The sequence below is a fragment of the Macrosteles quadrilineatus genome, unplaced genomic scaffold, assembly GCF_028750875.1.
Source record: "Macrosteles quadrilineatus isolate MER2022 unplaced genomic scaffold, UCM_ALF_1.0 Scaffold_3__2_contigs__length_128488019, whole genome shotgun sequence".
Taxonomy (NCBI): Eukaryota; Metazoa; Arthropoda; class Insecta; order Hemiptera; family Cicadellidae; genus Macrosteles; species Macrosteles quadrilineatus.
In genome coordinates this window covers 68,560,818-68,632,210 of record NW_026542596.1, presented here as the reverse complement: position 1 = coordinate 68,632,210, position 71,393 = coordinate 68,560,818, and the positions used below count along the sequence as shown (strand labels likewise).

The 71,393-nt window shown below is 35.6% G+C and overlaps 2 protein-coding genes across 3 annotated transcripts; one reads left to right on the top strand and one right to left on the bottom strand.

Annotated features, from left to right (window-relative positions):
- The first annotated feature begins 13,490 nt into the window (after positions 1–13,490).
- Positions 13,491–47,653, top strand: LOC128989919 (nucleoporin NUP42-like). 2 transcript variants are annotated; one of them, XM_054412052.1, is made up of 6 exons: positions 13,491–13,803; positions 16,664–16,802; positions 19,454–19,640; positions 24,335–24,506; positions 38,614–38,697; positions 47,139–47,653. In XM_054412052.1, exons 2-6 carry the CDS (start codon positions 16,673–16,675, stop codon positions 47,580–47,582), a joined length of 1,017 nt encoding a protein of 338 aa, XP_054268027.1. In that variant the 5' UTR covers positions 13,491–13,803; positions 16,664–16,672; the 3' UTR covers positions 47,583–47,653. The 2 variants fall into 2 exon arrangements, with proteins under 2 accessions (XP_054268027.1, XP_054268028.1); XM_054412053.1 differs by having other exon boundaries at positions 47,221–47,467.
- A 1,723-nt stretch (positions 47,654–49,376) lies between these two features.
- On the bottom strand, positions 49,377–70,577 carry LOC128990913 (ATPase inhibitor mai-2, mitochondrial-like). The gene is made up of 3 exons (XM_054413569.1): positions 70,397–70,577; positions 55,027–55,168; positions 49,377–49,652 (listed from the first exon to the last, which is right to left on the bottom strand). The coding sequence occupies exons 1-3, from the start codon at positions 70,450–70,452 to the stop codon at positions 49,512–49,514; spliced, it is 339 nt and encodes a 112-aa protein (XP_054269544.1). The 5' UTR covers positions 70,453–70,577; the 3' UTR covers positions 49,377–49,511.
- Positions 70,578–71,393: the final 816 nt, after the last annotated feature.

Genomic DNA, 71,393 nt, shown 5'->3' with positions numbered 1-71,393 from the left:
ACCTACCTTATATCTTGGCTTTTTAACTTGCTCTACTTTAGAAGTCAACCTCTCATGCACATATTTACTATTCTTAACATTTACTTGGTTAGGCTTCATTCCTATAGATCTATGCACTTTATTATTATATTTTCGAATTAACTTTGGAAGTAAATCCAACCATTTATAACTCCCCTGAGCACTAAATTCCCTATATAACCAATTCTTTAAAGTTCTCTGAAACCTCTCCACAATTGCAGCCTTAGTTGTAGAAAATGTGTGATAGTGATTAATATTTAATTTTTTCATTAGTTTGCTAAAATATTGATTAAAAAATTCTTTTCCATTGTCAGATTGAATGTTTTTAACCCCCTTTGGTAGAATGGTTTTAATGGCTTCTGTAACCACCAACCCTGTCTTATTCTTTAGTGGAGCAGCATAAGCTTTTTTAGAAAATGTATCTATTAAAGTTAAAATATATTTATTGCCAGAATTTTCTCTAGCATAGTTTTGCATATCAATTAAATCTATTTGTATGGTTTCGTTTATACCCAATACTTTAAAAGACCTTCTAATGAAATTCTTTCTTGCAGGCTTATGAAGTTCGTATGCAATTTCATTCATTTTTTATAACATCATCCTTTCCTGTAACTCTAAATACATCACCATTAGCCCCAATCAATAGATTATCTTCCATTCTTTTAAATACATAGTTTTCTGGTATATATGGTCTATTATCTATATACTTAAATCCACTCAAAGATGTGGGGTCAGCAACTAATAAATCAGGATTATATTCCATCAAATTAAAACTTTTTTCTCCATATACAAATTTTGATCCATCGTAATGCATAGATTGTGACATTAGACAAATATCATCCAAATGTTCCCCCTCTGGTAGATTTCTTATAAATTGTTTTTTGGCATCCCAACATTTTTCTTTTTTATCAAAAGTTATAGTCTGTTCTTTTATAACACAGTCAGTTTCATCAATGGCAGGTTTAACACGTACTAACCTTTTACTATTAAAACTCCAATAGCCTGCTTCCATTTTTGGAACTTGTGAAACATTTACAGCATCTTTACTATCTGTACCTTCCATAAAATTACTAATTTTCTGTTTCTTTGCATTCCAAACACCATTCTCTGATTCTAAAAATTCATAATTATTATCGTCTTGTACAAATTTACCATCTTCTTTTCGTATTAAAGTCTGGTGTAAAGTGGGCACATCATTTAAACTTTCACCCTTTTCCACATTAGTAATTTTCCGTTTCTTAGCATTCCAAACACCATTCTCTGATTCTAAAAATTCATAATTATTATTATCTTGTACAAATATACCACCATCTTTACGTATTAAAGTCTGTTGTAAAGTGGGCACATCATCTAAACCTTCAGCCCGTTCCACATTAGTAATTTTCTGTTTTTTAGCATTCCAATTTTTATTCTTAGATTCTAAAAACTCAAATTTAGTTTTACCTTGTAAAAAGATATCACCTTTTCTAGTTAATGTCTGTCCCAAAGTTGATACATCATCTACAAACTCCCCATCTTTAACATTACCAATTTTATGGTTTAAACCATTCCAACTATCGTCTTGTAAATTTAAAGTAGGTTCACTACTAGCCCTGGGTTCTGCAGGCTTATTATATGGATTATATAAACGATAAAATTTATCTATAAACATATTTTTATTTAATAAATAATTCCACTTTCTCTCAATTCCTCAATAATGGAATCTATTTCATTATCCACTCCTGAGTTACCGGCTTGGCGACTTAGCCAAAGAAGTCTTAACCTATCTACAAGCTCATTAGGATCATCCCAATAAATATAGTCTATTTTATTACCAGTCACTTGTCTCAAACCTTCACCAACAGATTTAAAAAGAGGTTTAATTATATTAAGATATTTAGTATGTTTATTACTTGAAATTGGTGCACCATCTTTGTAACTCTTTAAATGTCCATTTGTAGCTTCCAAAATTTCTTTATAATTTTGCAAATCAGCCGGAGTATAATCCTCAGGTTCTTTTAAAGTTAACAATTGCCACAAACCTTTTGTCCCCTTGTAGGTTTTTTTGCAATTGTAACATCATCATTGGCAATATCAACTTCCTTATTTCCAATAAAAAATTTATTTGCTTCTCGTCTAATACCATATGTAGTGTCTGTCATACTACTTTTACTGAGGTAATTTCCTAAATAGTCTGATGCTAAAAGACCAAAATCTAATTTCTGTGGGGTGGATTGTTGTAATGGTTGCAATCTTGGTATTATTGGTATTCTAGATGGAGTCATTGGGAGAATTTCCATTCGAGGCCTCTCTGTTTTGGCGATTTTTTTTAATTCTTGTAATGGCTCTATTAAAGGTTGGAATGTTTGAAACCTCTCTTCAGCCTCTAGAAACTTGCCACGTTTTAAAGCTCTATATTTCTCTCGTATTTGATTTGCAGAGTCAACCAATTCTTGTTGAATGTTTTTCATCTTTTATTTACATTTTATTTATCTCATTTGACAAAGGATTGTACTCAAACACTTTATCATGTATTATCAAACAATATGCAGATGTATTTGCTGGCACATTTTCTGCAGTTTCAATCTCTAATTTAATATCAACAATTCCTTCCTTCACTGTTTCGTTCTGTCTAGAACAGTCTATTACAATTAGTGGATATTTCTTCATAAACTCAGCCCTACTAATCATAGGATCTGGGATAGTATTATAGTAAGTCTCTCTAAACCTCATAAACATCTCATAAGCTTTAGAGACATCTCCATTTTCAAAGTCGAGATTTAAATCACTATAAGGATAATATTCAGAGTTTAGAAATACTTTGAGATTTTTTAACTTACAGTGATCAAATTCATCAGTTCTTTTTCGTGCACTATTATCCCTAGCTGTTTGGAAACCAAATATAATATACCTAGGCTTCTCCAAACTTGAAGATGTCTTTACTGACCATGTATGTCTTGTAGTATTGGGATATGATGGAAGTTCATGCAACTCTAAGCTTCTAAATGCAATTTGCAAATTTTTATTTTGCAGTAACATCTTTTGTAATTGTAACTTCTCCCCATCTGATGGTATCACATGTGGCATTACCCATTGAATTGAGTTAAGTGTAATTTTGGGAATTGTATCAGCAGTGCCACTGGCTGGAGCACTAGTGGTTGTTAATATACAATTCAAATCATTTTTGGATCTTTTCAACACCAATTCTTGTTTGACATTTACTAATACCTTATTAAAATCCTCAAATACACCCATTAACAGTTCTAATGGCAAACAAGTACTAAACTTGCCACCTTTATGGAACTCTTTTAAATTTGTGTCAGAATCAAATGCCACATTTGACAATTTAGTTGTTTTATTGTAAGAGCTCAATATTTTCATAAGACTAGAAATTCCTGGGTTTCTTACAATGTCTATTTCTTTACCTGCGACTTCGTATCTAATTTCATCAAATAAGAATGCAAATGCATTATTTATAAAATGACCTTTATCATGATTTTCAATTTCTCCCTTAATATACAGATAACTCCTACATGGCAGAGTTAGCAAATCTTGATTATTAATACATATTCGAATTTCATCAGAATTATTTATTGCTAAAGTGTTAAGGGGAACATAGGAGTGATTTGTAATTTTAACCACACTATCGTCGAATTGGGATTTCCCTGTAACGTCTAGAAAATCTTCCATTTTTATTAATAGAAAATTTTAACTTTAGTCCTATTGATCGTAGGAACCTAGCATTTTGTACACTTATAGATAAATTCTTATAAATTCTCATATCTTTTTTATATGACAAGTAATTGTAGTTTCTTCTCCATTAAAGTCAATTGCCTTGTCATGCTGATCGGCAAATGTAATACTGACAACATCTAAACTTCTCTTATTTACAGGAAAATATATAATATTTCTTGGAACTTCAATAATTTTGTAGCCAGGAGGAGCTTCTGGATAAAAGCTATGTATGGTGTGTGATTTGTTTCCATTTAAATAGGACCCGTTTGCAATATTACATTTTACTCTAATCACATTTACATTATTAATGTTTATTTTATTTGTAGATTCAAACTGAACACCAGGAGTAGAAACACCTTTAAATCCCAATAAAACAGACCCTAAACATGGTTTTGTAAAATCAAACACGTGGCTAGAAAGTAATGTCGCTTTCATAGTTTTATTATTAGCTGTAAGGAAAAAGTCTGGGATTTGCTTTTGAATTTCCTTTGCAAGCTCAACCACCTCATATGTTCCTTCAGAAATTTCTATTGTAACTGGAGCTTTGTGGTCATAATAGAAAACATCATCACCTTCTCCAATGGTTAATTTGTTGCCTTTAAGTTTATTTAATTTTGGAATAAGCCCTTTGAATAAAAGTTTGACTTTAGTATTAATTAATGCTTCTCCATTTTTATGTATTATAACTTTAAGTTTACCATCTAATAACTGGTTTAAATCATCAACTAAGATCTCTCCCTTTGGTAATGTTTTTTTCTCTACTTTGTAATATGTTAAAGTATTTAGAGGTTTTTTCACATTAAATATAGAATTATAACTTTGAAAATCAACTAATCCAATTACATAATCATCATTTAATTCTATGGGAGGAAAGAACACTGACTTTAGCTCTGGCTCTGTACCCGAAAATGTTATAGTAAATGAATCCATTTTTATAAACACAAATTTTTTATGAATTTTATTACCAGTCACTTGTCTCAAACCTTCACCAACAGATTTAAAAAGAGGTTTAATTATATTAAGATATTTAGTATGTTTATTACTTGAAATTGGTGCACCATCTTTGTAACTCTTTAAATGTCCATTTGTACTAGTGGATTGTCTATAAATCTAAATGTATTTAAATTGGAAGCTAATTTGTATAATGGAAGGGACAGAAAGTTATAGGAATCTAAAAATACTAAATCATCAACAGAGAATGAAATGTACTTTTCCATATCTTTGGCTATGCAACTTAATTTACGATTAAACTTTCCCAAGTGTTGCATTATTAAATGTCCATCGTAATTTTTCAAGTTATGGAAGAATACTGGTATTTTCTTTGTTACTTTATAGTTTAAATTACAATCATTGTGGGCAGCTCCACGGTATTGGCCATTTGAATGACAATGTTCCCGTACCCTATCAAAATATAGGGGCTTTTCACAAATATGACAATGTGTTGAGTTTTGGAAAGATACCTCTTGCTCAGGGGTCATTACAAGGGGAATATATATCGCCATTTGACTTTTAATAAAATCATAAGTCTCAAATAATCTTTCGAAAAACACATCCATAACATTTGCACCACTATATAACTCTTCAGAAATAATCTTAGAATCTTTTACTACAACAAATGCAAATCCCGATGGAATATGTATATTGGAGTTTATAAAACATTCAAAATCTGCATAAATCACAAATGGGGCTTTAAGTTGATATTTATAATTTTTAAATTGTAATGTATCTTGTTTAGACATTTCCACTTGTTGGGCATCAAAGTTTTTACAATATGTTGCATGACGTTCTAATATATCATTAGTGTAAAAATGTTGTAAACACAACTTACAAAAATACTTCTTATGGTCATCTTTTGTAGACCGCAGCATTAACCTATTAAAATCACGAATTAAACAGTAATGTGATTTACGACCTTGTTGTAATAATAATAGATCTATATGAGTATTACTATTCAGTTTGGTTCTTCTTAATGGATATATCAATTTTCGGTCTTCAACTCCAAATACATTAACACTTATATTATTCTTTCTTTCAAATTGATCTATGTCAGATATTTTTACGGGATATTTTATGTTTGTCATATTTAACTGATTTTCGTAGGGTGCATATTTCGATACCCTTTCAGCATGTTCATTAGAGTTCCTTGGATATAAAGCTGCTAAAATTGACCAAAGGAAGCATTTATTGTCAGAATTCTTTATATTTAAAACTGCATGTTTTGATTGAATACTTTTTGGTGTGGGAATGTATGACGTTGGAGTTAGGGGCTTATACTTGTAAACGTGCAACTGCCAATATTTAGTGTGGTCATATATCCATCCACTACCATCGGCTTGATATTTGTGCATGGAAGCGTCAATCTTTAAAAGAGCATTTTCAATTTGAGGCTTTAAATCTCTCTTCTCAATGGTTAGGATAGTAAGGCTTCTGAAATCTGCAATACATTCTTTCTCATTAACTAATTTTCCATTTTGATCTATTGTATATTTTATAAATTTGATTCTCCTTACTAAAGTCCATTTTATCGGTAGAGGACAAGACTGAAGAGTACTTTTAAGTTCAGTTTTAATCGATTCACCAACAAATTTTATCATTGTATATGGACATTTGTTACAAGAATTTACGTGTCTTTTAAAATGACCAACAACATTTCTTTTACAGAAATTACAAGTCTTGTGACTTTGTAATATATGAGATTTTAGAGCCACATTATTATCACAGATTAAATTACAAACTTTGCACAGTTTTACCTTCATTTGATGTATCAAATTGTAGTGGCGAATAAGGTTGCTTTTTTTGGAGAGCGATGCGAAACAATGTTGACATGTAGTCTTCATTTTTATATATGTAACTAAAAAACTAGGTTGGCATCTTCTATATAGTAGAAATTACATTTTGACAATTTCAATTAATGAGAAATAATAATTTGAATCAGAATTTTATATTTTAATATTCAAAAAAATTTCATACAATAAGATTTGGCAATTGTAATTTTCTAAATCAAAACTAAATCCAAAATCTTAAATAAAAAATACTTTTTAGCAATTCAGATTGCTGAGTCTACATATATACAGAGTGAGTGTTACCTATTTTAAAGGGGACTTGACAAAATTATATAGTGAGTATAATTCGGCTAAGTTTTTAAATAATAACTTGTGCACACTTTTGACTCAAAGTCCCCCCTGTGAGTGAATTTGGCTAAGTTTTTAAATAATAACTTGTACACACTTTTAACTCAAAGTCCCCCGGTGCATGAAGTTTGGCTAAGTTTTTAAATAATAACTTGTGCACACTTTTGACTCAAAGTCCGTGAGTGAATTTGGCTAAGTTTTTAAATAATAACTTGTACACACTTTTAACTCAAAGTCCCCCGATGCATGAAGTTTGGCTAAGTTTTTAAATAATAACTTGTATATATTTTTGACTCACTTAAAAATAGTAATAACAAAATAAGTTACTTTTTTGGATAGAGAAGCAGCACACAGTTGACATGTAACTAAAAAACAAAGTTAGCATCTTCTATATGGTGGAAATTACATTTTAGACAATTTCAATTAATGGAAAATAATAATTGAAATCAGAATTTTAAATTTTAATATTCAAAACAATTTCATACAATAAAATTTGGCAATTGTAATTTTTTAAATCAAAACTAAATCCAAAATCTTAAATAAAAATACTTTTTAGCAATTCAGATTGCTGAGTCTACATATATACAGAGTGAGTGTTAGTTATAGAGAAGACTATGTTACCTATGTTAAAAGGGACTCGACAAAATTATATAGTGAGTATAATTCGGCTAAGTTTTTAAATAATAACTTGTACACACTTTTGACTCAAAGTCCCCCAGTGCGTGAAGTTTGGCTAAGTTTTTAAATAATAACTTGTGCAAACTTTTGACTCAAAGTCCCCCTCATGAGTGAATTTGGCTAAGTTTTTTAAAATAGACTTATATACATTTTAAGTTCCTTAGTGACTGTTCAAAATACTCTAAGTGTTTAAAAATAGATTTATATACATTTTAAGTTCCTTGGTGACTGTTCAAAATACTCTAAGTGTTTAAAAATAGACTTATATACATTTTTTACAAGTTCCTTAGTGACTCAATTCGGCTAAGTTTTTAAAAATGGACTCGGGAAATTAGCTACACTCCTAAGTTAAAAGAAATACAGAGTATGAGTACAAGCATCAATTACGTCACCAATTGATCCCATGACCCGACACGCGACAACATATTACAATAGTCTAGCTTAGATGTCAAAGACTTACCAAAACAATAAGATCCAGGTGGAAGAGTTAGTGATGATTCCGTAGAATGCCCCCCTTATATACCACAAAATTGTCTAAATTAATTTAGAACTTAACAATGGAAATTGAACAAACTGAAATTGAACAAACTGAAATTGAACAATTGAATAATTGAGGTCAATCAATCAAACATATTTGGTAATTGTCTAAACCTGCCCCAGACAGACTGGCGCCAGACAGGCAGAGAATGTTGACAATTGGTTTTGATTGGGGTCATTAGGTTACACTCACAGTCATTCATTTGAGTCGGGCATAGTTTACGCATAGCCATAAGCGTGCCCGAGTTAGCGCGCAAACCTCACATGATTTTGAGAATATACTTGTGAATGGATGTGGAATAGTGTTATACAATGGTATTGAACATTTATATAGGCTTGTATTAGACGTTATCCGGGTCTTTAAAAAAGTGGCCAAAAAAAGCTCACCATTTCCAGACATGTTTTTCAGTATTAAAAAAGTAGAACATTTATATAGGGGTGTATAGGTCGAGAGCTGGGTATTTAAAAAAGTGGCCAAAAAAAAGCTCTTCCACTTTTTTCTCATTTTTTCCCTATAAAAAGTGCCCTAAAAGTGCCTCTAAAACGCCGAAAGTGGGGTATCTTTGTGGGTTCACCACTACTAGCACTTTTGGTTAATTTGGTTAGGTTATGACAGTTTAATTTAATAATTGAAAAATTGTTAAGATTAATTTTATAATTTTTATTAATTTTATAATTAACTAGGCCTAATAGTGAAGTAAAAATTGCGCGCTGTGGAGGAATTTTGAACTAAACTATGATGTCATCGTTGCCTCATTTGTACCTCCCTTAAGTCAGACCCGTCAGTCAATGTAGGATTGATATTACAGGATATCTGTTCGTAGATATCTATAGTACCATTGACTTTATATAGTACTGAATATACTGTGTACAATATTTTTAGGTTATTCTATCTAAACATTATATAAATATCTACTGTGAAACTTTTAATACCTATTAAATATCTTAACAGACATTTAACAGATTTCTTAGATAAGATATTTTTAAAATATACAGGGTGTCCCGTAACTCTCTGGACACTTGTACATAGCGTTATTCCTTAGGTCAAGACAAACACATTTCACCATAGGAACATGGGTCTGTGGTGTCTAGTTTACCGACTGTCGGCATTTATGTGTTTTTTACATAAACATTAATAAATCCTAAACGGTTTGAGATACAGCTTTGATATTTTGCAAAAATGTTAATCTTATTAAGACCCATTATTGTTAGAAATTATACTAAAAACTCATTAACCTTTTCAAAATGGCGGCCATTTAAAATATTTGATGCCAAATTTCACAAAAACCGTTAACTTTACAAAAAAATTGCAAGAGACAAAAAAGTTTGTAAATTTTATGTAGTTTTCAATGATACCTTATTTGTTAAGATTGGATACAGAGATAATATGTCAAATAATAACAGAGAAACGTGTTGTTTTCGTAATATATGACCACTTTTCTCCATTTAAACAATGCAAAACAACGTAAAAGGAGTATTAGCATTGTTTAAATGGAGAAAAGTGGTCATACATTACGAAAACAACACGTTTCTCTGTTATTATTTATCCAATCTTAACAAATAAGGTATCATTGAAAACTACATAAAATTTACAAACTTTTTTGTCTCTTGCAATTTTTTTGTAAAGTTAACGGTTTTTGTGAAATTTGGCATCAAATATTTTAAATGGCCGCCATTTTGAAATGGATAATGATTTTTTAGTATAATTTCTAACGATAATAGGTCTTAATAAGGTTAACATTTTTGCAAAATATCAAAGCTGTATCTCAAACCGTTTAGGAGTTATTAATGTTTATGTAAAAAACACATAAATGCCGACAGTCGGTAAACTAGACACCACAGACCCATGTTCCTATGCTGAAATGTGTTTGTCCACGTTTGTCTTGACCTAAGGAATAACGCTATATACAAGTGTCCAGAGAGTTACGGGACACCCTGTATTTAACTAGCTGTACCCGCGGGCTTTGCCCCGCTTAACTTTATAAGTGAGCTCGTTCGCATGTCTCAAATCACGTCCTGGTTGAAGTTCGTTCGCTACGCTCACTCACTTTTAGGTTGGAGCTCGTTCGCTGCGCTCACTTGCCTTCAGGTTAGCTCGTTCGCTACGTTAACTCACCTTTTGGTTGCAAATTAGCTGTTGTCATAAATGTAAAAGAAATAATAGTGCTGCACCCTGTTGGTAATCCTTGTAACTTTAGTGCTATTGAACATCATAGAACAGAACCATAGACTAACCAACGAGTATGGCTGGGTTCACACTATCCGTTTTCAACGGTCCCGTTTAACGGGAGCGTTTTTGATGGAAGGCGCCAACACATTGTATCGAATTGGCACGTTCACATTGTCCGGTCGAAACCGGACGAGAAAACGCAACGCACTGTCAACCGGATGATGCTGCCACGTGGCGGGACGACAGGACGTTCGATGCAACCGGACGAAGACGAAAAACACATTCAGTCTTGTGGGTGCATTACATTACATTACATTACATTTATTTGTCATGAGAGCCGAAACCCCCTGACTGCATACCCGGTACCTATCCTTTAGGACATACCCGGGCCCCATGATGTAGGCCGAAGCTTACGCATCAACCTTTAGCACATCATGGGCGGATGACTTAAGGTCATCAGGCTCGCCGGCTGCCGAAGCAGACCCTTCGGAAGGAGGGTTGCCCCTCAATCCTAACCAGGGATTCCGGCTGCTTGTTAAAGCGTCACTCCACCTGGGTTCCACTAGGTCGGAACCTAGAGGTCCATGGTAGAGCGCTCCGACGCATTTAGTGCAAGCAACACTCGGGACCTATCTAATCCCTGACAGGCAGAACCCGCCATCAATAGCCAGGAGGAAGGGGACCGACAGCACGCTGACGGGGGGAATCCCAACCTCCCATTTACACCACTACCCGATCGAGGCCTTACCCATTGCTGGGAAACCAGAGATAACCAGAGCGATAGATCCCCAGATACCCCTGGCGGGCTCGGACCCAGCACCCGATCTACTTCGTTTGCCCGTCAGACCCAACATCACTGCCAGGCCATCAGGGTTTCCCAAAAGGAGGCAGGTATAGAAGTGGGACCCACCCGGATGAACCTATCCACCAGAGGTGGCGACACCCTTGACTCAATTGAGGTTCCGGGAAGAACCCCCCACACTCAAGATAACCATACCGTCCGTACTCAGAGACAGGGATTGGTTTGCATAAGTACCTACAAACCGTTGCCCTCACACTGCGGAAAGTTACGTTGCCCTTGAGTGTCCCCGTGAGCTACGGGTACTTGCCCGTTTTCACCTCCAGGAAAGGTTACTTCCAAAGTCGAGGATTTGCCCACTGAATGCTGGTCGCACACAACAAGCAGGCCGAAGCCCAAAGAACCACAGACACAGGTAGGTTAGAGATTATGATGTACTTCCATCTCTCCTAGAGCTAAACACCCCTCCATCCTGGATAAAGGAATGTCACTGGGACCCAATGCCCAGTCGTCCATGTCTGTGGCCTACTTGAAAATGCCGATACCAACACGGAGCATTTACCTCCCCTCTGGGGGCTAGGTATTTCACCTCCCAGGACGAGGCTACTTCCAAAGTCGAGGATATACCTCACAAAATGTCAGTCGTACACAACAGGTAGGACTCAGTCACAACCACAAGCTACAGGCAGGTGAAAGATCTATGAACTTAATCAACACTAGCAGAGCTGAACACCCCACCACCCTGAATGGAGGGAATGTCACTGGGTACTCTCACTTTGGGTACAACCCAAAGAGGCTGGCTTGTCCAGTCGTCCATAGCTTGTGGTCTACCTGAAGTGCCGGTTCCAACACCGGGCAATTACCTCCCCTCTGGGAGAGCTAGGGTCCGCGTGGTCGCCCAGGCCACGAACCCACGCAAGCGTGGGCCCCCTGCGGTTAGTCTTGTGGGTGCGTTCACACTATCCGGTTGCGTTGTGCGGCGGTATTGAATCAACTAGAAATGTTTGACGTTGACAAGTTTATAGAAAATGTCCACGGCCAGCAATCACTGTGGGACAAGCAGGTAGAATCATATTCTGATAGATCTGCACGGGACAAGAGTTGGTTAGAGATTGGCTCGATGAATCCAATGACTTCTGTTATTAGTTCTCAGTAAACCACTTTGCTTCCATTACACACACAACTTTTATCTTAGACAGCATGACTATTACCTTCTAAAACCAAATTTACAGCAAGTAAGAAAATGTAACTGAACAGCCACGTCTACACTTCGACTTCACGACCGAGAATGGCGCGTGGGATTAACCAACCGGATGACAGGTACGGATAAAGGTCGATTCACACACATCAGTCCAGTCACAGTTCCGGATTGTTCGGACGACTGACGGACCGGTTTAAGGTTAGAAAATAGTGTTATTGTTGTTTAAATGGTTGTGTTTATATTTTGAGTACTGTTTGTAACAATCAACAAGATGGACAATGAAAACTTGATAGAATATAGGTTTATAATTTAAAACTTTTGACTGTAAATTACTGTGAATTTTAGAGACGGAAGACTGACTGAAACAAACTGACGGACTATTGACTGAGAAATTGCGGATGCAACTGAGACTGAACTGTTACTGGACTGTAACGGAACTGTGACTGAACTGATATGTGTGAATCGACCTGTGGACGCGCAACAGTCTTCTCGTTAAAACGCACCCATTTATGACGGATGCGGTGAAACGGATAGTGTGAACCCGGCCTATTTCTTATCTATGACAGAACCAACTTGTTTAATTGAAACAGCTGTTAAGATTCATTAATCCCATTTAAATATGAGTACTCATAAGGTTAACATGGGAAACTCCAGAGCCACTGGGGCGGAGCCCGAGAGTCCGATCAGAATAAAAACAGCTTAGTTTTCCTATTTAATGCCTAAAGAATCAGTGTACCGTACCAAATTTCAGCCTCCTAGGTAAATGGGAAGTAAGAGAATTAGTGATGAGTGAGTGAGTGAGGGCTTTGCCATAGATTACATGTAGATATCTTTAGACATATTTCAACCACTTTGAATATTAAATGAATATCTGGTGCTGACGGATCGACGGATGTACCACGAATACTAGAAAAATACCGGTATGGATCATAAACAATAAACAAATGACGTTGTTGGCTCGAATCCTATACTAAATAGCATTGAACCTTTGACTATTACAACTTCTGTATCCAATAGCCAATGATTGAACATATGTTTTGGCAGTTCCATTTAAGCAAGCAATGTTAAATCATGTTTATTTTCGGGCCAAAAACGTCATTTGTCTATGTTTATGATATATGTTTATATATATTTATGTCTATGTTTCCATACCGGTATTTTATAGTATCCGTGGGATGTACCAACCGATAACATCATCGAGAAAACATCGTTGTTTTTTTTAGTTTTTCGTCTGCTCTCTGTAGTCTACTCACTGACACCTGCAACAACTAATTAACCTAAAACTAATACAATTCAATTCACTAGGCTAATAGGCCTACTAATTCAGATTCAGCCATGGAAAACATTTTGTGAATTTCGTCTATCCTTATCCTAACGTAAACGTGACGTGAATCAATTGTGAAACCTAGGCCTAACCTGAAAATTGATAACATTTTTAAGATTAAAAGATTCATATTAGCATAGGCCTAGCCCAGTAGGTGAATTAGTAAAATGTAAATTCTAAATTCTAATGTAAATTAAGTTAGAATTGGGTAAATTCAAATTTGTTCAACAGGTGAGTCAATGGATACTTTTATTTCGTTTCAATAGGCCTAAGTGAAGTCTAGGATAATAACTTAATCCTAGGATTATCAATTTAACATTAAAAAAATTCGGTTTGTGATTGTGGTTTTTCATACTAAACATATACTTATTGAATCTCCAATCTCCCCCATTAAGTTAGCCTATCTGTTAAATAGAGGGCACGCCAAATTTTAAAACAAAAATTTGGAGAGCGGGTCATCATTAGGGATGACAATGACACTGATGATAGTTTCTCTTTGTAAAACAAAATATAAGTCTTAACTGATTGTTCTTCAACATGAGTGCTGCGGCTGAAATCTTTTACAAAAATTTTAATTGATATTTGGCAGCATTTAGAATAAGCCCTAAGCACATCAACAATGTAGGTAGTACCCAACTTAACGAAGTTTTAGTCATCTTATTTCCACTGATTCTAACTTAAGTTACTATGGTCTAAGTCTAGGCCAGATTAAAATATTTTTGGAGCAACATTATTGGGTACAGTATCTTAACTGGGCTACTCAAATATTGATTGAAACTATCGATTTGATTAGTAGGCCTTCATGCGTTTTTTCACCATCAGCAAGTTTGGTTGGTTAGGTTAGGTTATGATAGTTTAGTTTTATTATTATAGATATAGGTATTTTAAAATATCGATTATTAATCAATATTTTCAATTCTATAACTTAGTTTCAATCAAAATTAGCGTAGCCCAATTAAGAAACTGTAAGTTACCCACATTATTTAAGACTAACTTAATATTTTAATTTTCTTTAGGCCCTAGGCTAAGGCTGTAACGAATACAAGCATGTTGGGTAGAGAGCAACAATATCAACTTTTAGATAGTTGTCCCAAAATCGATATTAACAACAACATCTGTAACCCATCAAGATCGATAGAATAATTAACGTTGATGCTTTGAAAACATCAGCTAGGCCTATTTATCCATAGTCATCATATATAACTAGAACTAAGTTAAGTCTTAATAGCCTAATGTATTTTTAGTAAAGGTTTCTATTTATATTTAACCAAGCCACTTTGCAACATTAAATATTTTGGGAAATTGGTCAAAACCTGCAATAAGGTAGCTATATCAAATTTACATTACATTACGTTGTTGTCTTGTTGTTATTATCTTTTGTTGCAATGCTGCTTTGTTTCATGGTAATTATGTAACTTCTCTTGTTATTGTTATCATTTCATTCTGCTCATGTGCTAAAACACAAATATTTTGTAAATGGTGTAGCCTATCCGTTGATATGAATAAATAAATAAATAAATTCATGTTTCTTTCCAACAAGCAGACGGTAAAGATATCTATGATCCTAAATTTTACTTAGCCTAGTTCTTTTATAGCAAAAACATACTAATTTACAGGAATTTTGTACACACTATCCCGTTTTTAGCTAACCCGTCTTTTTATCAGGATCAGAAAATTTTATAATTTTAAATGGGGTTGCTTTGTAGCCTTTATTTTAAAGGGTTTTTGTATCAGGCTTTTTCGTAAAATCTTCTGATTTTTTAAGCGAATTTCCCATATAGGGAATAAGCTATTACCGTAGTACTCATGGTAAGACCTGGACACGGGACAGATTTTTTTTATCGTTTTGAGGTCCCTAGAGGACATAAACACCATCCGTTCAAATTCATATAATTATATGTGTCCGTTAGCACGATAACTCAAGAGCAAAAATGATCCGATTTTGATGAAATTTGGTATAAACCTACATTTATTCAAACGAGTTTGCGAACCAGCATAATCGGACTATGGGAATGGGGGTTTACGGGGGGGGGGGGGGGGGGGTTATGGAGTAAAAATAGGGTTTTCCCATTTTTTATCCAAAAAGCATAAAATTTAGCAATTTCTTTCCAAACCATTTTGTAGAGCTTAAAAAACAAATAATTTAGTATATTGAAGCGTTATTATGCGCCTAATGGTTACGGAGAAAATTCCAAAAAATTGTAAATTTAAAATTCCCATGTTATTCTTATGGAGAATAAGTAAACTGTTGTAGTTTGCCTGTTTATGAACATATTTTTGTCAAATTTGGAAAATGAATTTATTGCTTTCTCAACTATTAACTATTAACAAAAAAAAAAAAAACAGTTTTACCCTCCCTGATGCAGCAAATCTATGTACTTGTTAAACTAATTTTATTTAAATAGGGAATACATGTTATATTTTTAAGTAGGTAGACATTTTAGTGTAAATCCAATCAGGCAAATGGCAATTCTCCTAATCTGCAGGTTTGCTGCGGCGGGGGTATTTTGTTGATTCGATCGCATACTTAGTTGATGGATACTTATCTTGGTGGGGATTAAAAGGGGGTTGAATATCGGTTCCACACTAGGTCTTGCTGTGCCACCTACAGTTATAGCGTTTTCCCCATAGGTAAATTCTCAAAAAACAAAACGAATCCAGTAAGTTACAGTAAGCAAAAACAACAATCAGACAGACTGTGATACTACAAGTGACAGGGTGTGTGTAAATATTATAATATTATAATAATCAAGAATAGTTTTCTCCAAAATGGTCTTGGACATGTCCATTTTGGACATGTAGAAAACTCTCTCTTCCTTAGTTGAAAATGCTGTCAGTGACAGTGAAATATTCTAATGTTTTGTGTATATAGTTGTAAAGTTTTGTGTTTCCTGTGCCAGTTTGGACTCTTTCCCATTCAGGTAAGCCTGCTATCCTCTAAAAAAATCCTAAAAACCTAGGCCCTTTTGCTCTATGCTACACCCTTTACCTGTATTTGTATCCTGAGGCACTAACCTATTTTCTAGAGTGTATTCTAATAATTATAGGGTACGGTTATAACTTGTTGATTCAGCTAAACATTTTTTTCCAGAAACAAACAATGGTTGTGTGCAAGTATTTCATGGATGGCTATTGTAAGTATGGTGTAAGGTGTAAGTTTGACCACGTTGAACCTTATAGAGGGTACGATTCGTCAAGAAGTGCAGATTATTCTTCCGAAAGACCTCAAGGTACTTGTATAGCTGTTGCCAGAATTTTACCTCTGAGCAAAACTGACCTCACTATGACTTAGTAAACTGAGCGTGCTTAAGTTCGTTGGAATTTTACGCCCTTTGGAAGTCTAATAAAAATAAATATTTTAAATAGACGGAGCGTGATAAATTAGATTAGCAATAAAAGCCTGAATTTTACATTTCACCCCCTGCCCATATAAGGTTTCAGAAAAATTTAGATGAACGACCTAGAATTTTGTCTCTAGAATTTAACCCCTAGAAATTTACCTCCGGAATTTCACCCCCTACGTTAACTTATCAGAAATGTACTCACATAGACATAGACATGTTTTATTTACACAAAACGTTCTTTATAAAGCACAGTAATTCATATTTCATACATAAGAATAGGTGTTTCGTCAAATAGACAATAGACAATAGACAATGATCTTTATTTACATATTCGTTGAGAACAGTACATGCGTCAGAATAATAACTAAAATTTGTTGATTTAATATGTTGTTAAAGCTGGTTGTCAAGGAATTCTTTTCCTGAGTAAAATTGCCTTTCTTGCAGCCATGTTGTTAATTGTTTCTTGAAACGGTGAGTTGGTTCATTTCTAAGTTGTTCTGGTAGGTTGTTGAAATACAGGGCCTCTTTGTAGGATGGCTTCTTTTCGAAGAGACTTAGATGGTGAGGTGGTATTACAAAGTTTGAGGCGTTTTGTGTATTGTGATGGTGAATGTCTGTTTCTTGTTTGATTTGTGGAGATGGCATGGAGAATTGCCTCACAGATGTAAAGTGATGTCAGTGTGAGGATTTTTAGTTCCTTGAATGCACCACGACTGCTTTCTTGATATTGAAGGCCTGCTAGACATCTTATAGCTCTTTTTTGGTGGATAAGGACTCTTTTTAGGTAGTTGTTTGGTGTACTCCTCCAGACCTCCAGACCATACCTGAGGTGTGACTCGACCAGGGCATGGTAGGCTGTTTTTGCGGTGTCCAGACCACCAACCTGCTTCATTCGCCTGATGACATGAATGCCAGAGCGGAGCTTCTTGCAGAGTTGGTCAATGTGCTGTTTCCATGTCAGTTTTGAATCCATGATAATGCCAAGATATTTGGTACTATTTTGTGCTTCTATCCCAGGGATTAATACGTTTGTGTCTTTATTTTTAGTAGAGTAGTTCAGCTGAACAGTTTTCTTTTCATTTAGAGCCAATTCGTTTACTGTGCAATATTGTTTAGTCATGTTGAAGGTTATATTGATGTTTCGGTTTAAAGTTTCTGTTGATTTGTCAGTTAGTGTGATGACAGTGTCATCTGCATACATTGTGGTTTGGCAGTATTCTTGTATCTGGTCTGGTAGGTCATTTGTGAGGAGGAAGAACAGGGCTGGTCCGAGAACTGATCCCTGTGGTAATAGGGACAGTTTCGGAATGTATTTTATGGCGAGTGTTTTTTTCTACATGCTGAATCTCAACTAGTTGCTGTCTGCCATTAAGATAGCTGTGGAACCATTGTTTAGACTTTCCCCCAATACCCAGAGCTCCCAATTTTCTAAGAAGTGTCTTGTGGTTAAGGCAGTCAAAGGCCTTGCTAAAGTCCAGAAACAGACTTGTGACTGAGGAGCCGTCTTCTAGTTGTTCTATTATGTGCTCGGTGAGCTGTATTAAGGCAGTGGAAGTAGATCTTCCTTTAAGGAAGCCAGGGGGGCCCATCCCCCCTAGACTCATGACGCACGCCCCCCCCCAATTGAGCAACATCCCCCCCACAACCATAAATGAGGTACACGACAAATGAGAAACATTATTCCCCCGCTCATTATTATTTGTACAACTAAAAGAAGTTTTATAAATTTTTTTAGATATTGAAAATTTGAACCCAGTTAATCTATATGAATAAAGTTATAGTTTTGTCTGTACAGAATTATACATATTTTGGGTTATTTTTACGTTTTATACATTGAAGAAGTTGAAACATGTCTTATCTCAATGTATGTCCGTCTGTCACGGCCCAGAAGGCATTTTACGCAGCCTACTCTAAAGTAAACTAGAGTACAGATTAAGATTCTAATGGTTTAATTGTATTCCCAGGATTGGCGAGAGCGTGCTTAGCCATTAAAATATGGCCTCACCATTTTGGAAATAAAATAACGGACAATCAAAAACCCAATTTTGTGTGATTTTTCTAGTTTTTTTTTTCTTCCATGTTTACTACATACGTCATTTATGAAATACTAATAACCTGTTAAGAGAACACCGTCATATATGAAATTACGAACAGCTGTTTTGATAAAGATTCCTTTTCCACTGTTCATTAGTCTCAAGTCAACAATCAATGACAAATTAATGTTCAATTCAGCTTACATCACAATAGTAACTATTAAATATCACTAGACAAAATAGCTCAGCCCGTGTCAAACTACAATAATTGGAGTGTCGAACTATCAAAGGTGTACTGTATAAAGCTATTTAGAAGTTATTATACATTCTTTTTTACTCACATATTGTCTTTTATGCTATGTTTCTATATATTTTATTATTCAACTTATTCAGCAACTTTTCACTACATTATTGGTAAACATGTATCTTGTTACTACTGTATTCTACAATTGATCAGTAGCAATAAGTGACAAAATGTAATTGTCAAATGCCTAATATTTCCAGGAACTTCAATATTGAAAGCTGCCACCTCTTCGTTTGGCCACTCTCAACAGAGTTATGACCAAACTCACCAGCATAGCTTCAGTCAACATAGCTTCTCTTCTCCGCATTCCTACAATCAAACTCCTCAACATGCGTTCACTAATCCTCAGAAACCTTCAGGAATGAAATACAACGTTCAGGAAATCATGTGAGTAGCTGAATCTATACTGGTTAGCATTTGTAAATTTATATCTAGATCCTTAGCAATATGGGAGTGGCCCTGAATTGAAAGAGAATTGAGGAGAATTGAAAGTCTGATTATAAAATTGCAACAAAAGTAAAAATTGTAATCGTGGGGGATGTCTTTTTTTTACATAGATATTTAGACTCACAAAAAATAGGATTTATACAACTTCATTGACCAAGAGTATGTTAGTTCTGGATAATAACAACTGGATCGGCGGGGTCGCCAGCAGAGGCTGCATTCTAGGCATTGAAGGGGCACGGTGGACAAAAGCGCCCTGCATTGTCATTCCAAATGTTAGGTGTATTACTCCATACAGTAGACTCCCGCTTATCCGGACTCCTCGGGACGTAGGCCAGTCCGGGTAACGTTTTCCGGTTAACCCAATGTCCCCAAAAACTCGTTAAAACGGACCGATTAAATGTATACTGTATACAGTATTTGCCTTAAATTTAGGAGAGCGTTGTATTTAGACACCTCTCAAACCTGGTCTCAAACACACTGGTCTCAAATCTTTCCCACAAGAACAGTCGTTTCAGTACCACCCACTTCCTGCCGATCTAGTTCAGTTTAACCGGTGTGATGATAAAAATTGTCTGGTTAAAGAGATGTCATTTCCGCCGAGTTTAGTTCGGTTAAACCGATGTCCGGTTAAAAAGTGTCCGGATTAGAGGGAGTCTACTGTATAAACAGGTTTTAAGAGAATACTTCTGTCAAATCATTTATCTTCTTGACTGCCCAATAACAAGTAGTGTACTGTATATATAATAAACTACTTTACCACTAATTATTCAGGTTTCATTCTGTGATTCACAAGATAATAATATCCATAACCTAGATTTTGTCAGTAAAATTTGTGAAAACCTGAATTAACTATACAATCACTTATTTTGTGTGATAAGAAAAAAAAAATTAAAATCATGAAATGCAAAATCAGTGTTTTTATTAGCATAATTGCCTTAAAACATTTGCTAAAACCCTCACACAGATTACATGTTATAAAATAAAATTGTCATTGTAAATTGTTGGCCTAAACCTAAGTTGAATTTATTTTTCCTTTTTGCCGTTTCCCTCTTTGCAAGATGATGTGACAATATCTATAAATAAAATCAGAGTTTTGTCTGTACATTGCTTAGAATCATAAGTTTCGGTTATGTTTTCGTTTCATATGATAGGAAAGCCAAAACTTGTCTTATCTGAATTTCTGTCTGTCTGTCTGTGATGCTCAAGATGGCATTTTACGCTCTCTTCTCCCGGAAAATGACAAAGCAGATCATAATGAAACTTTTTGGATGTATTCTCTACATTCTTTAGAAGGTATCAGGGTGTCCACATTCTGGAAAGTCAGGGATAGTCATGGAAAGTCATGGAAAAAAATTCTGGTCATTGAAAGTCCTGGAAATAGGCAAAAATTCATGGAAAGTCATGGAAATCCCCAACGATGAGAGTGGATTTGAGGGGACCATTCAATGCTCTAGTCGGCCTTAACCCCGACTATTGTAGCATTTTTCAAGATTTTTCACAAATGTTTGACAATTCATTTTTTTACAGTTGTATTAGTTTATGAGTTTTGAGTCTGTATTAGTTCATTGTTCTACCTATTGTACTCCATTGTTATCTATCTATATCTATACTATTATATAAAAATCTAATGGTGTCTGTCTGTATGTGTATTACTAATAGGTGCAAAAACTACTAAACCAACTGGGCTTAAATTTTACAAAAATATACCTACCATACCAAGGACCATTATAGGACTATTCACATTTCGATACTGACCGTAGGCTTTGCCCCTTTGGCTGTAAAAGCTCTGAGGTGAACATTTTAAAAGTAAATATTGATCGGTTTCCATGGCTGCGATGAGAACACTAACAATGTTTGTTTACATTTGCTTTGACATTTAAATGCAAACAAGAAGAACTGCTAAACTGCATATCACAATTTCAGACAGCTGATACAAAGAAATTAAATATAATATTTTCCATAACTATAAGGTAGGTTTATTTTAATCTAACCTTTTATCATGGATTATTTATTCTAAAACTATGTCAATGATTATATAGAAAAAAACTGATTCTATAACCGTTGCTGTATCAACTCCGGCTCTACTTTGGATTTTTTAAAGCGTGTAAGTTATGAAAATAATATTATTGATATGTTTTCATGGAAACAGTATGAATATTACAATATATAGATGTTTTGTATGAATTTGGAGGCTACTTTAAATAAATCCTAACTGCTTAATTAACATGTGTTGGATTAACTTAACATAACTTGCACATCACTTTGTTTTTTATATGTATATTTAGGTAAATTAAGTTATTGTGTTTTGCTAAACCTATGCTTTAATTTAACTAAAGAATATCATCAATAACTAAATTGTACGTCGTTGATTTTTGTTTTCTAAAATCTGTTGTATATGTGTAACTATATTTAATTATCAAATGGTAATACAAAATACTCTTATTTTATCTTAACATAGCTTTCAGTTCACATTTACTTTATTTGATACTTTTATTATTTGTGTTTTGCCACACCACTGATTAAATTAAACCAAGGAAAATATCATAAAACTAAGCAGTACACAGTGTTCTTTTGTTTCTAAAATTAATGAAATGTCTGTTACCATGTTTACTTAATGGTAAGTGTGAAAATGTAAAGGCAATGGACGATGGAACTGATTAAAAGAACTGGTTTAAGATGTTTGTTTATATTTTTGTAGAGTAGAATCAGAGATGCAATGAAACATATACTGTATTTGCTATTACAATTTTTAGTCCTTGATGCTTTGATAATCATATTAGTTTTGTCTGCTGTCTTTATGCTAAATTATTTGTTTAACATTTTTTATAGTACCTCTAGATATAGTTCCTTTAATATTTCAAAAGACTGTATAAGGCACAGAAATATTTCTAAAGCTTATAACAGCTGACTTAGTTTTGCTAATGATTTATTGTGAGTGAAGAAACTGAAGATGGAAGAGTTTGTGATTTAATATAAAAAAGAGTGAAATTAAAAAAATTTAATTTAAATTTAATAATTAGTATTTTTGTAACTTCCAAATTGAAATTTAAAATGTCAATAATAAATTAAAAGATAATATGTTATTAAGGGAGATGAAGGTAAATCATGTATGTCAAAGTTTTATTCAAAGATTTGGTCAGTTTTTCTCATATCAGCCTACACAAGATTTAATATTAATCAAAACCAAAATGGTGGTATCCACTACTTACCAAATTTAAAAGTCATAACTTAAAATTGTTTCTATTAAGGCTATAAAAGTTGAATTTTGTTTCTAAAAGCGTTGGCGGATGTGTAACACTTAATTTTGACACATCGTTTGTAAAACTCCGTCCATTATTATCGGAGGAGTAGTGTTTTGTAGAAAATGACTTCACGTATTATAAGGATTGATGAGTTAATTACATTTCATAATGATTTCCTTTGGATCCTTCAATTTAAATTGTTTATAAATACTTACCTAATGTTTTGCAATTACTTTCTAATACAAATAATAATTAATTGTATTTCCAGTTCATAAAGACAGTTAAATTCTTGAATCACAGACATTATTTCATTTATTTTAAATAAAATTTTGCGGAGTTTTTTGCCAGTAACAGTCGTACACTACTCTCGAATATGGATTTTTGAGGGTCCATGAGGATTTCATCTCCGCCCGACAAAATTAAAAGAAAAACATATAATTTGGGAAAAGTATGAAACATGGGATTTCAATTAGGAAATAAGGTTTATAGTTGTTAATGCTCACCACGCTTCTTCCAAAATAAAATAGAACAAAAAGGGAGATATCCCATCTCCTTGCCCTACTCCTGTGGTGTTATCAAAGAATCTGTGTATTCTCTTTCTTTTCAAACCTTTCCTTTTGTACCTTCAACACTTTATTAACATTTTAATATTATGTAACAAATGAGGAAACACATTGCATTGTAAAATGTTTAAAGGGTAATAAAGATTATTATTCTTACACACGTGTATGAAAATTTCAAACGAATAATGTTTTTGGCCTCTGGGGACATCCTAATGAAAAGTTCAAGTGGTCGCGGGGCTAGGTCTTAGCCGTGGTAATAGCTACTTCCATATGGGGAAAGTAGCAAAAAAGCTTTGCTAGCATGATTATAAAGTGCATAGCAATTTATAGACATCAGTTTTAAGAATCAAAAATGTTATTGTCGTTAAGCACATGGCAATAGACAAAGTCAAATACAGTGTTATAAGATATTACATGTGCAATTTGATGTTTGAATAGAGGGTTGAAATTAATTTAATTTATGATCTACCTCTATAATATATATTTGATTTGTTTTGTTTCTTAAGTAGTATTGCAGGATAGTTGAATATAACAAGTATTTTGAGACGTGTTTGCAAATAAAATAACCTCAATGATAACACAAGAATATTTTTACACTATTTTATGTGATTGTTGCAGCTGTGGAATTTCAAGTTTGTCGTATGTTGAATGCGTCAGGTATATTAATTAATAAATATCATCCTCTTTATGGGACTCCCAATACATCTACTAAGTGTCTGTTCAGTTAACACCATCCTTAATTCATTATTTTGCTTGTATTAGATATTTTAGTTAGGTATCCGACTACAAATATCTGATTTGCATAGTTCAATGTTAATGAAAATTCTAGGCAGATTGTTTTGAGAGACATAACACAGTTAGAGAAGGGAGGCCAGTGGCAGTTGTCTTGCTACAGTCCTCTCAAAGAACTTCCCAACATGCCCGGACTGGAGGACTACTCTCCCGAAGAGTTGCGCTGGGAGTGTTACAAGGCTTTGCAGAATGGCTCATTGCCTTTGTGTGTAAGTATTACAATAAAATACCCCCGCCGTAGCAAACCTGCCGACTAAGCGAATTTCCATTTGCCTGGATTGATTTTCAATTAAATGTATTTAATTAACATTAGGTGCTATGAGTACCTAGACTTGCTGCTACAGGGAGGGTAAAAAGTGTGTTTTTTTAGTAAAATATTGATAACTTAGTATAAAATAAATAGATTTACCAAGTTTGATCAAAATATATCTATAAACAAGCAAACTACAACATTTTACATTATTCTCCATAAGAATAACAAAGGAATTTTAAAATAACAATTTTTGATATAGCCTACAGTACTAAATAATTGGTTTTTAAGCTCTTTAAAAAGGTCTGGAGGAAAATTGGGAAATTTTTTGTTTAAAGGGTAAAAAATTAGAAAAACCAATTTTTACCCCATAAAACCCCCCGTAAAACCCCGTTCCCTTGGTCCGATCATGCTAGTTCGCGAACTCATTCTAGTTTATCCCGCTTTACAACTTTAAACCAAATTTCATCAAAATCGGACAAAAATTACTCAAGTTATCGCGTTCACGGACGTATATATATACATATATACAAATTTGAACGAATGGTGTTTTTGGCCTCTGGGTACATCAAAATGAAAAAGTAAATCGGTCCCGGGCCTATGTCTTACCGTGCCACCTACGGTAATAGCTACTTCCCTATAGGGAAATTCGCTTAAAGTGTAACGGTGAGTAGGCTAGGTCATGCCTTACAAGCTGGGAAGTGTGCTGAAGGTGTTTATCTAAACACTGAAGGCCTTGTACTCACAAGCAGTTTAGTTAAATAAATAGGTCGCCTGAGGTAGGGACTGGGTCAGTCGGCCAGGAAATGGTGCCCATAAAAGCTCTCGAGAAAAAACTATGCATTGGCAAAGCCGAGGACGAGGCAATAACAGGAGCAAAAAAAAAGATTACGATCAAAAAATAAAACGCCTCAGAAGAGAACGCACCACAATCCATATAAATTCCAAGCCTTATGGCAAGTAATAACTTTTGAGAAGAAAAGAAAACTGACAACACCCCAATTCAGTTAAATTGTCATGTAGAAAGAATAGATAACACACAGGAAATAGCCACTTACTTGTTTCAAGATGTTATTGCCACAGTTGCAGATAGAATCAATTACCCAACTCCCCAATTAATTGAACAGAAAGCACCAATAACCAATAACAACTATCATTTTCATTTTTAAGTTGCAACAGAAGTAGAAACAGTCCAAGCTATCCCTTAAATCAAAAACCTCAACGGCCATTAATGAAATATCAGCAAAATTGATGAAACGCTTTAAAGAAGGACTAGTAGGCCCTCTGATAGACATCATAAATAAATCACTCTCAAGGGATTTCCCAGGCCAGCAGAAGATTTCTTAGGCTAACCCTAAATACAAAATTGGTCTTCCAAAAGAAAAATGTAGCTACAGACCAATCTTACCTATACCAACTTTTGCAAACATACCGTATTAGAGAAGATTGTCTTTAAAAGACTATGTACCACCTTGAACAGCAGTCTTCTTTCTAGCCAACAAAATGGTTTCCTTAAAGGCCGCTCAACAACCACAGCTCGAATACAGTTTACAGAGTACTGGACCAGCTTGAAGAAGACTCAACAGGTATCACCCTTTTTCTCAACTTCAGTGAAGCGTTTGACTGTCCAAACCATGAATAGCTTCTGAGATAACTGGGAGTTGGGGGAAATGAAGCAGGATGGTTCAGATGCTACCACAAAAAGCAGCTGGTTCTGCATTGAAAACAACACAATACAACACAACACAATCCCAAAACCACCGACATACATAGGGGTGTCCTACAGGGGTCAGTACTGGGACCAGTACTGTTTCTACACCTGAAAAACGGAAATATTAGAAAGAGACACACTAGCAAATTTTAACAAGGCCAAGTACTACTGCGAAGAAAACGACCAAAAAATAAATCTGTACAAACTATTATTAGCAACAGAAGTGCCACAACAGACATCGCCATACCTGACCTGGAAAAGAAAAACAATACAAAGAAACTTGGCAAGATCATTGACTCCAAACAAACTTTGAAACCCGCACACAGCTCTACTATGCAAAAACCTTTTTCCTACAGTTACCTAACAATGTACATGTTCTCTCACTGATTTGAGAAAGCAAAGTGGCCAATTCGCTCATCAGTGAGACAATGTTAACATTGTCTCACTCTAATTACTTTGTCTCACTCCAGATTTGCAACGTGAAGGTACGAAATAGTGAGCGCGTAACATGCAGGCAACGTCGTATGCGCGCGAAATACGTTGGCAGCACTGGCTATAAATCAGCTGGTCAGCTGTTGTACTGTTGTATTTGTCACTTCACATTAAATGTTATATTAAAAGTTCACTTTTGTGTAAAAATAGGTTATGTTTCTTCACCAATTTATTTGTTTTGTGGTAACTGTAGGAAAAGTATAATGTGCAACTCGAGTTCAAAGTGCATTTGCCTCACTCGAGAAACCATTCCTCACTCGCCTACGGCTCGTGAGTAAGGATTTCTCTCGAGTGAGTCAATTGCTCACTTTTCTCACTAGTTGCATTTTTTCTGCCACTTATGTCATCAGAATGATAAAACAAATAAGTAGAACAGATGCGGCAAAAGTAGCCTATTTCGCTCTTTTTGAATCTCATTTGAGATAGTATAGAGGTCTGGAGAGGGACCACTGCATTCAACTTCAACCTAGAACACGTTCTCATCCAACAAAAGAAGGCAATCAGGTGTTTGGTTGGCATTGGACAAAGACAATCAATCAATCAATCTTTATTTGCCGTAAGGATACGTAACATATCATGATATCATTGAAAAGGTCAGGATTTACAGTTTTCTGACCAAGTCTTCGCATAAATAACCAAATATTCTTATAGGCTAAATATTTACAACTCATACTATTCACATTCTGTACCGAAATGAAAACAAAACTAAAGGAAAATTGTTTACCTGTTTAAAATATTCATCACACGATAAAAAGGTTTTTGAAGAATGTAATTGCAAAACAAAGCCTTAAATTTGTTAATTAAATGAACTGAATTATATACTTTGTTTGCAAAAATTATGTGGCAATTACTAGTTTTACTAATGCGATAGGTCAGAGGAGACTCTCTGGTGCTAGAAGGATAACTTGGCCATGTGGTAAGAGGTAGATATCTTCCCAAGGAGGAACTAATTGGAAGACTACAGGTTTACATCGGATGCCTGAATTTGTAGTGTCTATCAATGAAACAACTGTCTGGGGTGCACAATAATTCAACTTTAGGGATGAAACGCTTTATGGTCTTGGCCTGCCCCTGTTAGATATAAGGTAAGGCGATGAGATTCTAACAGCGCTGTATTTTTAAAACGAGTGTTGTGACTGTGATTATTAAATTTAAGATATTCAGGGTTTTCTAATATATAAACAATCAGACCATAAATGAACAAATTTACTACAATTTGAATGCAGATCTATAAAAAGAGGTTTGAAATGCTCAGGGTGTGTCCCAGGCATAACTCTTAAAGCCCTTTTTTTTAGAATAAAAATTTCCTTTATACTACCAGTACTGCCCCAAAGCACCAATCCATATCTCATAAGTGACTGAAAGTATGCAAAATAAGCTGTCGTTGCATATTTCACAGGAACCTGATTTACAAGACGATTTAAAAGATATACCACACCAGACAATCTTGAAGATAAATAATCTATATGAGCATTCCCTGTGAATTGATTATCAATATGAAGGCCCAACAATTTTACAGCTGTGGTATTATTTAGATCACAGTTAGTGGGAATCTGTTTTAGTGTAAAAATCATGTTTTGTGTTTTTTTTTCATTTAGCAAAAATCCATTGCCATGATGAAAGCATTTGCATTTTGCTTTGTTTCATGGACAAGATTTTGAGTTCTGCAAGTGGGGTTTACATTTAAAAAAGTTGTATTATTAGCATAAAGAATAATTTTACTGTTTACTGCCAATGGAAGGTCATTAAAATAAATTAAGAATAAAAGTGGACCAAGGACTTGTTGAATATTCCGAGAATCTACAAATTATTACTAACTAGAAAACTATAAAAAAAGTTATTTTAACAAAAACCTGAATGATGTTGTTTAATCAAATTCAACTTTAAGACTAACAAATCATCTGTTTTTAAACATTAATTAATATTAATCACAGACATGATTAGAGATATATTACTAAATCTCAACACTTTCCCTCATGTTTATAACTGTTTCAAAAGTTTATTTCAATCCCATAGCTTCACACACGGTCTTCAGTCGTGGTCTGTGCTGTGGTTTGGTCAAACAGTCTGCTAACTGAAATCCTGCTGGCATATGCTTAACGGGCAGTTTGCCTTCTGAAACCATTTCTCTCACAAAGAAGTGTCTAGTCTGAATATGTTTCGTTCTTCTATGATTCTCAGGGTTTTCAGCTAGGCGTATTGCTGCTATGCTGTCTATATTCAGGATTGGCAACTGCTTTAGATTTATCATATCCTTTAGCAATCTAACAAGCCAAATTATTTCCCTACAAGCTTCACTTGCAGCAACAATTTCAGCTTCTGTACTTGAAATAGCCACAGATGATTGTTTCTGACTGAACCAAGTTATAGCTCCTCCACTATACATGCAAACAACCCCAGTTGTCGAACGTCCACTGCTATTGTCCCCAGCATGATCAGCATCACAGTAACATTCTAGCAGTCCTGATTTATGATTTGACTAATATTCCAAAGACAAATTCATTGTACCTTTCAAATATCTTAGTATCCTTTTAACTTTAATCCAGTCTTCATATGAAGGGTTCTCTAATGACTGTGATGCTTTCCCCACAGCGAAAGCAATATCGGGACGCGTTCCGGACACCAGATACATGCTCGAACACATTCTCTGTAGGGGAATTCTTTAGATTTCACTTTTTCTTCAAGGTCTACTTTCCCTACTGTTGTGTCCTTTATGATAGGGGTCATTGCCGGTTTACAGTCTTCCATGCTGAATCGTTTTAGAATTCTTTTGGTATATCCCTCCTGGTTAATTCTTATAAATCCAACTTCTTCTTGCTTTATTTCTAGCCCAAGAAAGTAAGATGCCGGTTTTTCTACTATTTTAAACTCTTGTTTCAAGTCTTTCATGAAGTCTTTGAGCATTTCAGGATCCGTTGATACAACCAGCCCATCGTCCACATAGAGTGCAAGCAGAAGCTTCTTTACACCCTCTTTCTTGATGAACAAACAGGGATCTGCTTCACTCTTATTTAAGCCAAGTTGAATCAGGAAGTTGCCAATTCTTTTGTTCCAACACCGAGGAGCTTGTTTGAGACCATACAAACTCCTTATTAAACGGCATACTCTTCCTGAACCATCATCGTATCCCTCCGGCTGCTTCATATATACTGTCTCTTCTAGGTCTCCATAAAGGAAGGCTGTAGAAACATCAAACTGTTTCAGTGACATTTTCTCATTAGCTGCAGTACTTAACAGAGCTCTTACTGTTCCCAGTCTAGCCATAGGATGTCTCGAAATAGTCCACTCCTTTCTGTTGTGAGTACCCCTTGATCACCAGCCTTGCTTTGAACCTATCAACTGAACCATCAGGATTAGTTTTAACCTTATATACCCACTTGCAAGGTATACATTTCTTACCATCAGGTAACTTTTCCAATGCTCAAGTTTTATTAGTGCTTAGCAATTTCACTTCATCATCCATTGCTCTTTTCCAATTTTCCTTTTCTTGAGATTGTATTGCTTCATAGTAATTTTGCGGTTCATGTTTGTCACTCATATGACACATTGCAAACATAACATAGTCTTCAAGTCTCTTGGGAGCTTTGATGTCTTCTCTTTCTGATTCTTCCTCAGAATCCAGTCCAACAATATTTTCCCCAGTTCCTACTTCTTTTGAAGTATTTTCTTCTTGAGGTTTTGATGGTTCATGGTTTGGTAACTGTAACAAGGGTCTCTGAAACAATGGTTCATCATGAAAAATTACATCTCTTGATCTAATCAAAGAGTTATTTTCCTTACACCAAATTCGATATCCATCGTTATCATCATAACCAATTAAGATCCCTTTTACTGACTTCTTTTCCATCTTTTTCCGTTTAGGTTTAGGAACATGTGCATAGCAATTGCATCCTATGATCCTTAGATTCTTTATTACTGGCTTCTTTCTTGACCACAGCTCAATAGGAGATATCTCTTGTACACTTGATGGACCAGTTCGGTTTAAAATGTAGGCCGCTGTGTTGACCATTTCAGCCCATAACATTTCTGGTATTGTCTCATGGGCGTGCATAATTGCTCGTGCAGTCTCGACCAATGTCCGGTTGTCTCGCTCACTACAGCCGTTTTGCTCAGGCGTGTATGGCATTGTTAACCTATGCTTAATCCCATGATGCTGTAATATTTGTCTCACAATACCACTATCAAACTCACCACCGTTGTCACTTAGTATTTCCTTTACAATCACTCCTGTAGTCTTACTTTCAGCCAAAAACTACATAAGTTTCTCTGGTACTTCTGACTTCTGCTTCATGAAATACACCTGTCTGTATCTAGAGAAATCATCTTTAAACAGTACAAAGTATCGATAACCTGATACTGAACTTACAAATGGACCACAGACATCTGTGTGAATCAGCTCACCAGGCTTAGTCGCTCGTTCTCGAGTACCAAACTTCAACCTGTGACTTTTACCAAAAATACATCCTTCACACAACTCACTATCCAGTTTCAGCTTTACTCCAAGTTCTCGTTCAATTGTAGCTTTAACATGACGTTTATTTTGGTGTCCTAAACGTTCATGATAGATCTGCAACAAGTTCTCATCTGAAGTTAGTTTGTTGACTTGAATGGAGTTCAGTGGTTTGATTACTCTCAATGCTAGCTTGTACAAACCTCCTCTCCTGGTGCTTGAACCGAACAGTTTTACCTCACCATGAATCGGGTGAGGTTCATAAGGTCCAAATTTCACAAAGTCCAATGGTTAAAATATTAATAAACAGAGCATTTCACAAGGTCCAACGGTTAAAATATTAATAAACAGAGCGTTTCACAAGGTCCAAATTTCACAAAGTCCAACGTTAAAATATCAAATGAACATAGCGTTTCACAAGGTCCAAATTTCATAAGGTCCAAAACTATGACATTCAAATAATCACCGTTTCACAATGTCCAAATTTCACAAAGTCCAATGTTAAAATATCAAATAAACATAGCGTTTCACAAGGTCCAACGGTACAGTCTCAGCCAGAAGTCGCTGCAGAGGTTGCCGTGGTTCGGTATGTAGGCACTACACGACCTAGTGTTGTTGCCACGCGTCACAAAACATCATTGTGGGTCCGTAGATACGTTGGAAATAGAGTAAAGTAGTGGTATTCACCCCCTCCGCAGCAAACCTGCAGACTAATCGATTTTCCATTTCCCTTATTTGATTTTCACTAGAATATCTCCTTAAAATGATCACATTTATTCCCTATTTAAATAGCATTAGTTTAACAAAAGTACCGTACTTAGGTTTGCTGCAACAGGGAGTAATCAGTAATCAGTAGTTGAGCGCCGGCAGACGGTGCCTGCTATCTGACCGTGGCAACCACTGTAGAGACTTCTGGCCCAGACTGTACCGTTGGACCTTGTGAAACGCTCTGTTTATTTGATATTTTAACGTTGGACTTTGTGAAATTTGGACATTATGAAACAGTGATTATTTGAATGTTATAGTTTTGGACTTTATGAAATTTGGACCTTGTGAAACGCTCTGTTTATTTGATTTTTTTAACATTGGACTTTGTGAAATTTGGACATTGTGAAACGGTGATTATTTGAATGTTATAGTTTTGGACTTTATGAAATTTGGACCTTGTGAAACACTCTGTTTATTTAATATTTTAACTGTTGGACTTTGTGAAATTTGGACTTTATGAAACGCTCCCCATCAACTTTCAAAAAACAACTTTCAGTTCTTGAAATGAACTCACTCTTGAGATGCAAATCTTGAGTGGCAAGCACAGATAATAGGTTTTTCTTAATACTAGGTACATACCAGACATCAAAAAGTTTATGTTTCATCCACTTTCCATTTACTGCTGCTTCCACCTCTACAGTACCTTTCCCCAGAGCACAGATCCATTTGCTCTCCATTTGCTGTCTTCATCACTCGACTGTCTACAAAGGGCTCAAAGGTCTGAAATAAATCTTCTTTAAAAGTTATGTGATTAGTTGCTCCGTTATCTACATACCAGCAATTTTCATCAGAGCCTTCAGTAAAATTTACTTCACTGAATGTCATGAGACCCATGTTCTTCCCAGAATCTCCTCCCTCTGATTTGCTAAAGTAAGTTATCTGATTGGAAGGTTTGGCTGGCCTACCATCAGCTTTCCACTTATTACATTGCCTAACTTTATGACCTGATTGCTTACAATAATGACAAACTAAGCTTTTCTTTTGTTTACTGTCCTTTACTCCTGAATTCTTACTCAAGGCATGGCCATTAATCTTTCTTCCAGATTTTACCACTAAAGCCTCACTACAGTTTTGCACATTTCTGGCATTCAATGCTTTTTCATATGCACAAAGCTGTGTAGTAAGTGTGTCAATGGTTCTCTCAGATTTCCCCATTAACATCCAACTAGACTTAAATGAGAAAAACTCCTCGGGTAAAGTGTCTAGAATTTTGCAAATAGAAATAATTCAGGTAAGTCACAGTTACTTTGAGTGTCTTTACTAATTTCTAGCTTTAGGTCATTCCATAGGTTTTTGAGCTTTGACAAATGGCTGGATATGTCATCAGTGGAATCTCTTTTGTAGCTAAAGAATTCCAAACAAATATTGTAAGCTTTGTCCTCTGAGACACCATCGTACAGCTTATGAAGTTCTAGCCATACTTCCCTAGCCTTTGAAAAACACATAACCTTTTGTAAAGTTTCCTCCGTCATATTTGTCGTCATAACTATCAGTGCCATGCTGTCAGCCTTGGTAAAATTAGCTACATCTAAATCATACCTAGCTTTCTCCTCTACTGTTGCTCCTGGATTTAGCTCCTTGGGCATTTGAAGATTCCCCTCCACAACGTCCAACGCTTTTGGTATGCTTCTTAGAAGTATGCATATTTTATATTTCCAAGTTGACCAATTTTTGCCATCAAAAAGTCCTACTTGCAGTTTGGTAAACTCCATTATTTATATTTCCTCACAAATAATCTTGAAGAGGTTTACAAACAACACAAATATTTAATTTTGACTTTTGCAAAATAAATTAACATTGACTCAAGACAAACATGAAATTAGTTAGACATAGACATAGACATAGACATGTTTTATTCATGAATAGGGTACAAATTATACAATGTACATCTCAATCGTCAAATACATTATATGGTCTAGTAGCATTTAAATCAAAACAAAAAATAATTAGTTAAATCTATTTTATTCTAAGGATTTAAACAAATAAGTCAAATAAAAATGCCATGTTGAATGAGATCAGGCAGACAGGAATTCTTCGGTACTGTAAAACTCACCATCCACCAAATAATTTTTCAGTAGATCCCAAAACCATTAGAACCCAACCTTGAACTGCACTGCTTTACTTCTTCAGGAAGCCTATTAAAGAAAAATTGGCCCGAAAAATTTGCATTCCTTTCAGAAAGGGTCAGACGATGACATGGAGTACGAAGATCTCCTCCATGCCTAGTGGGGTATCTATGACATTGACCAACCGATGGAATATCCTTCAGATGATTTACTGCAGACATTATTGCTCTGTAGATGAATATAGAAGGCAAAGTTAAAATGTTGTTCTCCCGGAAGACTCCTTTGCATGAATGGAGTGGTGGTAAGCAATTGAGGATACGCACTGCCCTTTTTTGTACGGTAAAGACCTTATCACCATGGGAAGAACCACCCCAGACTTCAATACCATAAGTCATGACTGAGAAAAAACAACCATAGTAGACTGCAACTAACATTTCCCAGTCAAGAAGAGGTTGCAACGTCCTAAGTGCATGGCAGATGCGGTTCAACTTGCAACAAAGCTGTGATACATGATTGGACCATGACAACATTTTATCCACAGTTAGACCTAAAAATTTCACAACAGAGGACTCTTCTATCTCGAACTTATTCAACGAGACGGATTCAGGGATCTTATTGAGAGTTAGGAATTGCATGAAAACGGACTTATCGGAGTTTAGTCTAAGATTGTTCAGCGATAACCAACTTAAAAGTGAACTAACTGACTCTTCAACTCGAGATTGCAAATTGGAACATGGACCTCCAAACAGTAAGGTTGTGTCATCCGCATAGAAGATTGATTTAGCTGAATGAAGATGTGCTGATAGATCATTAATATACACGATAAAAAGCAATGGTCCGAGAATACTACCCTGAGGAACCCCGAACTTGCATTCAGCGAGATGCGACCGAAATCCTGAAATCTCAACAAATTGCATTCTATTTGAAAGATACGATCGGAACCAAGCTAGTGGAACTCCTCAAACACCATATTTTTCCAGTTTCTCACAAAGAATATTGTGATTAACTGTATCGAAAGCTTTCGAAAGATCACAGAATACACTCAGGGCTGGTTTGCGCTGTTCAAGGTTGGATAATACATCCTGAACAAACTCAACAATTGCTTGAGTGGTTGAGCGACCCGCTCTGAAGCCATATTGGTTCTGTATGAGAATGTTATTCATGTCTAGATGATTCATTAACCTGGAATACATAACCTTCTCCATTACCTTTGATAAAGTGCAAAGAAGAGCAACCGGCCTATAGTTGTTAACATCGCATTTGTCACCTTTCTTGAAGACCGGGACAATCTTTGCTGTTTTGTAAATATCGGGGAAAATACCTGATGACATGGAAGCATTAAACAGATAAACTAAAGGGTCTAAAATGGATGTGTACATTTGCTTTAAAAGAGAGCTGGATATTTCGTCAGAGCCTGTAGATGTTTTTGATTTAAGCGATTGAATTGCTTGCTCTATCTCTCTGGAAGTAACTGGAGACAAAAACAAAGAATGCATTGGAGGGGTCTGCTGGACAAGATTGACTGCAGTAGACGATTCACCGAATGTAGATCCAACAAAAGAACCTGAGAAATGTTTCGAAAAAAGATTTACTACTTCAGAAGGTGACTGAACCAATGAATCCTGGGATTTTAAGATGGGTAAAGAAGAAGGTTTCAACTCACAGGTCTCTCTACGAACAATATGCCAAAGGGCCTTTTGCATGCAGTCAGCTTTCTCTAATTCACATGAGATATCTGTACGTTTTTCCTGAATCAAAAGCCTCCTGAACAGTTTTTTTCTCTCTTTCAAAAGTGCTTTCAAGGCTGGATCCTTAGTATTTCGGACGAGAATACCCAAATCGACATTACTATTGGCAAAATCTTTCAACTCCTTACTCAATGGTTTTTTGTTTCTCCCCCTTTTTTTCTTAATTTTCTTTAAAGGAAATGATCTATTAAAACATGTTTGGACAATACCATGAAAAAATTTGAATTTACTGTTTACTTCATTGACCTGGTGCAATCTACTCCAATCTACCTGAGACAAAATTTCCTTAAAATTAGAAATATTACGTTTACAGAAGGATCGTTTTTTAACAAATAATTCTGTTGGTTTGCAATTGGTTCTTATTGATACTAGCTGAGAATCATGATCTGATAATGTGTTTATAAATGAACGACATGAAACTATTTCAGTGTTTAAATTGGTAACAACATTGTCAAGGAGGGTTTCACTGGTGTCAGTGATTCTAGTGGCATGATTAACTAATTCACGTAAATTGAAAGATAAAAAGATATTTCTTAGCTTCTCAATACTTGGATTAACAGAATTAAGAAAATCGATATTCCAATCTCCACACAGTACAATTAACATATTATTTTTCAATAGATGATGAATTAACTTTTCAAATGAGTTAATAAATTCTTGTTCATTATTGTGTGGAGGTCTGTACAAACAAACAATTAAAAAATTCAAGTCATCATTAAAAACAATACTATTTACAATTTTAATATTTACAACGCAAAACTCGAAGGAATTGGCTTTACATAGCTTCTGAACCATGTTATTTCTATAATTTGACACTTTAAGATTAAACATACTATGGTTGTTATAGTAGATACAAACACCACCACCCAAACCTGAACCTCGACAAAATTTAGAGACACAAGTAAAATTAGGAACAATAAGAGGCTGAGTTAGTGAATTTAAACCACGGGCTTCTGCTACCATGTTGAATATTCCGAGAATCTACAAATTATCACTAACTAGAAAACTATAAAAAAAAGTTATTTTAACAAAAACCTGAATGATGTTGTTTAATCAAATTCAACTTTAAGACTAACAAATCATCTGTTATTAAACATTAATCTATATATTAATTTGAAACTGTTTTTCTTTGTGACAGCTAATTTGAGAGAACGGCTAGGCGTAGAAACTCGGTAGAGGTGTCCAAAGAAAGGGCTTGGTCTGTAGATGAGCCATCAAAAGAGAAACATGGTAAATTCCCTTGGGGCTCTGCCCCAGTGGCCTTTAAATTCCAATCCCATGTTATTCTTATGGGGGGAAAACGGGATTTTGTCACAGCTAATTTCAGAGAACGGCTGGGTGTAGATACTTGGTAGGGGTCTCTAAAGAAAGGTCTTGGTCTGTAGATGATCCATCAAAAGAGAAACGAGGTAAATTCCCTTGGGGCTCTGCCCCAGAGGCCTTTAAAGTCCCCTCAGCAGATTTGTTTACATTATGACCATATGTATAATTTTACACTACTTTTTAATGAAACAGCTGTTAATATTTAAATTGTGATTTACTGAATTTGTCAAAATGAAGTATTTGCGAATCGATTTTCTTCTGCATCGTGTCATGTTTTGCAATTTGATGTTGTAATGTTATAATGTGCAATCCAAATCAGTAGAAAATCCTAATATCACAGTAACTTTTAAAATTATTTCTTATGGAGTTAACTTATATCTATTGTATGGGTTGATTTCTGCCTTTTTTTACCACTTCTTGGAGATTGTACGTAGGCGTGTTGCACGTACAGTAGATGATGTTCTTTGGCGTAATGCATCTGTAGACGATACTTGGGTTGGTGTAATTATTACAATGGAAAAAAGCGAGAAATTCTGGACAATTTGACATAGGCCTACTAAAAATAAAACTGAATTAGAAGAAATAGAAATAATGTTTTTTCCCCTTCATTTATAATCGTTATTATAGAGAACCTAATGCGGCTATGAGTGGCAAAGATTTGTAGAAAACTCTAAAAAACAAGATCAGCTTTTAAAAAAAGATAACATATTTACAAACAATTTTGGTTATATCTAACTGTTGTGTACATCGTGAGTATTTCCATAATCTTTGAGTCGACTTTTATAAATCAGTCATCGGAAATTATGACTTTTATTCGTTTAAAAAATCCCCTGTAATGCTTCAAAATTGCTCGAATTTGAGCAACAGGTACACTAGTTAATATTAATCACAGACTTGTAGAAACATGATTAGAGATATATTACTAAATCTCAACAGGACTGAGCCTTGTGGGACGCCCCATTTAACATTCTTTTCTTGTGACGTATACTTAATACTTGCTATTTGTTTACGACTGTTAAGGTGAGATGAAAATTATTGTAGAGATGGCCCTCGAAACCCATACTTGTGTAATTTGATATTGAGAATTTTAAAATCAACACAATCAAATGCCTTGCTTAGGTCACAAAAGGTGCCCTGAGCAAATAATTTATTTTCAAATGACTCATGAATTTGATGAATTAGATTATCAAGAGCATTAATAGTGGACATTCTCTTTCTAAATCCAAATTGGGATACATTAAAAATTTTGTGATTGCCAATTGTGTGACAGACTCTCAATTTTCAACACTCGCAAAAATAACTGGAATTATCAAAACCGTGCTGATGGGTGACGTTGAAACAAACTCCTCAGTAGATAATCTGATGACAATATTGGAAGCTATAACACTATAACACCCTCGCTATTCATTGAATATTCAATCTCTATACAAATGTTTATAACTCACATAAATATTCTTTACCTATTATGAAAAGTGATTTGTTTTTAATTAACATTGGTTATTTTTCAGCAAGTCATTGTACAGCAATTGTATGGGAATGTTGCCAAGATCATCAATGAACTCAAGAGAAAAGATTCTGGATATTCAATAATTGTAAGTAAGCAAGCGTGATTATGTAATAAAACAACTCATCCGTCTAAGAGGTATAAGATCCGATAACAGACAAATTGAAAGTTAATTTAAATTGTAAACATGAATTTTAATTCCAATGCAATGTTATACACATAATACCCTGTCACAACAAACCTGCAGACTAAGTGAATTTCCATTCGCCTGATTGGACTTTGAGTAAAATATTTCCTTAAAATTGTCTGATTTATTGTTTATTCAATAGCATTAGATATAATGAGTACGTAGGTTTGCTGCTACAGAAAAGGTGATCAATTGTGTGTTTCAATGAAACGTTAATAGCGTAGTAGGAAATCAATAAATTTGCCTAATTTGATCAATGTATAAACAAGCACTTTACAGCAGTTTATTTATTCTCCATTACCATTAGGCATGCACCAACACGTCAATATACTAAATTATTTGTTTTTAAAGCTCTACAAGATAATTTAGAAAGAAATTTAGAAAGAAATGATTTTAGGGCCAAAAATGGGAAAATATTGATTTTCACCCAGTAAAACCCCCATCAAAACCCCGTTCCCATAGCCCAATCATGCCGGTTTGCGAACTAGTTCGAACATACGTTTGACTAATTGATTATGATTTTCACTCGAGCTATCATGCTATCAGTCACATGTATATTTATATATACAGGGTGACAATCAAGTCTTAGGACGACTTTATGACTTTAAAACAAAAAGAGTTATTACAACCATATTTTGCGTGTCATTACTGGTAATAGTAAGCTACTTTTTTGTGTACATGGTGATTGGATGTCACCTAGAGATGGCCCATAGGGAGTAAGCTGAAAATCTCAAAGGTAAGCATAGGTTCATACGTACATCAAATAAAGGTCTTGTTGAACAAACAATGTCGCAAACTGGGCCTCAAATCGACTACCAAGTCAAAAACAGGAGCCGTCCAAAGATTTCTTGAATTTGCCATTTTGAATCTTTAAACGGCTGCAATTTTTTAAATCAGTTGTTCTTTTAAGCTCAAATTTGTGGCATTAGGCCGGCCACACACAGAACCAGGCAAGGCAGGGCGTGACAGGGCATTTTGCCCCAGGGCGTCTTGTGCGACAGGAATTGCACGGGTGCTTATGGAGCTCCACACACAGGACCGGGCGAGGCAGGGCACGTCGAAAAGACGCCCCCGGGCGCCCTCGGGGCAAAATGCGAAGGTCTTCAAAATTATGCCCCGAGGCAAGTCGCTGCCGGGCAGAACTTTCTGCGCATGCTCGGTCATGTGATTTATTCCCTTAATGGCTAATTTTGATAAGGATTATTTTACAACTGATACAATTTACATACAACACTAACAATTTATACGACCAAAGAAAAAAAAAAGAAAAAAAAATCCTTTATAATTTTCAGGTTTATGGGGGCTAAACTTTTTACTTGACGTGCCCTGCCTCATTCTGTGTGTGACAGCAACAAGACAGGGCGTCTCGTCGTGCCCTGTCGCGCCCTGACCCGCCTGGTTCTGTGTGTGGCCGGCCTTATATTCTACTAATAAAGACCTTTACCTACGACTGTTTTTTAAACTTGCTGTTTCAGTTCAGTTCTTAGAATTGGAAAGATTCACTTAACAGCATAGTTTACTTATTTAACAACATTTTTTTACTTAACAACACGAGTAACGGACCAATAGGTTCAAGTATTGAGAGAAAAGAAGTAAAGTTTTAATGCTTCAAACTTCAACTAATCAGCTGTTAACCAATTTAATTGTTAATGAGTGGTGCAAATAGTGGTTGGTACAATGCGTCGTTGCATCACTGTCAATGGCTATCAGAGGTTATAAATGAAAAATGAAAATATAACCTCTCTTAGAAGTTACGAGTAGTGATGGTTAGCAATTAAAAAAACAGTTGTAGGTAAAGAACAAAGAAGTATAAGAAACTCGAGTAAATGGTCTTAACGACACTCTTAAAAGTTTAAGGACACTCGCCAAGGCTCGTACCTTAAATTTCTACTTGTGTCATTAACACTATCTTTACGCAATCCTTGCGTTGACTAATATTAATTTATATGAATCAACTACACATCAAATTAATGTTTATGATTTTATTCTGTCTTCAAGCCTTCAATACCCCCTGATGTTTTTTTTGTCCTAGGATGCTAGGCACAAGCCCGGGATTGTTTTTTACATTACTTCAGGCTAGACCTAGGGGTTGCGGCATTATCACTTGGATCAAATCCATCGGACCTCTTGGACCTAAGCCCTGTGCTCTAACCACTAGATCAGCTCGCTCCCCCTGAGGAGGTACCCTTAGCATATAATGGTATTGCAAATTCAATTAATCTTTGAACAGCTATAAGTTTTTCCTCTATTGTCCATTTGGGGCAGTGGCGGCTAGCCCATAAGGACTCTCGGACGCCGCCGTCCCAACAATACATAAATAAATTAAATTTCAATATTCTTCGGTTGAATTAAATTAAAATTACTTGAGTACTTTAAACAATATACAACATAAATATCTATCTATATCTATATCTATCTATCTATATCTATCTATCTATCTTCTATCTTCTATATATATAATAGGCTAAGCCGTTTTTTGTTAATCGAACTCCTCCGTTATTATTTGCCCAATTTTGACGTTAGAGGTCTCAAAATAAAGGTTAAAACATGTAGTTGTGCCCAACGGTATTAGATTTTTGATAAAGTCGTTGGTTAGGGCGTCAGAGGCCCTTAAAGTCAGTTTTTTCTCCATAAGGATAACATGGGAGATATTTTTAATTTATAAAAACATATGTTTTTAGTTGAAAATAGTAAAAGTCTACTACATAAAAAATTAGTGTTTATTATGACTGTTAATGTATATTAAATGTTATCACGTTTGGTAACCAATGTATATTAAAGTATACTAATAATGGATCATACTACTTTATTTTAAAGCTGGGAATAGTAAAATTTAGTTGAGAAAAAGTTACCATGTTTTACAAAACCGTAGGCTACTGTAATATCTATTTAAAATCACAAATCTTTGACATTCATTAATTTGACACGAAACAGCTGATCTACCAGACAATTTATTTATAAATCAAAACAAAACAAATCCTATACTACTAATTCATGTTTGTTGCTATACAAATTTTTTTAAATTATTTTTTGTGTACCTATCCTAAAAATGGGACCCCAGAAGATTTGGCTGCACATTGTTCAGGTCTTGATACAATAGCCTATCCCTTGCTTTTCCCTTATGGAGGGATCGACTCGACAACTACACACCGGAGGCCCACAGGCTATCTGTTAGGCTTCAGTATTCTGCTGTGGTGGTAAGGTTAAACTTCAATATATAGTTGAAATTTTTACCAGAATTGAAGGTGAACGTCTCGGTTTCATTCATAGGGAACAGTCAAAACTTCGAGCAGAGCTATATATGAAACTTCATGACGCAATACGTACACGAGCAGGAAATTAAAGAGTTCAAATAGGCCAAAGCTGATAGGAAGCTGATGGATTCCCCATTTTGCCAGCAAAAATGCTTGGAGTTGGATGCGCTGATGATTTCATCCAACCAAACGTCGTTGAAAGTATACAAAATGGTCAAAATGAAAGACAAAGCCATAGCTCCAAAAACAGTGACTGTGATTTGATCAACAACAAAGTCTTGAAAAAATTGCCAGCTGAGCCCAAGGTGTTCGAAATCATTTATAGTTTGCTTGGAGATAATTTAAACGCCCATCTAGAATGCCCAGCAGAGTTTTTAAACAATATGGAGGTCGGTGGATTGCCAAGACACAGATTAATTTAAAAAACGGGGCAATGGTTTTATTGATGAGGAATATCAATACACCAAGAAGGGCCTCATTAATGGAACAAGACTCCAAGTGGCCAAAATGGTTAACAATTTAATAGAATGTAAAAGTCCTAACTGGAACAAGTGAGAGGGGACATATTTTGATTCCGAGGATAAAAATGTACCCGTTGGAAACAAACTTACCATTTAAAATGGAAAGCTGCCAATTTCTGTTAGCTTTATCATTTGCAATGATAATCAATAAAGCACAAGGGCAATCACTTAAAAGAGTAGCACTGCTCTTACCCAGACCAGTTTTCAGTCATGGGCTTTATGTTGCTTTAAGTAGGGCTACATATTTTGATGGTGTGCCCATATTCATCGCGGAAAATTCTGACCAGGGTAATTTTCCTGAAGGTGATTGATTTCACAACTAAAAACTTAGTAAGTTATTCAAGGAAGTACTTTTGTAAATAAAATAGGATAGAAAATGGATTCTCTACTTTCCATCTAAGGCTTCATTCATTACTGTATTTTATTTTCGACTTAGAATCAATATATAACACGATGGATTTGTTTTCTAAATTGATATGTTGTTTTGCGGCGCGATGAGCAGCACGGGTTCACTAGTATCAAATAATTTGATAATTCAATTCAGTAAAGACTCATTTTCGATCGTCGCTTGATTAGTACGGACGGCGGCTAGACTGTCCCAATCTCAATACATGTAGTCTTATGGCAGAACAACCGAACAGCGCTGAGGGTGACATGACGTCATTCCAATGCTTTAGTATAGGCGCTATGGGGAAGTGCCCAAAGATGCGCACGCACTCTTAAATCAGGGCAGCCACCACAATCTGGATATTCTGTATTGCAAGCTACCGTTATGATGGGTAGAACTGATGTTGGGGTACCTGTTTGTCATAACACAAACCATCTATCTAATTAATAAATACCCCCGCTGCAGCAAACCTGCCGACTAAGCGAATTTCCATTTGCCTGGATTGATTTTCAATTAATCTATTAAATTACCATTTATGTTTAACAAGTACCTAGATTAGCTGCTACAGGGAAACTAATAAAGTGTGTTTTTTATTAATACATCAATAGCTTTTTATGAAATAAATAAATCCACCAAGTTTGATAAAAATATATCCATAAACAAGCCAACTACAAAATTTTACAATATTCTCCGTAAGAATAACATGGGAATTTTAAATTCACAATTTTTTGAATTTTCTCCCTAACCAATGACCGTACAAAAACACTTTGATATACTAAATTATTTGTTTTTTTAAGCTCTTTAAAAAGGTCTCGAGAAAAATTGAAAAATTTTGTGTTTTAAGGGTAAAAAATGAGAAAAACCCATTTTTACCCCATAAAACCCCCCGTTAAACTCCGTTCCCATGGTCCAATCATGCTGGTTCGCGAACTCATTCAAGTTTATCCCGCCTTACACCTTCAAACCAAATTTTATCAAAATCGGACAAAAATTACTCAAGTTATCGTCCGGACGGACACACACACACACATATATATATATATATATATATATACAGGGTGCGGCAAAAGTCAGCGTACCGAAAGTGCAGCTAAACTACGGCTAGTATTAAACATAACTATAACAGTATTATTGTACCTGTTACAGAAGCTGCGCAAAGTGACCACCTCGATTGTATATACACATGTAGCACCTATTCAACATTGGTTTGCAAATTCTTTTACATAGTTGTGGTGTGAATATAGCATCAAAATGTTCCGTTATCAATTCTTGTAAATGTTCTAAACTTTGGGGTTTCTCTGAAAACACGTTAGGAGGTTTTGTTCCAGAAAACTGTTATCGATCAAATTTCCACAAATTTTTCAAAAGAAATACTCGTTGGTCTACAGATAGTTTGCGATTCATAATTATAAACACTGATGTATAGAAGTTAATAGAACAAGCATTACACTCACGAACTTCACGGTCACAGACGGAATATTGACCAAACAAAAAATCCTTGATAAAGAATAAACAAAGGCAAAATAAAACATGACTTGACGTTAGATTAGATAAGGAGTGAAAGTAAAATATAAAAATAGCACCAGAGGTAAAACCAAATTTCATCAAAATCTGACAAAAATTACTCATGTTATCGTGTTCACGGACATATATAAACATTTTTTAATAAATGGTGTTTTTGGCCTCTGGGTACATCAAACTGAAAAAGTAAATCGGTCCCGGGCCTAGGTCTTACCATGAGACGGTAATAGCTACTTCCCTAAAAAGGGAAATTCGCTTAATACTTCCCTATAGGAAAATTCGCTAAAAATAAGACTAGAAAACAACTGAGCTAACCTCGAAATGTTATTTTGGTGTGGTGTTGTTGTTTAGTGATTAATGAATAGTGATGTAGAAGTACTGTTCATGTGTGTATTTAAGTAAAATACTAACTGTATACTTTATTAAATTGATTTCACATCCAGTTTAGTTAAAGGTAGGCTAGGCCCTGCAATTTTTGATTAATTAATATTAATTATTGAATTACAATGGATTTTTAAGTTACCGGAATAAGTCTAAATGCAATTTGTTTTCGTAAGCTGTTTTACTCATTTGGCTTTCTAGTCCTTATTACCTTAGATATTTTATGGAATATCATCATTATTTTGTTAATGTTATTTTCCAGACCCATTTGCAGACACTGTTATTAAGTTAAATACAATAGCAGCCTTGGAAACAAGTTTAGATAAATAAAATTTTTATATATCGTAGGCTAGGCCTATTGTATGTTTTACAAATTTGAACCTTAAATATTTTTAATTCTTTGACAAACGTGATTGATGTTAGCCTTTCATTTACATAAGCAGAGCCCTTCCACCACCTATGAACACCAGCCGCTACTGATTTGGGGTCAGGTTTGCTGCATTTTTTTTAGTTTAACAAGACCATTAAATCATTTAGATTTTCAACTTACTCCCTATGGACCGTCACCTATGGTTGAAATCCGATCACTATGTACACAAAAAAGTAGCTTACTATTACCTGTAATAATATGGCAAATTTGGTTGAGATATACCTTTCGTCTTAAAGTTATTAAGTCGTATTAAGGCTTAAATGTCACCCTTATAAGTTTGAACGGATGGTATTTTTGGCCTTTGGGGACATCAAAACAAAAAGTAAATTGTTCCTGGATCCAGGTTTTGCCATATGAGACCTACGGTAATAGTTTATTCTCTATGTGCAAAAAGTAGATGGATAGTAATAAAGATTTACTACAAAACTTTCTTTGTTAAGATAAAACCAGAATAGAATCAAATCAACAGAAAATAATGAAAACCACAGATATATTAACAAAGACTGAATTATTGCATTCTGAAGTCAAGCCAAGTAATCTACTTGAGTAAACAAGTTGTTTGTTCTGGAAATAACCATTTCTATTTTGAGAAAGCAGTGAAACTTCCTGAGTCATTTTGAGATATCCGATATTAATTTGTATAGTGGCCAGAAATGCATTTAGGTTTTTTTTTTTTGAAATATACGACTTTAGAAAGCGTAATTTTAATTCCAATTTAATTATATTTGAAAACCTATAAGAGAGTGTGTAACACAAAACGCGACCAAACTAAGCTATTTCTGATTCAATCAATCCTTTTATTTTGGCCAGTGTAATTTTACACTGTCAATTTTGTTTGGCCAACTGCAAACCACTAACGCCTCAAAACAATTTGTGTTTTGTTCTGTCAGATGACTTGATGGGTGTGTAGGAATAGCAAGGGATATAATAGAAGGGGATTAGCAGCATTGTTATGGTAATATTATAAATCTTTGTTTGACAAGAAAATCTCTGAGTTATTTAATCTTTGTCATAATTTTGTTTGTATAGTGTGTGTTAGCAGAGTCGGTATTAGGTAGTGTGTGGCTCTGTGCAAACATGCAAAGCAGGGTCCCTTACTATTGAGTTATACCCCCAATCGCCATATTGTTGCTTATGCTTATAAATTTCTGCGATCTCAGCAACAATTTTAATGATTTTTACGCTCCCAGCGGCTAGTGTGAGTAGTAATTTTACAGAACACCACAAAAATAGGACAAACAGCGGTTATTGGGGATTATTCAAAAACAAAATTTGCCAAGACTTGAATATTTTTTGTATTTGCCCGAAGCACAGGGCACCCCTCCCCCCCACGGAGGTGAAGGGGCCTGTGCAGTTACGGTTGGCTTTGTGCGTTCACTTAGCTTATACTCAGGTCGACATACCACACCTTGTGCTGTAGTGTGAAACAGACTTCATTCTAACTTAAATTATGCCAACTAGGTGTTCTATGTAGTTGTCTGCAGTATTGAGCGGAGCAGGCATTTTAACCAACACAAGAAATTTAACTACCAATTGGTTATTCCTTTAAATAATATTCATTTAGTAGGTACATGTTTTACTCATAATTTGGTACTACCCTACTGTTAAAACTACTGTAAATGATTTTTATTAAAATTACAATTAACATGAAAGTGACTACAAATACATTCATTTATGATTAAATATTACATAGACAGTTCACGATTTTTATTGGCGAACCGATTATTAAATGTCTTTCATAGTTGTATCATCAAATGATCCACTTGCTTTGAATGTGCTGCTCTATAACCTCTTGACAATTAATCAAACATTATGTAAAACCTTCTAACACACCCCTCCGTTATCAGGACAGATGGTTGCAAGAGAGTGAGCAACAAAGGGTGCAAACCAAAGATCAACCTTCAACAATATTTTCCTCACCTTTTGTAGGGAGCAGTGTCACCGAGCCTCCAACACAGCAAGCGCAACCAGCTTCCATCTCTTTCTCTCTTCAGCAGCAACAGCAACCACAACCGTACCAACAAAACAATCCTTTGTTCTTGAATAGCCAGGCTTCCCCTGTATTCTCAAGTAATCAAAATACATCGCCTTCACCACCCATTTTCCCCAGTAATCAATCAACTTCGGCTTTTGCCTCGCCTCTCTCAGTTTCCCGCACTCTGGTTGACAATCAAGCGTACTCAGCCAAAGAAGCCTTGACAGAGGCGGAGCTTGTAGCTTTCCAAGCAGACAGGTTTGTACTTGGCTCAATACCAATTAAACCTCCACCAAGGATGTTTTGCAATATGTAATTCACTTATAATATGTTAAATATTATGAACTTTGTCTGGAAACATTAGCATTAAAGATTTTTCCTTTAGAATTTATGATATTTAAATTCCTTACGTCCCATTGATTGTTATCTGAAGAGAAAAATTATTTCTGTAGACTAACTTTTGGTATTGGAAAATTGATTTCAATACTTGCTTCGGCTCAATCCAAACTGTTGCCTGTACCGCAACTAGTTTTGACTTCTCATGAAGTCATCTTCAGGTGTTGAAGGATGTCATAATTCATTAATGTCCGCAGTTAATGTCTATGTTACAATAAATGAAAATAAATTCTTTTAAATACTAAACGTAGTTTGGAGGCTTACATCAAAAATGAAATTTGGCAGTGTCTTTTTTAATATTTTCATTTTTCTGAGAGGATTAAGTTAGGTAGTTTTTAAAATGTTTAGAACAAAATTTGAATCAACGATTTTAAACTAAAACAAAATGTAAATTAAATTGACAACATTTAAATTAATTTTTCATCTTTGCCAATGAGAACTTCAAAGAAAAAAACTATCAAATAAGTTCTTTAAGTGTATAATACAAGTATGGAACTGAGTATATATATTCAGGAGTTTTATTTAAAGCAAAAAGTTTGTTAAATGGGAAAATATAACACGGAGGATATGTCATGGTTTTTGTAATGGTTTGGGAAGACTTTGAGAAGCTTGGGTCAAAAAATTTCCAATTGGCAATCACCAATAGCCATGTGATGTCTGCAATGCTGACGGTAAGAAGACTAGGTAAGAAAGGGGAAGTGCTGTACATAAAAATAATATTTTTTTATAATATTCTCTGTTCACCGTTATTGATAATTTTATACGTGGATTTAAATCGTTTTGGGTCTTTTTTGGCGTGATTAATGCTGTAATAAAAAAAAAAAAATCATGTCTTCAAAGTTTTTGCTATTTTAAAAAAATTTACAGTATGCAAAGGACCAACCTAGCCCATTTGTTTTTGGACGAATCTTTACGACGTTAAGATTATGATAATGTTACTGCAGACACAGAAGATGATAATGTTAGTGCCACGATTACGGAATATTGTTAGGTAGGATGGATTTGTGATGAATACAACATGAACATACACTAAATTTACTAAACAATATTCAATCCAGATAAAGTGTCTTGTAAATAGTTGGTCAACTTTGGTTCTAAATAATTTAAAGGTTCTCAAACAATAGGCCTAGTGTGTTGGACTAGATATTCTACTTTAAATAACATCATCCCCACAATTTTCATTCAGTTGTGTGTTTCTCAGGGTAAATGATAATATTAATAAATGTATGATAATAAATAATGATAGACTATTAATAATGACTTATAAGTGGGTCCCGAGAACGTAACGTTTGGTGTTTAACGTAACCATGGGTATTTCGCTAAAAAGCATTGCCTTTAGAAAGGCGTCCCACCACCGAACCAGCTGCAATCAGGGGTTTTCCTTGAAGAACTTAATTGGAATTTTTTTTTAGATATATTGCTATTTCTCTTTTAGTTTTCACAACACAGGATTGTCAGGCTAGCCGTGATGTTGTAGTGTTCGCCTTCAAGGTTACTGCTTGATACCAGAGAGATAGTTTCCAGACCCAGATGCCATTGGTCATTTATAGGCTATCAATGAAGGTAACAAAATAATGGTGTATAATATATAATATAATAAGTAATTTTTGTCCTAAAACTTGCAACTCTAACAAGGGAATCGAGTATTTTTCATAGTCAGTGATTTGATTTCATGGCAAGAAAAGGCTAAGGAATAATCAACCGTAGCCTGCAGTTATCTTACATGCATTTAATAGTAAATAATTGATTGAATAGTACAAAGTGAAAAATCAGTTCCACAGTTACATTAATAATGAAAGTGTGATTCTAAGATGATCATAATACTCGGGTCTAACACGAGGGCTTCAGTCTACTTGTTGCCTCCCTGCTCCATCTGAATCACCCTGTTCTTGTGTCTTTCGATTGCTTCTTGATGTCGCTTGATCTGCTCCTCGTGGAAGCTGATTTCGTCATGCAAATCTTCTTTCAACTTCTCCAACTGAGCTCTTTGCTGAAATATAGTTTCAATTTACAATATTAAAAAAGTAGCCTACAACTTGATTTGCAATACTGAATTAGCAAAGCTTGATGATTTAAAATATGTATAATCGCTCATCAATGTTTCTTTGTCTAATGACTATGCCATGTTTTTTCAGCTGGTTATTAAATTAAAACTTATGTGTAATTTTCTTCTAAAACTTTTTTTGTGACTTATTAATGCTAGTCAGTTTCTAAATGATATAATTATTACCTCACTGTTCAAGGTGAATTTGGTATTTTTCTGAACAGTTGGGCTAAGAGTTCTACAGAGCATCCGGGATAACAGATTAGTAAAACCTGTAATATTAATCCATAAAGTTCTACCACTCAAAGTTTGTCATTTCCGTGAGTCACAGAAATTAAATTTTTATTAAATCAAATCATTAAAATCTTTAATGACTTCTTGTACTACTTCTTTAAGGAGAAAAGAAGAACTCTCAACAAAAACACCATAAATCTATTTAAAACCAGGCTCCATGAACAACCCTGGGATTGTGTCTACCACATAGAAGATGTCGATGAATCTTATAACAACTTTCACAGGGCTATCCAAGGAATACTAAATGAGACCTGCCCAGTAAAAATGACAAGGAGAAAACAACACAATCAAAAAAACTGCTGGGATGCTGAATGCTCTAGACTAAAAAATCTATATATAAATGCCCTGGAAAAAGAAAACCGCACAGGTCTACCTGAAGACAAAGCAGAAACCGCAGCAAGAAAAAGGGACTATGACCTAAGACTAAAGACTTTGAGGAAAACTCAAACATCCGACTATATAAGCAATGCCGACAACAAGTCCAAGGCACTCTGGCAGGTTATAAATAATGAGAGAAAATCAAGTACCAGTATAGCAAATGAGTGGGAACTCCTAGTAGATGGGGAGACATTACAGGACCCAATCAAAATAGCAAACCACCTCAACAGTTTTTTTGCTACAGCCGCGGAAAGGACACTTCAGGCAAACAACACCAACACACACACCAGAACCCCTGAAATTCCTCCTTTAACAGCTAACAAACTAAAATTTCAGCTTGCAACACATAACGAAGTACTAAAAGCAATAGACTCACTTAAACCAAAAACTTCATCTGGCACTGATGAAATATCAGCCAAACTGGTCAAAACATGCAAAAATGAACTGATTAACCCACTAACAGCACTCATAAATAAGTCTCTCAAACAAGGGGTCTTCCCAACACAGCTCAAAACTGCCAAGGTATACCCTAAATATAAAAGTGGACCAAACACAGATGCTAAAAGTTACAGACCAATTTCACTTATACCGACCTTCTCTAAAATCTTTGAAAAAATCGTCCTTAACAGACTAATATCCCATCTAGACCAAAACCTGCTGCTCACCAGCCAGCAACATGGCTTCCTTAAAGGAAGATCCACTTCCACTGCCTTAATACAGCTCACCGAGCACATAATAGAACAACTAGAAGACGGCTCCTCAGTCACAAGTCTGTTTCTGGACTTTAGCAAGGCCTTTGACTGCCTTAACCACAAGACACTTCTTAGAAAATTGGGAGCTCTGGGTATTGAGGGAAAGTCTAAACAATGGTTCCACAGCTATCTTAATGGCAGACAGCAACTAGTTGAGATTCAGCATGTAGAAAAAAACACTCGCCATAAAATACATTCCGAAACTGTCCCTATACGGAGAGGAGTACCACAGGGATCAGTTCTCGGACCAGTCCTGTTCCTCCTCCTCACAAATGACCTACCAGACCAGCTACAAGAATACTGCCAAACCACAATGTATGCAGATGACACTGTCATCACACTAACCGACAAATCAACGGAAACTTTAAACCGAAACATCAATATAACCTTCAACATGACTAAACTATATTGTACAGTAAACGAATTGGCTCTAAATGAAAAGAAAACTGTTCAGCTGAACTACTCTACTAAAAATAAAGACACAAACGTATTAATCCCTGGGATAGAAGCACAAAATAGTACCAAATATCTCGGCATTATCATGGATTCAAAACTGACATGGAAACAGCACATTGACCAACTCTGCAAGAAGCTACGCTCTGGCATTCATGTCATCAGGCGAATGAAGCAGGTTGGTGGTCTGGACACCGCAAAAACAGCCTACCATGCCCTGGTCGAGTCACACCTCAGGTATGGTCTGGTGGTCTGGGGAAGTACATCCAACAACTACCTAAAAAGAGTACTTATCCAACAAAAAAGAGCTATAAGATGCCTAGCAGGCCTTCAATATCAAGAAAGCAGTCGTGATGCATTTAAGGAACTAAAAATCCTCACACTGACATCACTTTACATCCGTGAGGCAATTCTCCATGCCATCTCCACAAACCAAACAAGAAACAGAGACATTCACCATCACAATACACGGAACGCCTCAAGCTTTGCAATACCACCTCACCATCTAAGTCTCTTTGAAAAGAAGCCATCGTACAAAGGGGCCCTGTATTTCAACAACCTACCAGAACAACTTAGAAATGAACCAACTCACCGTTTCAAGAACCAATTAACAACATGGCTGCAAGAAAGGCCATTCTACTCAGAAAAAGAATTCCTTGACAACCAGCTTTAACAACATATTAAATCAACAAATTTTAATTATTATTCTGACGCATGTACTGTTCTCAACGAATATGTAAATAAAGATCATTGTCTATTGTCTATTGTCTATTGTCTATTGTACTTTTTTTGTATCATGTGTATAAAAAAAATCATACATAATGTCACAAACAGTCTAATCTTGTTATAACAAATCTTAAGGGACCAAACTGAATTTTCCATAACAATAGTTATTTGTGCAACTAGTGAGAAAAGTGAGCAATTGACTCACTCGAGAGAAATCCTTACTCACGAGCCGTAGGCGAGTGAGGAATGGTTTCTCGAGTGAGGCAATTGTACTTTGAACTCGAGTTGCACATTATACTTTTCCTACAGTTACCATAAAACAAATAAACTTGTGAAGAAACATAACCTATTTTCACACAGAAGTGAACTTTTAATATAACATTTAATGTGAAGTGACAAATACAACAGTACAACAGCTGACCAGCTGATTTACAGCCAGTGCTGCCAACGTATTTCGCGCGCGTACGACGTTGCCTGCATGCTACGCACTCACTATTTCGTGCCTTCACGTTGCAAATCTGGAGTGAGACAAAGTAATTAGAGTGAGACACTGATGAGCGAATTTGCCACTTTGCTTTCTCAAATCAGCGAGAGAACATGTACATTGTTAGGTAACTGTAGGAAAAGTTCATTGTATTGAGGTTAGGTTTGAAGGAATTTTGCTAAATCAAGGTTTACAAAACAGCACCCCAGTCAATAGTCGAGATTTGTCCTCGGTAAAACACAATTAAGTAGCATTGGCTTAATTTATTTTAAAGTATTGTAATACTTCTTGACTTAACTTAATCTGTTGACTTTTTCTGGAGCATAGGGCCTTAAAATATCCCACACTGCTGTAATTTAGAATCTCTACTATCCGGAAATAGGCGGGGGGAGGGAGACCGCGGATAGTGAAATTTGTACAATTATTATTATTGCGCAATCATGCCATTTTTGGTCATTTATCTTGGTTCAGTTATACAAACTGTACTGTTTAAAATCATGGCTTACTCAAACTCACCTAAAAACTAACAAAACACTGTATAGCAATGAATCACGTAAATAATAAAGCGGCGGTAAGTTTTGTAGGCTACTGCTCTTGATAGGTCCATAGGCTCTAAACTTTATAATTCAATTCTATATTCTGATAGCTGGTGAGATGATCCACAAATTAATAATTTACATCATGTATAAGGCTTACATTATTTATTCATAACAGAACAAAAACCACTTTGTTTAAGTTAAGATAACTATGACTGATGTATATGTCTTAACCCTAAATGTTTGAGGAGCGAACTGGTCTAGAGGCTGAGCACAGGACTATGGTCCCCGAGATCCCACCAAATTTCACCAATCACCAAAGGATTTGATCATAATGATAATGCCAGGACCTTCTTGACCTAACCTAAAGTAGGCTAATGTATAAACAGTTCCAGGCTAGGGACAAGTGGCGTCCTAGGGGGGGGGGGGGGGGACAGATTAATATGCTGTAGGATTTCTATATACCTTTCTTAATAGTCAGCTGTCTCAGTTCAGATATATTATTATTTACATTTGTTGTTATGATTTGAGTGTTAATTCTAATTGTGAATAAAAGACAAGTACATGAAAACTATTCTTTTATTTAACACTCACACAACATATGCAAACATAATCAGTAATATTTTTACTTTGTTTTTTTTTTAATCATACAAATTATCAAATCAAAATTAAATCAAATCATTTATTATCAAGGACATTTACATGCATTGACATTGTCAGTGGAGCAGAACATAAAATTTCAATGTTCATTGTCTAAATAATCAGAGGTAACTTGGGTATGAGTCTATGTTGTACAAATTCCTTTTAACTACAGGGTTAACAATCACAATAGACTATAAACAATTTAACAAATGAACAATTAACAAAGTTGAAGAAAACAAAAATAGACTATATAGAAATAATTAACAGATTTGGATACAAGTTACAGACTTATCACAGGTTGTTCTAGGAACTCTTCAATACTGCAAAAAGGATTTCTTAAGAGCCAGTCACTGAATTTTTTAAAAATATTTTTTTGTGGATACTTATTTACATTAATAACAACTACCTTATTATAAGCTTTCTTATGGCTATTTAAAGATTTGCTCAAACGGAGGTGCTGGTAACTTATTTGATGTCTACCACAAGTATTGTAGGGATGTACATCTTCATTCAGGACCATGACTGGTAGTTTTTTTTTTAAGAATAAATAACAAGTTCTAAAATATAAAGGTTAATAACAGTAAAAATCTTTAATTTAATAAAAATAAAATTAAATTTTATTAAAGTTTTTATTAAATTTAATTTTTACGTTAGCTATTATCCTTTCCCCTTCTTTGAGTCTCATGAAAACCTTAGAACAAGCTTCCACTATCTAACAAGCAAATTTTGTATCAGATATATGTCATTGTATATGGAAGTATACGACTCAAGTTTTCTAGATTCTAAGTAAGGGAGGAAATTGGATGTTTTCCACACAAAGAGCCAGATTACGCTTGTTTAGTTTTTAATTTCGACTTGAGTATCCTAAGTCCTAAGTTTGAAAAACCTAAGGAAAACCTGCATGTAAATAATGACCTTTTAATCTATTTATTTATATAATTTCAAGCCAGGCAACTATTTTATAATAGAGAGAATAAAATAGTTTTATTGTTGAACCGGGGAAGATATTCCGCTTTGAGGATTGTCACCACATGTTTTACAAATCTGGTTCTCACCTGCTTGTAGAAGTATTCTTCTTCATTGGCTGCCTCCATTTTTCCAAAAGCTCCGCCAGCCGATCTGATGCTACCACCTCCGCCACCTCCCTTCCCTGCGCCACTCCCAAGATCTCCAATTTGACTCATGGCTCTTAGAGGGCTGCAGCAAGAGTTAACATTTTGGTAACAAACTTCCATTTTAATACTACTGTAATCCCTGGCCATGTTTAATTTTTATTATTAAAAAATTGATTTGAGATCAAAATGTTTGTGAGTACAAAGTAAGTCTAAAGGTATTTTACAGAGGGGCTAGTAAGTATTACAACTAGGGATTAAAAGTTTTTTTGTTTTTGCTACAGGTACTATAGTTTTGAAAACTTGGATTATATTAGATTAACCTTTGTTGTTGTTGCCTACATCCTCCCAATTAGTTCCAAGGTTTAGTTATGAAGTGCAGTTAAGTGAGTAATTTATTCACTTGAAGTCTTTATCCTTGACCGACACTGTTGGATAGATTGTGTCAATTTCACTATTTACAATATTTACATTTTACTGTGACATGGTGGATATATTTTGGGCCAAGGTTTGAAAATTGGCTCTTCATCGAGTTCCCATAATGAATATTGTGGCCTAGAGCTCCAAGAACAACCTTTTTAAATTTTGGTAGTTCCATCTCACACACTCGCACTGTATGAAAAACTTTTATTGCAGAGCGGGGATAACATTTTAGTGTAAGCAAAGAAAACATACTACTATAACCCAGAATGCCAACCGCATGGTAAAAAGCTTTAAGTGTTTTGAGAGAGCTTTGCCTGTCAATCGTAGGCAGCGCCACCAGCGTTGCCATGCACTCAGCAAAGCTCTCTGAAAACACTTAATGCTTTTTACCATGCGGTTGGCATTCTGGGTTATAGTAGTATGTTTTCCCTTCCGTGGTGTAAGTTACGACTCAAACAACAGCGTGGCATATCAAGGTCTTGTGTTCTTCTGGTGTTGTAGCTGTGCTGGTCTTCTTCATGTTCTTTTAGGAGGATGAGTTTGTCATAAACGTTTTGACTGTAGACGGCAAGTACCAAATCAAATAATTTATTCAGCCATTAAACACAATCTGGCAATAGGCCAAGTCAAGACAATAGTATTACAAGTTCTGCACAGAATTGCAGGGGTTGTCCAACAAGCACGATTTAATCCTCTGCTGGAACAACTTTTCTGGTAGAGTTTTCAGGCTTCAATCAGCCTATTTCACCCTGAAAATGGAGTTTGAAAACCGTGTTTATTTTTATTTTTTAATATTTTTATTTATACTTTATTGTGTTTTTACTATTATATTTAGGACATTTTAATTAGGTACTTTTCTTCTCTGGCACTTTTTCGGCAACTGCCGTTTTTACCCAGGATATCAAGTTTGAAAAATCATAAAAAAACTTGCAAAGTTCCGAAAATGCCCGGCCCACTCCTTTACCAAACTAAATATAATCTAAACTAACCTAACCTAACTTAACGTAACATAACCTTGGTTTAACAAAAAACCCGTCATTTTCGGCATATTGCTAACTTAACCCTCCAAGTGTCCATAGTATAGGCCTTAATGTTTGCCTATTTATTGCGCATTTGCAAGGTTTTATTAAAACGAATCTGAGAAGCTTAAAAACACTGTTAATTATACTGTTTTATATACCATTTTGTTTGGAAAATCACGGGCTTCAATATTATACATAAAACATAAAAAAACATTTGTTTCAAAAAATTTTGTTTGGAGAAATTTTTTTTTTATTATGGAAAAATTGGAAAAAAATAGGTTTGCGCTCAATAATATTGTGTAAATTATAGGCCTATAACTATTTGAAAATAGCCAATTTGTTCTAAATTTTATGAGGATTTCAAATATATAATCATATAGTGAGGTAAGTTATCAAATAAATAAGTTATGAGTGAAAAACATGTTTTGCGCATTAAAAAAAAAAAACACAATAAAAAACCCAAAAAACCAAGATCTTGTTGTTGGTTTGACAAAGTGAAGTTATCTAAATTCTTCTTAACATAACATAAAACACACAAAAACATATACATTTATCACAGTTAAAATCTTGGCTTGTTTGAACAAGGGCCTACAGTGCTCATCAGGGTCTACATTAAATAAAATCCTCACAGCCTTTTTCTGGATCACTAAAACTTCACTTATTTTTTAACTATTGCCCCAGTACAAAATAGAATAGAGCAAAACACTATGAAAAAAGCAAAATAACAAGATCGTAAGTAATGACTAGGTAGGCTAAATCTAAGGCGACGCAACATGTGAACAACTTTGGAAAGCTTTGAACAAACCTTAGTAACATGAGTATCCCTTAAACTAACTTAGGATCAAGATGGACACCTAAAAGTTCAACGCTACTGTCATCATCTGCCTCTTTCGGTGCTCTTACGTCTAGAGAGAAAGTTTTATTCTGTGTCTTATTCAAGTTAAGGAGAAATTTGTTAGCTGCATACCATTCAGCTGCCTCTTTAAGAACTACTTCATTCATGGTGCAATAAAGGTCATTACAATTTTTCTCGCTTCTAAAAAAAGTCGCATCATCAGCAAACATGGCAGTACTAGCAGAGACATTATCAGGCAAGTCGTTAACCATAACCGAAAATAGGAATGGGCCCAGGACCGAGCCCTGCGGTATACCGTACTCAACCTGGGTAGCGACTGACATTGAACCCTTAACACTAACTTTTTGTCGCCTATTTGTTAGATAGGATTCAAAAATTTTGATTTAACCAACTAATTGAAGCGCAATTATGAAGAAGTGAACAATTACTATCGTTCTTAAGCACATCTATGTTGAAGTCACCACACATAACAACTTTGGCTTCAAACTTACTGAAATAACTCAGTGTAGCCTCAAGTTGTTGCGCAGGAAAATTTTCATGTCACCAGCAGGAGATCTATATAGGGATAATACTATAATCTTAAAGTTGATAGCTTCACAGCACATATTTCAAAGTGAAGTTCAATACAGAAGGAGGATGTATCCAAAACTTCAAAGTCCGTAGCTGTGGAGATATAAATTGCCTCACCACCGTCGATAATGATTGAGCGACAAAAGATGCTCCCCAGGCTATAACCTTCAAGGTTATAAATATCGTAGTTGCTGCTATTAAGCCAATGTTCACTAAAGCACAATACTGAAAAATGTTGCACCTTGAACAGCATGTCCAATTCGTCAATTTTGTTGATTAAACTTTGAATTACTATAAAATATTGATATTTTGTTTAAATTAGCCTGCTGACCCTCTAGACTAGGGCTCGACTGTACTGCTAAAGCAGTTTCTCTAGTAATGAGATTCCAAAAGGCAGCTGTCAAAAATAGGTTCAAATAATGTATAGGGGAAGAATTTCTGGGGGGTACCGGTAAATCTTTGAGTCCTGTAGCCCTAACTTGAAACTGAGGTCTGACTTGGAGGTTCGGGGGGATATACCCTAATCCAAGGTATCTATAGGGGTAGTTTCGTGTTTCTATTGTGTTTTTAAACCCCTATGGTAAACTAAAGATTCTTTTGATATGAAGTAGTTTAGAACTGTGAAAGGTAGTATTCAGGTAGTTGTCTAAACAGGTAATAAGATATTTTTACAATCTTAAAAGCTACTAGACTGTTTTTTGCCTATTTATTGAGCGGAGCGAGCGAAGCTCTTATACGTCGACTTTTATGCATTTCGTAATACGCAAACTCCTCCTAGACGGCTGAATCAATCGATTTCAAATTTTGGATGGTAATAAAGACCATATCGGTGAGTGCCAACATCTATATGGCGTTAAAAATAACTCTCAGGAATCCGCCCCACTGGGTCTCAAAGTTTCAATGTAATCCTTATGGAAGCAGTATTTGACACATAAACAAAGACATATGATCAGCTGTTGACTTTTGAATGCAGTAGATAAATAAATAGCTGATAGCATTATTCCACAGATATTAGAACATAAACGGTGGTATGGATCATAAAATAATCAAATGACGACACTAGCTTGAGGTCCGCGACGTAGGAAGTGTTAAAGGAAGTACTAAAGGTGAACAGTCTGGATTGTGGAAACTGTTTATGACGATTAGATTTAGGTACCGGTATCTGCATTCCAAAAATTATAAGGGGAGGGAGGAAAACGGGTCTGCGACGTAGGAAGTGATGAAGGAAGTAGTCAAGGCAAGCTCTCCGGAGTGTGGGAACTGCTTATGACCATTATATTAAGGTATTTGCAATCCTATGATGCTATGGGAAGAGAGGGAAACATGTCCGTCACGTAGGAAGTGGTGAAGGAAGTAGTAAAGGCAAGCAGTCCGGAGTGTGGGAACTGTTTATGACGATTAGATGAAGATATCTGTAATCATAAAATGCTATGGGAAGGAAGGATAACGGCGTAGGAAGTGATGAAGGAAGTAGTCAAGGCAAGCTGTCCGGAGTGTAGGAACTGTTTATGACAATTAGATTAAGGTATCTGCAATCATAAAATTCTATGGAAAGGGAGGGAAACAGTTCCGTGGCGTAGGAAGTGGCGAAGGAAGTAGTAAAGGCGAGCAGTCCGGAGTGTTGGAACTGTTTATGACGATTAGACTGAGGTATCTGCAATCATAAAATGCTATGGGAAGGGAGGGAAACAGTTCCGTGGCGTAGGAAGTGGCGAAGGGAGTAGTAAAGGCGTGCAGTCCGGAGTGTTGTAACTGTTTATGAAGATTAGATTGAGGTATCTGCAATCATAAAATGCTATGAGAACGGAGGAAAACGGGTCCGCGACGTAGGAAGTTATGAAGGAAGTAGTCAAGGCAAGCTGTCCGGAGTGTAGGAACTGTTTATGACAATTAGATTAAGGTATCTGCAATCATAAAATTCTATGGAAAGGGAGGGAAACAGTTCCGTGGCGCAGGAAGTGGCGAAGGAAGTAGTAAAGGCGAGCAGTCCGGAGTGTTGGAACTGTTTATGACGATTAGACTGAGGTATCTGCAATCATAAAATGCTATGGGAAGGGAGGGAAACAGTTCCGTGGCGTAGGAAGTGGCGAAGGAAGTAGTAAAGGCGAGCAGTCCGGAGTGTTGGAACTGTTTATGACGATTAGACTGAGGTATCTGCAATCATAAAATGCTATGGGAAGGGAGGGAAACAGTTCCGTGGCGTAGGAAGTGGCGAAGGGAGTAGTAAAGGCGTGCAGTCCGGAGTGTTGTAACTGTTTATGACCATTAGATTGAGGTATCTGCAATCATAAAATGCTATGGGCAGGGAGGAAAACGGGTCCGCGACGTAGGAAGTGATGAAGGAAGTAGTCAAGGCAAGCTGTCCAAAGTGTGGGAACTGCTTATGACCATTATATTAAGGTATTTGCAATCCTATGATGCTATGGGAAGGGAGGGAAACATGTCCGTCACGTAGGAAGTGGTGAAGGAAGTAGTAAAGGCGAGCAGTCCGGAGTATGGGAACTGTTTATGACGATTAGATGAACATATCTGCAATCATAAAATGCTATGGGAAGGGAGGATAACGGGTCCGCGACTTTGGAAGTGATGAAGGAAGTAGTCAAGGCAAGCTGTCCGGAGTGTGGGAACTGTTTATGACGATTAGATTAAGGTATCTGCAATCATAAAAGGCTACGGAAAGGGAAGGAAACAGGTCCAAGGCGTAGGAAGTGGCGAAGGAAGTAATTAAGGCGAGCAGTCCGGAGTGTTGGAACTGTTTATGACGATTAGATTAAGGTATCTGCAATCATAAAATGCTATGGGAAGGGAGGAAAACGGGTCCGCGACGTAGGAAGTGATGAAGGAAGTAGTCAAGGCAAGCTGTCTGGAGTGTGGGTACTGCTTATGACCATTATAATAAGGTATTTGCTATCCTATGATGCTATGGGAAGGGAGGGAAACATGTCCGTCACGTAGGAAGTGATGAAGGAAGTAGTCAAGGCGAGCTGTGCGGAGTGTGGGAACTGTTTATGACGATTAGATTAAGGTATCTGCAATCATAAAATGCTATGGAAAGGGTGGGAAAAAGGTCCGTGGCGTAGTAAGTGGCGATGGAAGTAGTAAAGGCGAGCAGTCCAGAGTGTGGGAACTATTTATGACGATTAGATTAAGGTATCTGCAATCATAAAATGCTGTGGGAAGGGAGGAAAACAGTTCCACGGTGTAGGAAGTGGTGAAGAAGGTAGTCAAGGCAAGCTGTCCGGAGTGTGGGAACTGTTTATGACGATTAGATTAAGGTATCTGCAATCCTATGATGCTATGGGAAGTGAGGGAAACAGGTCCGCTACGTAGGAAGTGGTGAAGGAAGTAGTAAAGGCGAGCAGTCCGGAGTGTGGGAACTGTTTATGACGATTAGATGAAGATATCTGCAATCAAAAAATGCTATGGGAAGGGAGGATAACGGGTCCGCGACGTAGGAAGTGATGAGGGAAGTAGTCAAGGCAAGCTGTCCGGAGTATAGAAACTGTTTATGACAATTAGATTAAGGTATCTGCAATAATAAAATGCTTTGGGAAGGGAGAGAAAATTTCCGAGACGTATGAAGTGGTGAAGGAATTAGTAAGGTGAGCAGTGTGGAGTGTGGGAACTGGAAACCGTTTGTAGCAGTTATATTAATGTATCTGCAATGCTGAAATGCTATGAGAAGGGATGGAAGCATCCCCACGACATAGAAAATGGTGGAAGAAGTAGTAAAGGCTAGCAGTGCGGAGTGTGGGGAATGTTTGTGGCAATTTTAGATTAACGTATCTAAAATACTAAATTGCTATGGAAAGTGATGAAAACAGGTCCACGATGTAGAAAAAGGCTTAGAAAGTAGTAAAGTATGAACATAGTGTGAAAGCCGTCTGTGGCAGTTAGACTGATGTATCTTTAATGCAAAAATGCTATGAGAAGGGAAGGAAACAAGTCTAAGACGTAAGAAATGGTGAAGGAAGTGGTAAGGCTTGCAGTGCAGAGTGTGGGAACTGTCTTTGGCAATTGCATTAATATATCTGCAATCCTAAAATGTTATGGGAAGAGAGGGAAATAGGTCCACGACGTAGGGGGTGGTGAAGGAAGTAGTAAAGGTGAGCGTGTTGAGTGTGGTAATGGATTAATGTATCTGCAAAGCTAAAACGCTTTAGGAAGAGACTGTAGACTGTAGGTTAAAATAATTTCGAAGCACGAATCGATACATATTTCGATACATGCAATCGTTTATAATAGAAATTTACAACTGAGTTGACAACAGCTGATTTTTTACTCCATAGAGGATAAAAACATTTTTTACTTCCTAAAGAGTAATATTGCTACTTTAGACCCGCAACGCATGCATTAAAAACGACTGGTATTACTGCAGTATGACCAAAACAATATAATATAAACCCTTGATGACTCCGCTCAATTTTGTGGATGCCTCTGCGAACGCCACCTAGTTTAGCTTGATAGGTAATATAATATTTCTTGAGAGGTTAATAGGTAATAGTTTGCCTTTAATGAGTTTAATTAACCCTATATGAGTTTTTTAATAAGGATTTCCTAGTGATTTTAGTGTTTAAAAGTCACAACCCATATAAGTTTTAACTTATATGATGGATAGCAGTTTTAGCATAAACCAGTCAATTCTTTTGCATTTCCCAAAGAATGAGATAAATGGACATAATTCTTTACAGATGACAGCTTATACATTTCAACACAAGTCTACTATTCACAATTTATCCATGTCTCATTAGCTTTACTCCTGCTAATAATACTTCAATTTTTAGATTGTTGTAGGTAATTGAATTGAGTTTTCAAATTCTTAACTAGTGCAGCACTGTGATGTTTGATATTTAAGGTCGAAGCAGGTAGCAATCAGATAATAGTTCCAAACGTGAGAAACAAGTAATCATATTTCTTATCTTATGATATGAGCCTTGACTTGGTAATATGTACAGTAGTTGTGAAGCATTAAAAATATACATTCTAGATGTTTTATGGATTATAGGGATTGAAACATCCACCAATAAGATTATCTAGTAAATTGTAAAGTTAAAAAATAAAAGAATATGTTAACACTTTGATTCAAACATTCATCACTAGATGTGCTAGTGAAGGTTCACCAGTTTACCACCAGGTACCTCTCATTAGTTGAGCCGATCACCACTAGGTGTCCTACTGATAGTTCATCTACTTCCCACAGATAGCACTGTAATCTACTTGATGCTGTGTTATTTTTTGGCAAATTGGTATATTTTTTATAAGCGTTGTGTTTAAAGTAATAAAGTTTTGGACACTAAGCTTCAATAATTATAACTTGGTGACAAATTATTGTGTAACCAATGAAATCTTAGATTCAACTCAAATATGAGAAGAAATGGTTAAAATTTAAAGGTTTTGTAATCAATCATCAGGTATCAATGTTGTGAAACTTAATACGAAACCCAACGGGTGGATTCTATTTTAGAAAATTTGGTCTACTAGATCCCGACTGATGATGGACCTTCGGGCCCGAAATTAATTTCGGATCAAAAAACAGGATTGCTAAGGTAAGGCCTTATAATATCAATCAATATTGTATTTAACCACTCAATCACTCAATGTATTGAACATTTTTTGGTCTACATTTAAAAGTTAAATCTCAAACTGTGACCCAAATACTTAATAACAATAAAAATACTCATAGACTACTATCCATTAATCCTCTATAAATACTTAAGGAACTGTCAATAATCTTTTTAACCTCCATTAAATAATTAATTATTAATTTTAAAGATAATATCTTTCATACACTCATGATTAATTCAAAACATATTTAAAAGAGCTATTAGTTTACAACAGTAAACAATTCAACACTTGTGTGGTTTAAGATTTCACAACAATAGAATGCTTATTGAGCAAATATTTGCTGATCTATGTACACTATACCATGATTTGAAATAGTCGGTCTAATTCTCTCAGTTGTTAAACTTGTAGTGTTTTATCAGACTTGTACTATAATTAAACTATTAATAGAGTTTATCTAGGCAATAATTGCAAAGTGGATCAAACTAGTTTTTTGGTTCAACCAATTCAAAACTCTATTAACGCTCCGAGTGTCCCTTGTTTTGGCCTTAATGTCTGCCTATTTTTTGCTCATTTGCAAGGTTTTATTAAAACGGATCTAAGAAGCTTGAAAACAATGTTAATTATACTGTTCTATATACCATTTTGTTTGGAAAATCATGGGCTTCAATATTATACAAAAAACATAAGGAACATTTGTTTCAAAAAAAATTTTTTAGGTAAAAAAAAAATATTTTGGAAAAATTTCAAAAAAAAAATAAGTTTGCGCTCAATGAAATTGTATAAATTATAGGCCTATAAATATTTGAAAATAGCCACTTTGTTCTAAATTTTATGAGGATTACAAATATATAATAATATAAGGAAGTAGATTTGCAAATAAATAAGTTATGGGCAAAAACAGATTTCAGTACATAGCGTTTAGCTAAGAATGCATAGCCTAACCATAGCTAGGAATCTGGCTGATAATTTACATCAATATCACTACCTACTTCTTCAGGATCATCAACCAGCCCTTCAAAATCACTTAAATCTTCTTATAATGCACCACGTATATCACTATTTTTGATTTTTAACACTAAAATCAATCTGCAAGATCTGCAACACTTTCAACAACTATTTTATCAACATCGGTAACCCAAAGCATCTGATCCAACCCCACTTGATATGACACAGAAACCACATCTATCTGCCTTCAAAACAATCACCGAACATGAACTCGATAAGCTCTTCAAAATCCTTCCTCCAAAATCTTCGTGCGGACTGGACGAAATCCCAAACAAAATCCTAAAACACTGCAAGAATGAACTGATCCCTCCTTTGACAAATATTATCAACACTTCCATAATACAAGCCACAGTTCCACAAGCCATGAAACAAGCTCTGGTCTACCCCAAATTCAAGAAAGGAGATACCACCCTAACCGAAAACTATAGACCAATTTCAATACTACCGGCCCTATCCAAATATCTGGAAAAAATAATCAACTCCCAAATAATAACTTTCCTGGAAAACAACCACTTCCTAAGCGACAACCAGCACGGATTCAGAGAAAAGAAATCCATAAATACCGCTCTGTCTCAACTCTGCAACACCATAACCAATATCTGGGAGGATAAAAAAAACAGCAAACGGCGTATTTCTAGATCTCCAAAAAGCGTTTGACAGCCTAGACCATAACCTACTTCTCCAAAAAATATCAGCCCTAAACATCAAGAACAAAGCTCTAGATTGGATAAAAAGCTACCTCTACAATAGACAACAACTCATTGAAATTGAACACCAAAGTGGAAACTTCATTACCAAATCCAGATCAAAACTGCAAACCATCACTCAAGGCATACCTCAAGGCTCAGTACTAGGACCCCTACCAGCAGACAATACATGTATAATGTTTGCCGACGACACGACCATTATAGTTCCAGGCATACCAACACCTAATCTAACAGAAAAAACAATAGACACAGCAAAAAAAATCTGCAATAGCCTAAATCTCCGAATCAACGAATCTAAAACTGTCTGCCTGAAATTCACTCCAACAAACAAACCTCTAACTCAAGAAGACACAACAAATGCCAACCCCACAACCAAATTCCTTGGGCATCATTCTTGACCAGCAACTAAACTGGCACCCCCACTTGGAAAGGCTCCAGCGAAAACTCTCATCAGCTATCTATGCCCTCAGAAGAATCAGGGAAATCACCAACGAAGAAACTACTAAGATGGCTTACCATGGAATCTTCTCTTCACACCTGAAATTCGGCTCAATTGCATGGGGAAGTGCCAGCGAAAGCCTATTAAAAGAAATACAAATCATTCAAAAGAAAGCAGCCAGAATCATAGACCAATCCCACTACCTCAAACACTGCAAGCCCCTTTTCATAAAACACCAAATCCTAACCCTAACCTCTCAATACATATTTGACACCATCAATTTCATAAAACAAAATCCGCCTGAAACCAGACAAACATGCCACAACCACAACACCAGATCAAAATCGAACTATAACACCCAACAAAACAGATTAAACAAAACCAACAAAACCCCCACTGCAATGGGAGCAAAGCTCTACAACCTACTTCCACAACATCTCAAAACAATAAACAACACAAAAAAAAATTACTGCTGCACTAAAAAACTACCTCCTTCAAAGACCATACTACACCATCAAAGAGTTCTATGAAGATCATAACTACCACATAGGGCTATTATAAGAAGAGAAAGAAGTAACTTAAATGACGATTCTCCAGTCTCTACGACTGCGATGAAGAGGACCTATGTAAGATGTAAGATGTAAAACAATGATAAACGTAATAAAACACATCAGTCATCGGTGCGAGGTTAACCAAGCTGTTTACAAATACGCACGTCAGCTGTCTGCTACAATATTTTCGGAACTAAAATGAAAAGCGCTTAGAGACAGACCTCCGGAGAAAGCTCTGAATCTGACAAATAAAACGATACCTAACTCGATCCAGTTCAATCCGATTTTGTCAGTCATAGAGCCTTCGCCGTAAACAGTGTTTGTGAGTCGATGCATCGACACAAAACACTACACAAAGTGTGTTATGTGTCGAAGCATCGACAAATAACACTCGGAGGGTTAAATACTAAAATCTTAAAATAGTAGACTGTTCACTAAATAAATAATCAGTTAGCTATGGAATACTAATCAAGTGATCATGACAGATGTTTGGCAAATTTATTACCGGTACCTTACAGACAAATGCCTTACTAGCTAGTTTAATACATAATAATTTCCATAGGGTTTAGACTACTTGATTACCTAATATCCTCTCTAGGGTGGTAATCCACTTAATCTTATTCCAAGAAACTAATCAATTTCCTATATCTACCATAAGGGGAGTAACACTAGAAACTAGAGGTAGTCAGGGGTAGAGATCAACCCAGGTAACACCCTATTACCTTTTAAATTCTCAAAATCACTCTAATAAGTCTCCTATTTCATATTAAGGACTCAAGATAAGAAGAAAACCTCTAGAAGATACCCTCTAGAAACTACCCCTAACCCTAATTTAGGGGTAGAAGCCTATTATAGGGGATAGAAGCCTATTATAGGGGTAGAAGCCTAATTTAGGGATATATTTAAGGATACATCTGTAATAATCCCTTGCGTTCTGTTCAGTACAGTGGGAAATAGATAGAGATTAAACATCTAGCCATTCACTGGACTGAACAAAACTAGGAAGACAGTATTAGCCTAGGCACCTGCATTAGGGCCTTGTTGTTCATTTTCAATTTCAAGATTTTCGTCAATTACTGACGTCTCTAAATCGTTAAAATCGGGCACATAGGTACTCTTCTCCACTCCCTGACAAAAAGTCTAGCAATGATAGCTCAGAATCTGAAGGATAATTAACATCAATGTCACTACCTACTTCTTCCGGATCATCAACCAGTCCTTCAACATCACATATATCTTCTAGTGCATTAAGAATATCACTACTGTCCATTTTTACCACTAAAAACGACGATAAACGTACAAAAACACACAAGTCACCGATGTAAATAAACAAAGTTGTTTACAATACAAACGTCATCTGTCTGCTACAATTATGATCGGCTCGAAAATGAAAAGCGTCTAGAAACAGACATCGGAAGAAAGCTTAGAATCTGCCGAAAAGAACGATACCTAACTCGATCCAGTTCAATCCGATTCAGTCAGTCCCAGAGCCTTCTCCGTAAACAGTGTTTGTGAGTCGCAAAAGCGACGCATAATACCACGGCGGGTGTGTTATGAGTCGCTTTTACGACGCATAACACTCGGAGGGTTAAGCATGGGTTAGGTTAGGTTAGATTAGGCTATATTTAGTTTGGTAGAGGAGTGGGCCGGGCATTTTCCCCACGTTGCAGTTTTTTATGATTTTTCAAACCTGATTTTCTGGGTAAAAACGGCAGTTGCCGAAAAAGTGCCAGAGGGGAAAAGTGAATGTCCTAAGTAATAGTTAACACATTAAAAGTATAAAGGAAAACTCTGATTTTTTGCACTTTTTGCGATTTTCAAACGCGATTTTCAGGGTGAAATAAGTGTTTGCCCCAAAAGTGCCAAATATAAAAAGTGTTCGAAATAGGCCTCTTCATGTTCAGCTTGCTCTACCGGTTAATTTGAGTAGGCCTACCCACATGACTTATTTCCGCAAAAATGTTGTTTTCCGTCTTCTGTCGTTTTCCAACATTTTGCATTTTCAAAATCAAAGCGTTTTGAAAAAAATTCATTTTCCGAGCAAGTAAGTTTGGCTAAGGGGTACACTTCCGTATCTGTTGTAAAAAAACAACCGAATGAAAATTATTCGATATATCGATACGGTAATTTAATTCAATATATCGTTTTATTAGTTAGGTAAGGTTAACCAAACGATACCTATATCGAATGAAATAATCGATATATCGATGGATATTTTCATTCGGTTGTTTTTTACAACAGATACGGAAGTCTACGAAGGCTAAGTTACTGGAAAGGTAACTTAAGAATTAACTTAACCCTTTGAGTGCCGTCGTGTCTCGCTCCGAGACGCACTATTGTCGTAGCTTGAGTGCCGAGCGTCTCATAGCGAGACGGTCGAGGTTGCGCGAGTACTGCCGGCGTCTCGGAGCGAGACGCTCAGAAAATCACTTCATACAGTATCACATTTCAATAAAGCTGGCTGCAAATCACACCAAATGCAACAGAAGGAGGTTGGCAACAACTATTTTGCTCTTTTACTGTAGAATGGAGCTGAGAAATGTGGTCAACCAATCAAAAACCATTACGCAATACTAGACGACTTTACACAGCTGGTTCGTGTGTTGTTGTTTCAACTGTTTACGTTCTAGTAAATGTTTGTTTACGAATTGTTAGGTTATAGAATCGCAGGTTATGGTCATGAATCGTTGAAAAATACATTTTTAACATTTAAAAGTTATAATATCGTGCATTTGGTGATAGTTTGTGGCTAATCACATAAAGTGTGTACCCGGTAACTGGACTTGGTAAGTCAGGCCAAGGTGCATGATTTTATGTTGACCGTTTGTATATTTTGTGCATGGCTTCTAATAGTAGCCTACAGTATTCTAAGACTAATTTGAATTAATAAACATAATAATAACAACATAAAATATAGTCAAATGTAAAATGATATAGTTTTGTCTGTAACAACACAAGTCTTAGAGCATGATTTAGGTTGTTTGCTGGGTAGGGCCTAGAATTTTCCGAGACCTCATTGTAGTAAATGTTACATATTTTTTTGGACAAATACAATAGCTTAAATACATTTGTTATACATGATTTCTCTTTAGTTTTTAATGCTTTTTAAAATGAATGTAAAATTAAATTCCAATGAATAAGTTACTTAAGTTAATTTTAAATTGGGTTATTTTAACTCAAACTTTAAAAATGAGAATAAACTGTGCACCATATTTCTGTCTTGTCTATGAAAATATTTTATTTTAGCTCATGAAACCCCAACTAAAATTATTATTTTACAATTCACGATCTAATAATTTAAAAAACAAAACAAATTTAGGCCAAAAATGTTAATAAATAAGTATTTTATAACGATTTTCCTAAACGCCTGCATTTATGTGGAAAAATGGTCGGCATTCCTAGAAGCAACACCACATGTAGGCCTGGCAAACCTCAAATAAAATTGTTTTCCTACAGTTACCTAACAATGTACATGTTCTCTCACTGATTTGAGAAAGCAAAGTGGCCAATTCGCTCATCAGTGAGACAATGTTAACATTGTCTCACTCTAATTACTTTGTCTCACTCCAGATTTGCAACGAGAAGGCACGAAATAGTGAGCGCGTAACATGCAGGCAACGTCGTATGCGCACGAAATACGTTGGCAGCACTGGCTGTAAATCAGCTGGTCAGCTGTTGTACTGTTGTATTTGTCATTTCACATTAAATGTTATATTACAAGTTCACTTCTGTGTCAAAATAGGTTATGTTTCTTCACCAATTTATTTGTTTTATGGTAACTGTAGGAAAAGTATAATGTGCAACTCGAGTTCAAAGTACAATTGCCTCACTCGAGAAACCATTCCTGTGAGTAAGGATTTCTCTCGAGTGAGTCAATTGCTCACTTTTCTCACTAGTTGCACAAATAACTATTCACCCGCTCGAGGCACTCAAAGGGTTAAGTAACCAACAATTTATTATTGCCTACATTTCATATTAAGATTGTTTTCCTTAGATATTTAAAACACTATGACTTGGTGATTCAATCTTCAATAAAGTGAATGGACAATACTCAAGACAAGACATAACAGAAACAGGCGAATGAGGCAATCATGTTGCGAGACCATGTTCCAACATCAAAACTAAGTTTATTATTTATTTGCTAATTAATTATTTGTAGCTGATAAAATACTTACGAAATCAAAACTCCTCGCTCTGCAGTGACCTTGAGGATCCTAGCAAATAAGGACATGATATTCAATTTGTACGAATAAAATAGATGTTGCACAATATTTCAAAAGTAAACTTTAGGCGAACAACTTTGGAAGCTTTCAACGAAAATAACCTCGATCAGTCAGTCTGTCTAGTGCTAGTGTCTCCCTCCAGTGTCTGACAAGTGACAGTGACAGACAACAAGATTCAATTCGGATCAGCTGAGTCTACCGGTCTATCTTTATTGTTTACTTCTCGAGGTGTGGTGTCAGTGTTGGTGGTGGGGCACAAGGAAGATTTCTCAGGTGCCGTTTGACGTCACTAACTGCTGCGTCTGAAGAAACAGACAATTGTATAATTTTCCATTATTAAATTAAACTGTCATAACCTAACCAAACGTGCTGATAATGGAAAAATCTAATAAAGGTTTACTAATCTAAAAAATAGTTTTGTTCATAAAATAAAATTATAATTGCCTAAAATTTAATTATTAAACTGTCATAACCTAACCAAACCAACCAAACTTGCTGATATGAAAAAAATGTTGAAAAAAGTTAGTGCCATTGGCGGGATTCGAACCCGGAACATTCGGATTATCAGCCCGCAATCTTCAAGTAAAAAGTAGAGTAAAATGTTCAACAATCATCGCGTCTTCTGACGCCAAAGTGCGTTTATCATTCTTTTAAAGGATTAAAACTTATTTTATATCGTCAGCAGTTAGTGACGTCAAACGGCACCTGAGAAATCTTCCGTGTGCCGTTTCGGTCAGTGTTGGTGCCTGGTAGTGGGGAGGCAAATTTAGTAAAATATGTAATAGCTATTTTAGTCCAGGACCTGACTAGGGTTCTGTGTGCATGTCGTGTATAGTGAATTTTACTTTTGCATTTCAATATAGGTGTCTTAGGAAGTGTTTTCCACTCGGGTGTCAAGTTCGCACCTGGTACGTTTTCGAGCTATGACGTCATCAAAATGGCGGCCATT

Coding starts and splice junctions, on each gene's coding strand:
- LOC128989919 (XM_054412052.1), top strand. CDS start 16,673: ATGGTTGTGTGCAAGTATTTCATGGATGGCTATTGTAAGTATGGTGTA. Junction 16,803..19,453: donor TTCTTCCGAAAGACCTCAAG/GTACTTGTATAG, acceptor TAATATTTCCAG/GAACTTCAATATTGAAAGCT. Junction 19,641..24,334: donor TACAACGTTCAGGAAATCAT/GTGAGTAGCTGA, acceptor TGAAAATTCTAG/GCAGATTGTTTTGAGAGACA.
- LOC128990913 (XM_054413569.1), bottom strand. CDS start 70,452: ATGTCCTTATTTGCTAGGATCCTCAAGGTCACTGCAGAGCGAGGAGTT. Junction 55,169..70,396: donor GAGCGAGGAGTTTTGATTTC/GTAAGTATTTTA, acceptor CTCTTGCTGCAG/CCCTCTAAGAGCCATGAGTC. Junction 49,653..55,026: donor AAGAATACTTCTACAAGCAG/GTGAGAACCAGA, acceptor ACTATATTTCAG/CAAAGAGCTCAGTTGGAGAA.